Genomic DNA, 72,089 nt, shown 5'->3' with positions numbered 1-72,089 from the left:
AAGAAGGTAGAAAAAAACATTTCTATTTGAATTTTAACAAGAGTGATCAAAATAATCAAACTATGCAACGTAAGTGCTTAAATTAAATTTTTTTTATTTTAATATCTAAATAGTAATTTTTTATATAATTGGGTGACTATCTGTATAGTTTACCATGAATATTTCATTAAAAAATCTGTTTAAATTTACAAAATTTTAGAAGTCTTGGCTTAGTCAAATATTAGAAATTTTGATATTTACATATGCTTAAAATATTACTTTTAAAATACCAAGTTAAAACCCGTGGCGAAAGTCAAGGATAAAACATTAGTGAATAATAACCGTTTTATAACGGATTAATGCTTCTAATTTCTATTTGCCCAGTCTCAAAACTTAACCTAACTTTTAATTATTTTTTAAAATGAGTCTAGTAGTTGTAATTAAATTAATTCTTTGTTTTGGAAAATTATGCCATTCTAAGTGTGGCAACTAGCACAACCATTACGACACATCAAATCTTGTTTTTTCCCCATGCAAACATTATCAATTAGGGAAGGTGTCGAATATTGAATCCTAAAACTGAGTAAAATTAACGTCGTAAATTTAAGATTACAGATTCGTATTATCTATAAACTCAGTCAAATTAATATCCTTTTTATAGGCAGTCAAATTGGTGTTCAGTTTGTGATAATGGAATCGGTTCAGGCTTTGTAAGTTTGGGTGAAAATATGGTATTATATTTAATGACTTGAGAGTAGATCTTGGGATACATCATATTAAGAATTACGTGCAATATATTGTGCTAAATTTATGGTTGGTAACTTGATACTTTATTTGTTGAGATTATATATAAAGGATTGGAAGGAAGAAGATGTGCAGCAACTGCTTGATCTTGATATGTTATTATTTATTTATGACCTTGGTGTGAAGCAAGTGCATTTAATGCATATGATGTTGATATGTAACTATTTATTTATGACCTTGGTGCATGCTTAGTTAATTACATGATGAACAAGTATATTGATAGGGAAGTGTATGATTGAGCATGGTTTTACCTCTTAGGAGAAGACATATTTTTATTCCCTTGATATTTAACTTGTTTGATTTGCTTGCTAATCATCTTTTATAGGGCTCTTTTAAAAATGCCGAGGGGGAGATTGTTGGGTTTTTTTTACTTGCTCGTTGTACAAGCCCAATTTTTGACCCAGGGACCAATAACAAATTTTAACCTAAAAACTACCCAGGCCCAACTAGCCTAACCCAATCAGCCCAAAACATAAACACCTAGCAGAAACCCTAGCCCCCTGTTGTGCCGCACCTGCTCCTGGCCTCCTCACCTGCCCTCTGTTCACAGCCGTCACCACCCACTCCACTGCGCCACCTGCTCCAAGTCAATCACCATGCAACAAGGAAGCAAACACGCAACAGCCAAAGAAAAGAAAGGAAAAAGAAAACAAAAAATAGGAATTAATATCGGCTATAAAAGCCAAGCATATAACTCTCTTTTGGGCTCTTCCCTGGCAACTTTTGTAACAAAACAAAAATAGATTCAACCGAAAGAAAATAAAAAAGGCAGATTCAAGGTCTCTTTCTCTTCAGTTTTGAAGTTTTTTATTTATTTATTTTGCTCTCTTTTCTCTTCATATATATAAATAAAGATAGTAAAAAAGGAGTTAAAACAAAACCTTACCTGCGCTGCGCCGGAAGGGGGAGGAAGGCGAAGGATTTCACCCCATTTTTCGAGTCTTCGGCTTCCGATTCAGGAGATTCAGCCCCGGTTCTATGGCCTGGAGGCCATGGACTTCAAAAAAGGACCAAAAAGGTCCGATTTTGAACCTCCGGCCACCACACATGGTGGCTCTGCTGCGGAGACTCATCGGAAATCCTAAGCAGGACCATGGCCGGACCTGAGAGAAAAAGAGAGAGTTTTCTCTCTGTTTTATTTAAAAAAAGAAGATGAAACTGTTTTTTTTAGCTTTTTTAGTATTTATATTAAACGTGAAACGACGCCGTTTTAGCAAAGGGGATCCGCGCGTCGACCCGACCCGACCCAAAGGATCCGCGTGTTTTTAATTTTTGGGCTATTTACGCTCGCAGTCCCTCTGACTTGTGGCGTGTTTCAATTTGGTCCTATTTCGCTATTTCTTTGTTTTTAATTTGACCACAAATTTTTATTTCTGTTTCATTTTAGTCCCCTGAAGCGCCGCGTTTTGAGATTTTGGTCTATTTTCCATTTTGGTCCCTCTTCTTTCCGTGCGTGTTACAATTTAGTCTTTTTAGTCCTTTTTTATTTCGAATCTACCCAGTATTTTTTATTTTACTTCGATTTAGTCCTCTTTTTAGTACTTTTGCTATTATTATTATTATTATTATTATTATTATTATTATTATTATTATTATTATTATTATTATTATTATTAGTATTGGTATTATTGTTGTTACTTTTATATCTCTATTCATATTTACTTATGTATTTTTAAATATATATATGTCTTATTATTATCATATAAGTGCTTGTATATATACATGTACATATTTTACATATAATTTGTTTAATATATATATACGTATACTCATATTTCTTTTTTATATATATCTATATACATATACATATTTTTATTTTTATAAGTATATATATTTATATGTATGTATTTATATATTTTTGTATATCTTAATTTGCATAGACATATACATACATATTTTCAATATATTTTAAACATATATATATAAATTAACGTATTTATTTGTATACGTATGTATATTTTCATTATTTTTAAACTTTAATTTGTACATACATATTTTTATGCGCCTACTTTATATATGCATTTCATTATTTTCATATTCCATAATTTTATACACCTATATATATATACATATTTTATATATATGCATATTTTTCTTCTTTATATTTTAAAATATACTTTATATATATATTGTAATTTATGAATACACACATATTTTATTTTTTTGTCTATACATATATATATATATCCCTTTACATTTTAATTGTATTCACTATTTATTTATTTCATTTTCATTATTATTTTGAACGAATGTTTAATTTATTTGTTTATATACATTGTTATTTTATATAATTGTAGGTTTGACTTTTATTTATTTTATATTGTTGCTATTGCTCGTATCATTTTTACACTTTTGTATTCATTATGATTTTGTCATGTATAACAATGTAATTTGCTTTCACATTTTTTACTACGACTTCATGTTTTTATTTCACTCGATAATAAAATTTGTTTAAAAAAATGATATTTTGTGTTTAGATTCGAGAGGATCGTACCCTAACTTACTGGGTTTCGATTTCCATAATAAATCTAAATACACTAATCTTTTCAAACTCAAGTTTTTAAACAATCTCGGGAATTTAAAAAAAAAAGATCGTGTCCTAACTTACTGGGCATGGTCCCTTTTCTAAACCCGAGATAATTAAACATCTTTTAAATAAGTAAATTATTCCATTCATCCGCGTATCAGGAATTCAAGACATTGTGTCCTAACTTACTGGATGTGATGCTTTCTTTCTCGATTAACGTGGAACGTGTCCCTTTTTCCTAAAATTTTTAACATTTCAATACAAGGATCGTATTTTTAGATTCTTCAAAGTTCTCGATTTTCGACATTAAGACATTAAGTAGTCAACTAGGTACCAATTTTGGGCGTTACGAGGGTGCTAATCCTTCCTCGTACGCAACCGACTCCCGAACCCGTTTCTTAAATTTCGTGGACCAAAACAGTTGTTTTAATAAAATCAAATCATTTATTAAAAACAACAATTTTCAAGGTGACCCAATCACACCTCAAAAAGGATTGGTGGCGACTCCCGTTTTTATTTTCAAAATCCAAGTCGACCCCGTTTTCATCAAAAAAATGGCGCCAACAGCTTGGCGACTCCGCTGGGGAAAATAAGTGAGTCGAGCCACGAGTTGATTATTTTTTGTCTTTTTGTCGAAAATCAAAAACTTGGTTTAAATATACGATCATTTCATCGCATTTCATTGCTTTTATTACAATTTTCATCGTTGTGGTTTATAATTGCTGTGTTAGTTTAAGTTTTTGTATCTTTCTGCACATTGCATTGCATGACCGTTGGTCACACCCTTTTAAGTGGGAGTGAGAAACTACGCCTTCGTGAGGTTTTCACCTCCGCATGGGATAGTGAATCGCTCTCGGGATACATCCGTACCTATGTCTTCGTGAGATTTTCATCTCCGCATGGCCATAGGGAAATGTATCCCCCTGAATCGAACTTGGTCCGTATGAGCCTATAATGGGTGAGGATCGAGGAATTGGCTGGTTCAGGTACCCTACTTTAGAACCAAACCACATGTAATGAGCCATAGGAACCGACCTAGGTAGAGCTACTCCAAATTTTTAGTGCTTACCTAAATGAATGTTGTATTTATTTGTCGCTTATTTTAAATCTTATTCTGTGTTTAATGCTAATTTACTTTGTTTGTGATTGCATGGCATCTTCATTCTAAAAGAGGTGTCGATTTACATTCAGTTTCTCAGTAGAAAGCTTATCATGGAAAAGGGGTTTGTTGATAAAGTAGAGGATAATGCGGCTGTGCGAATATGGGCTGAAACGACACAACGGGAGAAAGGCGATAGTCTTACCAAAGGGTACGTGTCAGAATTGTGGGATTTTACCCGTATCAGTGTAATCCAGAATGACCTTCGAGAAATGAAAGAAGTCTGGGATCAATGGGATGTCGAGGCCAAGCAGCTGTTCTATTGTAACTACGGTGACCTACCTTATCTGCTTAGTGTCAAAGTGGACAAGTATTTATTCCGAGCCCTTGCTCAGTTTTGGAATCCTGCCTACAGTTGTTTCACTTTTGGGAAGGTAGATTTGACGCCTACTGTGGAGGAGTATACGACCTTGCTTCGGTGCCCAAAGATTCAAGTCGACAAGGCTTATTCCAGAGCTGCTTGTGTCCCTCCGTTGTTAAAGAAATTAATGAACATCACTGGGATGAGCGAGCAGTGGGTCGCTGCCCGGATCCAACAGAAAGGCGACAGTAAATGTGTTCCTTGGAAAAGTTTGCGAGATTTGGTGCTTGTACATCCTGACTTAAAGAAAAGGGTCGATGTCTTCGCTTTAGGTATCTATGGACTAGTGGTTTTCCCCAAAGCTTTAGGACACATAGACGAGGCTGTATCTGATTTGTTTGATCGGCTTAGTAAAGGGGTGACACCGGTTCCGGCAATACTCGCTGAAACTTTTAGATCTCTGAATACGTGTCGAAAAGCAGGGGAGGGAAGGTTTATTGGATGCGCGCAGCTCTTATTGGCATGGTTCCATAGCCACTTCTGGAAGGTCGAAAAGGTCTCTTATCGGGTATTCTCTGATAGCTACTCCCCTCTAGGAGAATCGGTGGCCACGCCAAGACGGGATGATATTTCAGAAGAAAAATGGATAGAGATACTCCAGAATCTCCAGGATGAAGATATTGAATGGAGGGCTCCTTGGTTAATTCCTGATGAGATATTGTACCGATGTGGAGATTTTGACTGGGTTCCGCTGCTCGGGATATGGGGAGCTATCGGATATGCTCCTCTACTCGTATCAAGACAGTATAGATCACGACAATTCATACCAGCAACGCAGGGGTTGGCTTATAGTGATTTTTCCTATAGGGAGGACAATTACAAGAAGAAGGTTCGAGAAATATCTAGTGCTTGGAACCAGACTCGTCGAATGAAGATCTTAGCCGTGGGTCCGACAATTACCCCCGAGTATGGTCAGTGGCGTGATCAAAGGATCAACGACAACATCCCGGCGTCAAATTCAGAAACTGCTCGATCTTTAGAGGAACACTTACAAGTTTTGCCTTCTGAGATAGAAATCATCAAACAAGAATTTGAAAAAAGGAGTTTAGAATTGGGGAAGAAGATAGAACAACTAGAGGAAGAAAAAATGCAGTTAGGACTGGATGTGGACATTCAAAGATTAGAGGCTGATAAATTGAGAAAAGGAAAGAACAAAGCAGAAGAAGATTTGGACAGCCTGAAGACAGATTACAAGAAGTTGCGTAGGTCGGTAAGAGCTGCTGGCTTGGGTAAAACGCCAGAACAATGGCGACAAGAAATTCAGGAGGAAAAGACGAAAGCTAATCAATGGGAAAAGAAATTTCAGGATACTCGGGCTCGAGAAGTCGCATTGGGAAAGAGTCTACTAGTTTGCCAAGACGAGAAGACGGAGTTGAAGGTCCGGATAACTGAACTAGAAAGAACGCTTCACCAGTACTGTAATCGTAATGCTACGGTTGAATTAAGGGCGAGCTTAGACAAAATTGAAGAATTAAAAAGACAAATAGAAGGGCTAGAGAATGCATTGCAAAATAGTGAAATCCGGATAGAGCTTCTGGAAGAAAATAATGAGCAGTGGCAAAGACAATTCCGTCGGTCTCAAGAGCAGATTAGAAAAAGAGATTATATTATGGGAGAGGCAGTGACTCAAGTGCGCGAAGTAGCTGATCATCTGCAAACTCTAGCGGTTCAGCCTGATCTATTAAGTTTGAAGTATGAGTTAGAGTCGGACAGGGGCCGAGAGTTAGCTTGGCTTCTTGGAAAGGTTAAGGCTTTGAGTGTAAGGGCAAAGCCATATATGTAGTCTATTTTATGTAAAGAAACTCTTTATCTAGTAAAGTTTTCTAATGAAGTTGAATGAGAATCAGTGCCTCTTTTTCTTTGCATTCTTTTCATGCATTGCATCACATCATATGCATTAATGACCATTAAAAAAACCTAATCGAATAAAATCATTTCAGTTAACCTGGAAAACCAACAAAGTTACGGCACCCGAGCTAAGACAAAAATTATGGACCAAAGGTTGGAGAAGCTAGAGCGACTTCAAAGAGAAATGCAAGACCAGTTGCAGGCGCAAATGAAAGAGCAAATAGAAAAGATTCAGCGTGACATGGTACAAAAGATGGAGGAGTCCCAAAATGATCTGGTGGCTAAGATGACGCAATTATTGAAGGGAGTAGATAAGGGTAAAGGTCCTGTGATTGTTAGTGAAGAAGAAAACAATGGTGAACCACTTTATCCTCCAGGTTTCACGCCTCCGCATGCGCAAGTACAGACCGAGCTGCATCCGCGGAGACCCTCTGTGTCGGTTAGGCCCCAGCAGTTCCAAGGCGATGCTTCAATCCCAATGAATTTTCAACCCGGAGCGGGCTTTAATCCCGGTGATAGCCCGAATAATATTGCTGTCCCAGATCTTGACGAGATGGTTGAAAAGGACAAGGCGAAGGAGGAATTTCCAAAACAATTTGAGGAGAAATGGAAATGGATAGAAGAGAAGTTTAGGGCAATAGAAAGCATCGAAAGCTATGGAATAGATGCAAAGGATCTGAGCTTGGTTCCGGACTTGGTGCTCCCTTACAAATTTAAGATGCCGGAATTTGAGAAATACAACGGGACTAGTTGCCCAGGATCCCATATTACTATGTTTTGTAGAAGAATGACGGGGCATATTAATAATGATCAATTATTAATACATTGCTTTCAGGAAAGTCTTACGGGAGCGGCGTCAAAGTGGTACAATCAGCTGAGCCGAGCTAAAATTGCTACTTGGAGGGATTTAGCACAGGCTTTCCTGAGACAATACAATCATGTCTCAGAAATGATGCCTGACAGGATAACTCTGCAAAATTTAGAGAAGAAATCGAACGAAAGCTTCAGACAATATGCGTAGAGGTGGCGAGAGGTGGCGGTTCAGGTGCAACCACCGCTTTTGGAAAAAGAGATGACGACGCTTTTTATTAATACTTTGAAAGCCCCGTTCATCATTCACATGTTGGGAAGCGCTTCAAAAAATTTCTCGGATATAATCATGAATGGTGAAATGATTGAGCATGCCATTAAAAGTGGAAAAATAGATGGAGGAGAAAATAATAGGAGGGCACCCCCGAGGAAAAGAGAAAATGAAGTGAATAATGTGAATGCTTATGGTAGGTCAATTACCGTGAATCAACCAAAGAAAGTGGCTGCTAATCAACAGGGATCATCAAGACAAGAGTCAGGAGCTAGGCAAACTACTGAAAAGCCCCAATTCACGCCAATCCCGATGTCATACAAGGAGTTGTATCAGACTTTATTCGATGCACATGTTGTTGCTCCTCGTTACTTGAGTCCTCTACAACCCCCGTATCCAAAATGGTATGATGTGAATGCGCAATGTGATTATCATGCGGGAATTTCTGGGCACTCGATAGAAAATTGTACTGCCTTCAAGAAGGTAGTAGAAGGACTTATCAATTTGGGTGTCGTCAAACTTGACGACTCACCTAACGCAAAGAATCCGTTACCTAATCACGCAGATAAAGGGGTGAATATGGTTAGCGAAGGTACGGGAGAAGAAGTCAAGACTGACATTGCTGAAGTAAAAACTCCATTGAAACGGGTCTGGAAAGAAATGGCGAAAAGAGGTTTGGTTATTTCAGATTCTGAGGAAGGGCATGATATGGGAAATTATTGTGAATTTCACCATAAAACAGGACACGAAATCCAAGAATGTGAAGGATTTAAGGCTTTGGTTCAAAGCATGATGGATAACAAGGAGATGAGGTTTTACGAAGATGCGAAAGAAATGAGGAGCATATGGGCGACAGAGTTGGGAACAAAGGCTCCAAATCATCCTGTGGTCATTATCTCACGCCCTAAGGGTAATGAGGTTAGGGCTCAGGTAACACCGAAAATTGTAATCCAGAGACCATCAAATTTCTCTTATAGGGATAACAAAATGGTGCCGTGGAATTACGGGTGTAATGTGACCATTTTGGGAAAAGAAGCAGAAAGAAATCAGGAAATAGGTTCTTACACGCGCAATGGAAAAAGATATGACGCTCAAGCAGAGTCGTCCAGGGAAGAGAATTGGAAGAAAGAACAGAGGAAAGGGAAAGCAGTAGAAGTTGAACCATTGGTAAATGAACCAATAAAAGAGGAGGAGGCAAAGGAGTTTTTGAAGTTTTTGAAACACAGTGAATACAGTGTTGTGGAGCAACTGCACAAACAGCCAGCCCGCATTTCTGTATTAGCTTTACTCTTAAACTCAGAAGTACATCGGAATGCACTATTAAAGGTGCTAAACGAAACATATGTGGCTGACGATATTTCGGTAAACAAGCTGGATCGGCTGATCAACAATATTGGTGCTGACAATTTTATCTTCTTCAGTGATGATGAAATACCATCCGGAGGAAGAGGTTCTACTAAAGCCCTGCATGTTACTGTCCGATGCAAAGGGTATACACTCCCGGGGGCCTTGGTTGATAATGGATCTGCACTAAATGTATTGCCTTTGTCCACTCTTAGTCGATTACCAATAGACAGTTCCCACATGAAAGCATGCCAGAACATAGTAAGGGCATTTGATGGAACAAAAAAGGAGGTTATGGGGAGAATTGAGGTACCATTAAGGATTGGCCCAGTCACTTATGAGGTGGATTTCTTGGTAATGGATATTAAACCCTCCTACAACTGTCTATTGGGGAGACCGTAGATACACTCAGCAGGGGCAGTACCTTCATCATTACATCAGAAGGTGAAGTTGGTATCGGAGGATCGGTTGGTAACAATAGATGCAGAGGAAGATATAATCGCAATGATGACTAGCGATGCACCTTATGTGGACATCAACGATAAGGCACTAGAATGTTCTTTTCGGTCGTTAGAATTTGTGAACGCGATGTTTATTGCGGAGGGAAATAGAATTCCAGTATCGAAAATATTCAGGACCACTGAGATAGGATTGCGATTGATGGTAGGAAGAGGAGCCTTACCCGGGAAAGGATTGGGAAAATATCTTCAGGGAAGGATTGAGGCACCAATGCCGAAGGAAAAGTTTGATAGATTTGGTTTAGGGTACAAGCCAGGCATGAAACAGAAGAAGAAAGAAGTAGAGAAGAGACAAGAGAGAAGAAGGGCGCGTTTGAATGGACATGAAGCTAAGTGTGAGCCTTTAACCCTTCCCCACATATCTACATCTTTTGTGTCGGGAGGATTTATTCATTCTGAATGTGGAGTGTCCGGTAGCGGCATGGGAGGAATGTTGGAAAATGTTTATACCAACGCCATAGAAGCAACGGAAAGGAGGGCTTTGTTGGAGATCTGCCCTTATGAGCCTGGAAGCGAGCTAAACAATTGGACTGCTGAAGAAATCCCTGTAGTCTTTAGGGCTTATTCAGAGTAATGCTCAAAACATTCCTGTTGTTTGTTGGCCTAGAAACAATATGAAATTTTTTGTGAAATAGGCATTGGGCCTAAATATCATTATTTTAATGAAATACGTGTCAACGTTCATCTTGATCAGTCATTTTTTTCTTTTTATATTTTTCATTTGGTTGATTGTCTTACAAATAATTCTTTCATTTGTAATTCTTTTGCACAAACATATTCATAAATTTATATTCTTGGTATATGCTTTGATATGCCCTCATAGGTCTTCAGATATCAATGACATGAGTGACGCTGCCTCAAACACGGAGCCTATTTTTGAGCAAGAAGTGTGTTCAGAGGGATCCCACGACTTTGAAAATGACGAAGATTATGATGCACCTCCGGACTTGTTAAGAATGATGGAACAAGAGGATAAGCATATCCTACCTCATAGGGAGTCGTTAGAAATAGTGAGCCTAGAGGATGGAAAGGAGGTGAAAATTGGAACTGAAATCACCGCAAAGACAAGGCAAGACCTTATTAATTTGCTCCGAGAGTTCAAGGATGTTTTCGCGTGGTCGTACCAAGATATGCCTGGGCTAAGTACTAACATTGTGGTGCATCGTCTGCCCATAAAGGAGGATTGTAAACCCGTTCAACAGAAGCTTAGGAGAATGAGACCTGACATTGTGTTGAAAATAAGAGAAGAAGTCAAAAGACAATTCGACGCTGGTTTCTTACAAGAGGTCAAGTATTCGGATTGGGTAGCCAACATCGTCCCTGTTCCCAAAAAAGATGGAAAGGTACGAATGTGTGTGGATTATAGGGATTTGAACAAGGGTAGTCCAAAGGACAACTTTCCACTGCCTCACATTGATACTTTGGTAGATAACACGGCGGGCTATTCATTGTTTTCTTTCATGGACGGTTTCTCTGGATACAATCAAATAAAGATGCATCCTGGAGACATGAGAAAAACCACATTCATTACCTTATGGGGAACATTCTGTTACAAGGTAATGCCCTTCGGATTGAAGAATGCGGGAGCAACATATCAAAGAGCTATGGTGACTTTGTTTCACGACATGATGCACAAGGAGATCGAAGTCTATGTTGACGATATGATCGCGAAGTCTAGAACGGAAGAAGAACATGTTCAGGTCTTGAAAAGGTTATTTTTGAGATTAAAGAAATTTCAGCTCAAGCTTAACCCGGCCAAATGCACGTTTGGAGCCAGATCAGGGAAGTTATTAGGCTTCATAGTTAGTAAAAAGGGGATCGAGGTTGACCCAGACAAAGTAAAGGCAATACGAGATTTACCTCCCCCGCACACTCAGAAGGAGGTCCGAGGTTTCCTAGGGAGGCTGAATTACATTGCTCGGTTCATCTCACAACTGACAGAGAAATGTGATCCAGTATTCCGGCTCTTAAAGAAACATAACCCGGGCGAATGGAATGAAGAGTGTCAGAGGGCTTTCGATAAGATAAAGCAGTACTTGGCTAATACTCCAGTCTTATCACCTCCAAGTCCAGATAGGCCATTGATATTGTATCTAACAGTGTTGGAGAATTCCATGGGATGCGTATTGGGCCAACATGACGAGACGGGAAAGAAAGAAAAGGCAATATACTATCTCAGTAAAAAATTTACCGATTGCGAAATGAGGTACTCATCAATTGAGAAGTTGTGTTGTGCTCTAATCTGGGCAACCCGAAGACTGAGGCAGTATATGTTGTATCACACGACTTGGTTGATTTCAAAGTTAGACCCTTTAAAATATATGATGGAATCGACTGCTTTGAACGGGAGAATGGCTAGATGGCAGATCTTGCTCTCAGAATTTGATATAGTATATGTCAGTCAGAAGGCCATAAAGGGAAGTGCAATAGCCAATTTCCTAGCTAGTAGAGCCTTGGAGGACTATGAATCTTTGAATTTCGATTTTCCAAACGAGGACTTGATGTATGTGGCGAATACTGAAGAAAATCCTCAAATGGATCACGTATGGAAGTTAAATTTTGATGGAGCTTCAAATGCTACGGGTAATGGAGTTGGGGCAGTCTTGGTATCCCCAAGTGGAGATCATTATCCTGTTGCTAGTAAGTTGGACTTCGATTGTACAAATAACATGGCAGAATATGAAGCATGTATTATGGGCATTCGTGCAGCCATTGAATGGAACATCAAAGTACTGAGAGTATACGGGGATTCAGCGTTGGTGATATACCAACTCAAAGGGGAGTGGGAGACTAGAGATCCTAAGCTAATCGGTTATAGAAAACTAGTTCTTGAATTGGCTGAGAAGTTTGACGATATCACCTTCTATTACCTCCCACGGGAGGAAAACCAAATGGCTGATGCATTAGCTACTCTAGCTTCGATGATTCAGGTGAATAGACTTGAGGCAATGAGGCCTGTTCAGATGAGTATCTCTGAGACCCCGGCTAATTGTTGCAATATTGAGGAGGAGGGAAAAGATGATTGTCCTTGGTATCGGAGTATCTTACAATATGTGAAGAATCGGGAATACCCTGATCAAGCGACAGAGAATGACAAAAGAACTCTGAGAAAGATAGCCATTGAATATGTCTTAGATGGAGAAGTGTTATATAAAAGAAGGAAGGATCAAGTACTGTTAAGATGTGTAGATGCTGTAGAAGCCAAGAAAATTTTGGAAGAAGTCCATGAGGGTATTTGTGGGACGCACGCCAGTGGTTTCACGATGGCCAGACAGATCATGAGATTTGGGTACTATTGGCCCACCATGGAAGGAGATTATATTGATCATGCCAGGAAGTGCCACAAATGCCAAATTTACGGAGACAAAATACACGCGCCTCCTTCACCTCTTCACGTCATGACCTCTCCTTGGCCGTTTTCCATGTGGGGTATGGATGTTATTGGGCCAATATCACCAAAGGCTTCTAATGGGCATCGCTTCATCTTCGTAGTAATTGATTACTTTACCAAGTGGGTGGAGGCTGTTTCATATGCAAATGTCACAAAAGCAGTAGTCAGCAAATTCTTGAAGAAGGAGATCATTTGTCGATATGGGATGCCTGAGAGGATCATATCCGACAATGCGATGAACTTGAATAATAGCACAATAGCTGAAGTTTGTAGCAAATTTAAAATTAAGCATCATAACTCATCGCCGTATCGTCCCAAAATGAATGGTGCAGTGGAGGCGGCCAATAAAAACATTAAAAGGATTGTGGGGAAAATGACTGAAACTTACAAGGATTGGCATGAGAAGTTATCATTTGCTCTCCTTGCCTATCGAACATCTGTTAGAACTTCTACTGGGGCAACGCCTTTTTCTCTGGTTTATGGAATGGAGGCAGTATTACCCATTGAAGTTGAAATCCCTTCTCTACGGGTGTTATCTGAGCTACAGTTGGATGAAGCCGATTGGATCCAATCTCGGTACGATCAGTTGAACCTAATAGAAGAAAGGAGGCTAAGAGCTATTCACCATGGGCAAATGTACCAGAAACGAATGATGCGAGCCTATAATAAAAAGGTTCGCCCCCGAGAATTTCGTGAAGGGGACTTGGTACTAAAAAAGATTCTTCCTATGCAAAAAGATTTTAGAGGAAAATGGATGCCAAATTGGGAAGGCCCTTATGTTGTAAAGAAGGCCTTTTCCGGTGGAGCTTTGATCCTATGCGAGATGGATGGCAAAAGTTTACCAAATCCTGTAAACGCAGACTCCGTCAAGAAATACTTCACATGAAAGAAAGGGGAACCAAAGTGAAAACCCGTAAAGGGCGCTTTTCTTCCTAAAAAAAAAAAAAAAACTTTGGAGAGGCTAAGGTGAAAACCCGTAAAGGGCACTTTGAGACCAAAGAGGGCTTGAGTCGAAAACCCGAAAAGGGCGACTCAAGTATTGGGCAGGATTGGAACATCAGGACTTGAGCGGATCAAATTTTGATCGGGGGGATATGATGATCTTCCTTTACTTGAACCAATATGAAAGGATATGCAACGTCTTGGAACATTGACAGAGTATTGCAGATCTCCTGAACACATGTCAAACTTAGAAGGGTCTTCGGAAAGTTTGTACAGAGAAACTCAAGCGGCGATAACTGGGGCACCTAGTTCTTATGTGTATTCTTGAAAATACATTTCTTTTATTTTCTTTCTTTCTTCCTTTCCTTTTGTGAAAACGCACATTCTCAATCCACTTCTTTGTTACCTTTCTTTCGCTATCTTCGATGTTTTATTTGAGTTATGATCAGAAACGAGCCTTATTCTTATCCATTGTTATGGTCTTTTTGCAAACATGTTGCATAGGAATAATGATTAACGAACTAATAAAACTTTCAGGAAAGAAGTTTTGCATATTACTCTGAAAATTTCTAAATAATATAGGGACCTGAAACATGACTATTGTTTAGAAAATACCAAGTTTTAAAGGTTGGAAATCTAAGAAGGAAGAGTCTAAGTTAAAGACTATCCTTTCAGATTTTGTTGTCTAAACATTGATTGAACAAAATGACAAGCTGTCGTGTTAATTACAAAGCTTAAATGAACAAGCAAGCAATGATCATCAGGCAATAGGAAGAGGTTACCTCGGAGAAGAGAGCCTTCACTTGCGCATAAGACTTTGGTACGACACCTTGAGAATGGTGTAGGAAACCAGAACGGTTCAGATCCTATATCCCCGAATTGTGATAAAAGAGGACAGAGGAAAAGCCACACATTTCTACCCTTAGATTACTGTGAGAGAATGATGGTACAAATTTTGGCGTCCCAGTGGATATAACTTTGAGGTTTTCAATGGGGACAGTCTGGCTAAATGTTTCTTCAGAAAAATCAGTCAAGCGAGAAGGCGTTGTAGCACATCAGTCACAAAACCTTGATAAACTTCGAGTAGTGATAACCTAAGCGAGATCATTCTCAGAAAAATAAAATTCTGCATTCATGCAAACACCATTCACATATGTCTAGTTAGGAGCATTTGTTTCATTTTGATCATGTCATCCTAATCATTAGGCATAATTAGGTTTATTATACAGGTCTTATCTCCCTGAGGTTACAGTGGAGTAGACCGGAGAATTTCAGATCTTATCTCCCTGAGGTTACAGTGGAGCAGATTGAAGCCAGAGATCTTATCTCCCTGAGATTACAGCGGAGCAGATCGAAGACACTATCCTATCTCCCTGAAGTTACAGTGGAGCGGATTAAAATAAAGGATCTTATCTCTCTGAGGTTACAGCAGAGTAGATCGCATCAAGTCTTATTTCCCTGAAGATGCAGTGGAATAGACTAAAAACAACAAGTCATGTCCCCCTAAAGTTGTAGCGGAGCGAACAGTAGATAGCAATTCTTATCATGTCTAATCTTATTCCTCTAAAGTTGTAGTGGAATAGATGGAAGCGAAGTCACAAACCTTGTCTCTCTGAAGTTGCAGTAAAGCAGGTTGAAGTCACGAATCTTATCCCTTGAAGTGAAGTGGGGCAAGTTGAGGATATGAGTCCGATCTCCCCGAAGTTGCAGTGGAGCGGGTCAAAATGATGGACCTTACCCCCTGAAGCTACAATAGAGTGGATTGAAACTACAAGTTTTGTCTTTTGGAAGTTACAGTGGAGTGGGTCGACGCAACAAGACACAGTGGACTAGAATAAAGTTACTTGAAAAGAAGCGTCAAGAGAAGTCAATACTCGGCAAAGACTGGACAAAAATTGGTCTTTCTTAGTCTTTGCTCTGTTATCGTTACACGACAACGAGCAAAGAGGGGCAGCTGTACAAGCCCAATTTTTGACCCAGGGCCCAATAACAAATTTTAACCTAAAAACTACCCAGGCCCAACTAGCCTAACCCAATCAGCCCAAAACATAAACACCTAGCAGAAACCCTAGCCCCCTGTTGTGCCGCACCTGCTCCTGGCCTCCTCACCTGCCCTCTGTTCACAGCCGTCACCACCCACTCCACTGCGCGACCTGCTCCAAGTCAATCACCATGCAACAAGGAAGCAAACACGCAACAGCCAAAGAAAAGAAAGGAAAAAGAAAACAAAAAATAGGAATTAATATCGGCTATAAGCCAAGCATATAACTCTCTTTTGGGCTCTTCCCTGGCAACTTTTGTAACAAAACAAAAATAGATTCAACCGAAAGAAATAAAAAGGCAGATTCAAGGTCTCTTTCTCTTCAGTTTTGAAGTTTTTTATTTATTTATTTTGCTCTCTTTTCTCTTCATATATATAAATAAAGATAGTAAAAAGGAGTTACAACAAAACCTTACCTGCGCTGCGCCGGAAGGGGGAGGAAGGCGAAGGATTTCACCCCATTTTTCGAGTCTTCGGCTTCCGATTCAGGAGATTCAGCCCCGGATCTATGGCCTGGAGGCCATGGACTTCAAAAAAGGACCAAAAAGGTCCGATTTTGAACCTCCGGCCACCACACATGGTGGCTCTGCTGCGGAGACTCATCGGAAATCCTAAGCCGGACCATGGCCGGACCTGAGAGAAAAAGAGAGAGTTTTCTCTCTGTTTTATTTAAAAAAAAGAAGATGAAACTGTTTTTTTTAGCTTTTTTAGTATTTATATTAAACGTGAAACGACGCCGTTTTAGCAAAGGGGATCCGCGCGTCGACCCGACCCGACCCGAAGGATCCGCGTGTTTTTAATTTTTGGGCTATTTACGCTCGCAGTCCCTCTGACTTGTGGCGTGTTTCAATTTGGTCCTATTTCGCTATTTCTTTGTTTTTAATTTGACCACAAATTTTTATTTCTGTTTCATTTTAGTCCCCTGAAGCGCCGCGTTTTGAGATTTTGGTCTATTTTCCATTTTGGTCCCTCTTCTTTCCGTGCGTGTTACAATTTAGTCTTTTTAGTCCTTTTTATTTCGAATCTACCCAGTATTTTTATTTTACTTCGATTTAGTCCTCTTTTTAGTACTTTTGCTATTATTATTATTATTATTATTATTATTATTATTATTATTATTATTATCATCTTTACTATTATTAGTATTGGTATTATTGTTGTTACTTTTATATCTCTATTCATATTTACTTATGTATTTTTAAATATATATATGTCTTATTATTATCATATAAGTGCTTGTATATATACATGTACATATTTTACATATAATTTGTTTAATATATATATACGTATACTCATATTTCTTTTTTATATATATCTATATACATATACATATTTTTATTTTTATAAGTATATATATTTATATGTATGTATTTATATATTTTTGTATATCTTAATTTGCATAGACATATACATACATATTTTCAATATATTTTAAACATATATATATATAAATTAACGTATTTATTTGTATACGTATGTATATTTTCATTATTTTTAAACTTTAATTTGTACATACATATTTTTATGCGCCTACTTTATATATGCATTTCATTATTTTCATATTCCATAATTTTATACACCTATATATATACATATTTTATATATATGCATATTTTTCTTCTTTATATTTTAAAATATACTTTATATATATATTGTAATTTATGAATACACACATATTTTATTTTTTTGTCTATACATATATATATATATATCCCTTTACATTTTAATTGTATTCACTATTTATTTATTTCATTTTCATTATTATTTTGAACGAATGTTTAATTTATTTGTTTATATACATTGTTATTTTATATGATTGTAGGTTTGACTTTTATTTATTTTATATTGTTGCTATTGCTCGTATCATTTTTACACTTTTGTATTCATTATGATTTTGTCATGTATAACAATGTAATTTGCTTTCACATTTTTTACTACGACTTCATGTTTTTATTTCACTCGATAATAAAATTTGTTTAAAAAAAATGATATTTTGTGTTTAGATTCGAGAGGATCGTACCCTAACTTACTGGGTTTCGATTTCCATAATAAATCTAAATACACTAATCTTTTCAAACTCAAGTTTTTAAACAATCTCGGGAATTTTAAAAAAAAAAGATCGTGTCCTAACTTACTGGGCATGGTCCCTTTTCTAAACCCGAGATAATTAAACATCTTTTAAATAAGTAAATTATTCCATTCATCCGCGTATCAGGAATTCAAGACATTGTGTCCTAACTTACTGGATGTGATGCTTTCTTTCTCGATTAACGTGGAACGTGTCCCTTTTTCCTAAAATTTTTAACATTTCAATACAAGGATCGTATTTTTAGATTCTTCAAAGTTCTCGATTTTCGACATTAAGACATTAAGTAGTCAACTAGGTACCAATTTTGGGCGTTACGAGGGTGCTAATCCTTCCTCGTACGCAACCGACTCCCGAACCCGTTTCTTAAATTTCGTGGACCAAAACAGTTGTTTTAATAAAATCAAATCATTTATTAAAAACAACAATTTTCAAGGTGACCCAATCACACCTCAAAAAGGATTGGTGGCGACTCCCGTTTTTATTTTCAAAATCCAAGTCGACCCCGTTTTCATCAAAAAAATGGCGCCAACACTCGTCAAATAACAGTTGGTGTTTGGCTAGGAATTTTCACTTCTTTAACTAATTATATTGAAAAGTTTAGAGTGTGAAAAGTGATTATTCTTATCTTTATCTTTTAAGAGAGTTTTAAAGCCGTTGGAAGAATAATTTATGAAGGCCTTTATGTGATAAATATTTAAAATCATTAATGTGATAATCTCAATCTTTAAAGGAGTATTTTAAGCTTATTAAAACACTGGTTGTTAATCATGTTGGAGAGCCTATTAATAGGTTGTTGATTGACATTCTTGGAGAGCAGTTTTGGATGTTTAAAGCACTCCATGTTTAGAGATTTAGGTTGCAATTACTTCTTTGAGTAATGTTAGATTGGGCTTGAGCTAATGGGTAATCCAAACAATTGGTGAATAAAATTATTTTTTGAGTGGAGCTCTGCAGATGTAAGATTTGGAATTCCAAACTATATTTACAAATATCGTATGTTGATTCTCTCGTTACTTATCTTTTTGACTCACTTGCACTTTGGATTTATTTTTATAAACTCTCTTAATTCTATCTAGATTTTGTTCCAATTGAAGATAAGACGAGACTATTTTTAAATGGCTTAAACTCCAAGTTTTGTTGTTCCATCCATAATGCATACATCAATAGTGAAATGAAGTGCAAATCGAAGATTTTTCAGCCCATACAACAATATTGATATAAATTTTAATTATCATGACAAAATTAAAGCAATGACATAAATAATTATCTATAAATCTTAAAATATAATAAAAGTTAAATAGATTTTATTTGTATTTCATTCGAGTAGGCTTCATCTCTCTCATCTCGCTTAGTCGTAACTTCGTCAAATGACGACTTTGTCTGTGTGCAACACTTCGTTAGTTATGGACTCCATAAATCTCACACACACACACATATATATATATATGAGTTTAGAAACTTTTTTGAAGCAATGATAATACCATTTATTTTTATCATATTATTAAATTCACATTTTAAAATAATTATAATTAATTTAAAATTATTAGTTTAAAATTTTTAAATAAAATAGAGGTTGTGATAATTGTACATTTAAAAATAATTAGAATTTATATTACAATTATTAGTTAAAAAATTGTGCTAGTTTAAGATAGAATTATTACTTGAATAGAATTCTAAGCATCTTAATTATTATTAAAGTTAATTATTTTAATTAGTTATTATTTTGAATAATATTACTTTGCATTAATTACATAAGTAAAACTATGTTGTATTTTAAATATGCTAAAAATATTTTAGTTATTATTTGAAAATTTTCTCTTATAATATTTGAATTAAAAAGTTAATACATTTTTATTATTTTCAATAATTCAAATAAGAAATATTATTTTATGCTAATTACTATAAATTAAAATTTAATAATTAATTAATTATTAAATGCATAAAATCGCATGCAATAAATATGTGACATTAGAAGCTAGTGTCTGTATATATGTGTGTATATATATATATGGCACGTGGAATGCCTCTAATCTATCTCGCGATGGACAAAAGTTAGATTTTTTTATAAATCGGTCACATGTGGAGTCTTACATGATCCATGCCAATCTCACTATCGCCAATCTAGAAAGCTACCATGCCTTGTAAGTGGCCAACCACGATAAGACCAGCATTGGACACTCATCAAAGCCTAATGGCAAAGATAATCAGACTCGCCTATAAATACCCATCACTGATTTTAGGAGGATATCTTCTTCAATGTTGGATTCTTATGCTTCATACTTATTTCTTCTTTTGTTCAACTATCTGATTTTAGGCGGATACCCATGGGACAGGTCACTCGACTCGATCCGGAGGTCTAGCCCGAAGGCTCGCCCGAAAAGTGGGAGAGTTTAAATAAAAATATAGACCCAAAAAATGGGTTTGGGTAAAAAAATAAGACCCGTTTAGAAAACAGACCGGACCTCAGGTAAGGCTTTTTTGGCCAGAGCCCGGCCCGAATATAAAAAATTGCTGCTTTTTTTTTCTGTTTTTTTACTTTTTTTTGTTGTTTTCTTTTTTTTTCACTATTTTACTACAATTTCACTATTATGTTGCTACTATTTTTTTATTATTGTTTGGATATTATATAACTTTTGTTTTATTGTTAATTTTGTTACTATTTTAGAGGTATTTGTTTGTTAAGTTGCATCTGCCTTGGTATTATTTAAGTGTACATATTGTTTTTAATTTATTTTCAATTTGTTGGGAAACATTTATGTTAATATTTTTAGTATTTTTGATGTATTAAATATTTTTTTAAAAATCTATATGAAAAATAATATAAAAAATAATAATATGGGCGGGCTGTGCTAGATCTGAATTTTAACATTTTTATTCGAGTCAAGTTTGAGCAAAATTTTAAACTTATTTCTCGGGCTAGGTTGAGCCTCTAAAATTTTAATTGGACCTAACCCGACCTATGAACACTTCTACTCGTCACCATCTGAACTGCAATCTACCATCTTGATGTAAGATAATTTTTAAAGTTTATTTCCAATTTTGAAAAAAAAATTACCGAAGTATCAAACGTGAACCCCTCCAAATATCACTAGGCGTTGGGATATAAATAAAAATGATTTCATATTTTATGAAATTATAAATTAATATAATGATAATTTTTCATTTTAATTCTCTAAAAATTTATAATCTATCAAATTTCTGCCCTAATTAATAGGATTGCTCTATATTAATGTTTTAATAATCTTTTGATCGGTTGTGAAACCAATTAAAAGGCTCACCCGAGCCTAAAGTAAACCCCCAACATTTGCATTACAAATAGAACTCGAACTAATATCCCAACTCAAGATTGGAGCAACACCGCCTAGAGGAGAGCTGAAGTAAACTAACCCATTGTAATCAGCGTAGGTGTTTTTCACAACTATAATCGAGAGAGCATTATCACTTTCGACTTCAACTTTGCAGCCAACCTTGTCCCAAGCCAATCCAAGCCCTTCATACATTGCTCCCGCCTCTGCCTGGAAAACCGACATTGACCCCAAATTCCTTGCAAATCCAAAGATCCAACCAGCATCAAAATCCTGCAAACCTCCTACAGATAAACCAGATACAGGATCCGTAGCCCCATCGGTGTTGATTTTAAGCCGTCCCATTCTCGGAGAAATCCATCGTGGAGAAAAAGCAAACCCAATAGACAACCTTTGTTGCAAACTCTATTGTCCATTCCCTTAGCCCAAGATAAACACGATAGAAGAGCTTCCCTAGCGCTGCTATCCTCATCATTAAAAACAAAACTATTCTGACATTTCCACAACCTCCAGCAAATAATTGTAAAAAGCGCGAATACAAGTTAGTATTTTCAAAAAGATATCCCCCATCGTTGCGCACATTCCATAACACTCACTCATCAATGTGCATATACAAGAAAACCCGACTAAAAGTGACCGGCGTAACAACCCTCCACACATGCTTTGCAAAACTGCAATCTCGCAATGCATGCAAAGAAGTTTCTGCCTCAGCCTCCGCACCTGGGATAACTCTTGTCAATTGCCATATGACGACGTACACGTTCCTCATCTTTCAAGATTCGGCTTTTAACTAAGAGCCAGAGGAAAAACTCTTTGAGGGACTGGACATTTCCAAATCATCTCCCAAGAAGAGTCAATGGGATCCCCAGTAGCACTAATGATAGCTTCATACGTAATAGCAGTTGCAAAAACACCATTCTTGCTCCACTTCCATGCCAGGATACCTCAGCAATGTTTTGCTCCTTGATGGAACTATTGTCTAACATAGGGCTTGACAAAACTAACACAGCCCGTTGGACCTTTGTTTTCCAGGAGGGTGTCAGTTCCATACTCAGAAAAACTAGCTTCGTCAAAGTTTTTCTCCTTGATGAAAGTATTTTTTAACAAGGCAAGATACCTCTTGGAGTAGGCAGCAGTGAGGACTGAGGAATGTTTGGTATTACTTTTGCTGTTGGACTGTTTCTTTTGTTCTTGCCTTGCTTGCAAACTATTTTATATGGGTGATCAAGCACTTAAAATATTGGATAACTAACTAAATATTTTTTATTTTTTATTTTATAATTGAGGATGGGAAATGGGATCGCTTGGGTTGTAACCAAGCTCTTATGCTCTTTCCATCGTAAAATATGGGATTCCCTAGCGCTGCTATACTCTTGCACTTGATTACCTATTATTCTGCATATAAATGTATACAATAAATAAATGTATAACATCTAATTAAGTAAAATTTTCGTATATAAACTTTAAAACATATTTTTGTATATAATATTATTTTTACGGTGGCTGAGCAACTAAGCGATCTGCTTTCTGAAAATTCCAATTTTCAATTGCAATGTTGTTTTTGATTTTCATCTTGATAGGTGACAATACCAAATGGCCCATGTTGGGGGTGTTACTTGCTCGGTCCATGTTTTGTTAGAACAAGAACGAATTTTCTGCTTGGACCGTGTGGGATGTTTAAGTGTAATGATTTAGTTTTCAGTGGTATTGGAAAATATGGTTTCGAGATCTCATTTTCGTAAATTGAGGTCGTAAATAATTTAATTGGGATATTTACAAAGATTATGTAAAGATGAATTAAAATTTGGTTAAATAATTTAGCCATAATTGTGGTTAATTAAGGTCTATGGACTAAATTGTAAAGTCTAATCGCTATAAAATTTTAATTAGTAAATAGCTTGAAGACTTAAATAGCAATTAAAAAAAGGTCCAAAATGATAAATAAATCATTTTCCAATAAAAGATAGAACATTATGATGACACCATCCTCTAAATAGTGATTAATAGTTAATTATACTAACTAATTAATGGTTAATATTAGTATAAAAGGTAAACTTAATGGAAAATTCATCATCTTTCTCACTTCTTCTACCATCCACCATTAATAGAAAACTTAAGAAAAGCTCCAAGTCCCTCATGCAACAGCCTGTTTTTAGTCAAATCGGAACAGTGGTTTTGGAACCACAAATCTGAAGTTAAAATAATTATTTTATTATTATTTAAATATTTACAGCATGATATTGTATTTGTGTGAAAGTTTCATTGAGAAATTTTATCGTTTGAATGCTCAATTCGGTAAAAAGGACTAAATCGCGTAAAGTGTAAAACTTGAGTTCTACTAGCTAAAGGTGTCTAATAGCTATAAAACTTTAAATTGGAGGTCCTTATGTGGTAATCATCCCATTTATGAGATAGTGTATGATAGTGTCTTGGTATTTTGTGTAATTTTTAAAGTTTATAAAGGTTATAATAGTAATTTAGTAATTAAATGATAATTAAAATTAGTAAAAACCATTCATCTTCTTCATTTCATCAAACCACCACTGAAAATACATGGTTCTTCTAAGCTAGGGTTCAGCCATCTTCAATCCTTACAATTTGGTATGTATTTTGTCTCGTTTTTAATGATTTCTATGTTTTTGAGATCGTTGCAGCTAGGTCTAGCTAGCCCAGGGACTATTTTGCAAAACTGTTAAAGACTTAGGAAGTTTTCATTGATGAATAAGCATGTGTTTTCATTATTGATGATAGATTATGAATGTTTGATTATACAAGTTTTGTTAAGTGATTTTTAGTGAAAATACAAATTAGGGCTTAAATTGTAAAATGTAGAAACTTTGTGGTTAAAATGTGAAATAAATAAAAAATATGGGCTGATATGTGTACTAGGAAAATTCGGCTAGCATGGGTTGGTATCAAATTGCCTTAATTGGTGATTTTGTGAAATAAGAACTAAATTGTAAAACTGTGAAACATTGGGGGAAAATGTGTAAAAGTGTCTTAATGTGAATTTTGGATTAAATTGAACAGAGATATAATTAAATAAGTTAATTTTGATTATATTTAGATCAAGAAAGACGAAATATGGGCTTAGATCGAGGAAAGAACAAGGTTCCGAATTAGTTAACTTATGTCTTCGTTTTTACAATTGAGGTAAGTTCGTATGTAATAAGTTTTGTTATAATTGTATTTTAAATGTTTTGATATTGCATAAACTATGAATACGACATTGCGGATATATTCGACGACGACTCGGTATTGGAAACCCGATTGAACCTTAGGAATAGATTAGGATACAAATGACATGTCATTAGGGATAGTTATCGAGATAGCTTCGACTATGCATCGAGATGGCTTCGACTATGTATATTGGCACTTCGGGTATAAGATTATTGAGATAGCTTTGGCTATATTATTATTGGCACTTATTGTGTGAGATTCCCGGGTATCCGATTTTATTCCAAATGGTTCAATGGGTTTATCGATGATATAAATTGGTGAGAATAAATACGTATCGGTACAGGTATGTACGAAAACTAAATATGTATTGAGCATATGAAATAATTGAGTTCATGGCTAAATAGATAACTGAATATATGTTAACATTATTGTTATACATATTTTGTAGTATGTTATATGCATATTTTGAATGTTAACTTAATGGTGAGTTTTGCTTATTATTTTCATAAGAGCTTACTAAGCTTTATAGGCTACTTTGTTTATTTTTTTATATTTTATAGTGATTTCAAATCTAGCTTGGATTCGGGGATATTCGGAGACTTCATCACACTATCAAGCTATCATTTTGGTACTTTTGAATCTATGTTTTGAATATATGGCATGTATAGGAACTTTAGTCATTCTGGTATATAAGCTGATGATGAATGTAACCATTTGAATTGGCTTGTAAATTTCCTAAGTTTGGTTTTGTATATTGCTATAGGAGTTGGCTTATTTTGGTATGTTTGAAACATGTATATATATGTGTATATGGCTTGTGTGATGTTTGAAATGTTGGATATATAATGCTTGTGAATAATTAGCCTTATAGATATCTAATAGTTAATATTTGAATGATTGATATGCTAGAGAACATAAATCAAATAATACATAGTTGATAATAGACATATTGATGATTTGAGAAAGTGAAGTTTGGTATGAATTTGGATGTTGTATTGTGGTATTTGTGTTTTGTATTGGTTGGAAATGAAATGGTATGGGTTATGCTTGATTGGAGTTGATTTAAATGCTTATATATGCTATGTTTTGGTGCTATTGAGTTTGGTGTAGGTGTGCACAAGTTTGGGTGGCAAATTGGCTTGGTAAATAGCCTATTTTTGTCCACACGGGCAAAGACACGGGCGTGTGTCTCAGCCATGTGTGATACACGATCATGCACACAAGTGTTGAATTTAAAATCAAGTCAGTATGCTCCACACAGCCTCATACACGAGCGTGTGACTTGGCCGTGTGGCATAAGTCAGTATACCCTATAGGTTTAGCACGACCTAGCACACGGCCTGGCATACAAGCGTGTGTGGCCATTTTTAGAGCACAAGGGCTTGTATGTTGGCCGTGTGACCCAAGTCAGAGAGTTACACGGGGTCAGACACGGGCTGGGACACAGCCATATGATTCCATTTTGAATATCCACACGGCCTGTGACATGGGTGTGTGTCTCCTGTTTTTAGAAAAAATTTCTAACTGTTCGAAAAGTTTCTAAAGTTATCGATTTAGTCCTGAACCACCTCGAATGCATGTTTTGGGCCTCGTAGGCTCATATTAGGGACAATATGAATGTTGTTGATTGATGATTACATGAAATTGATAACGTATAAGAAAATGTATGTGTAATTGTATAATATGTTCGGTAATACTCCATAACCCTATTCCGGCGTTGAATATGGGTGAAGGGTGTTACACCTCAAACATTCAGTCATTGATATAGGAATGAATTTTAAGTCCTTCTTTTGTAACTTTTATAGATTTAAAGTCATGAGAGCTTGATTTAGCTAACCCATATACCAATTTGTAAAACTGTTAAAGTTTTAAAAAGTTGTCATTATTGATTTAATCTCCTAATCTAGTTTTGATCATAGGTGGTTTCCATCTAATAAGTGTGGAGTGCTAAGCCTTCTCATTAGTAAACTTGATGTAGGCTTTCATCATTGCCTTCTAATAGGCATAGTTTCCACATAAGGGTGAGTAGTTGAAGATCCTTCCATATCTAGAATTTTGCAACACTAAGAAACACTAATAGTTATGTTAAGCAGATAATTCTGATACTAATTGTTGAATTAAACAGTTACTAATTGTTTAGAAACTAAGTGTTTGAATGGAAATGCTTAGTTGTAGTGGGCAATTTATTTGCTACTACAATGAACAAATTGAAAAATAGAGTAATCAAATGACACAAATTATTGTTTAGATAGTTCGATTTTCCTATATCCGCAGAGTCTAGCTAAGTAAGTAAATTCACTATCTTTAATCCCCTACACAACAAGTTCAATTTCTATCACACCCTTGGTATAGAAATCTCACTTTTGTATCTAAAAACCTAGATCATTCACCTTTAAGTTTTCCCCTGAAGAACTTAGGTAATAAACACAATTTTTTTACTCTCTCAAATGCACTCTCAATATACGTTCATAGATGAACAATTAGGTTCTCTCATTACTCAGTACATAAGTCTATACAAGCCTCTTGAATATATAGAATTTTGAGACTTGCTAACATACTAGAGATCAATTACAATCCAATAGATATAAAATAGCAAGATACAATATACTAATAAAAACCAATGTAAAGTTAATTGTTGGAGATATGTTCTTTAATGTTGTCTTCAATAGTATCCCGATCTAATCTCTACAATCCAAGGAACTTGGTTACTTAATCCGATCCAATCTAATCTTCAAGGTAAGTTGCTTCAAATGGATTGTTCTTCAAATTCAGGCTTGCATACTTCCACAATATTAACATTGTTCAAAGCCAAAAAAAAATTATTTCAAAACTTGCTAACTTCAAATATGACAAATTACAAATGATCACAATGATGATGGAAGTCGCCACTTTCACTTAACACTTAGTCAACCACTTCAAAAACTTGGCAATCTACATCCACCACAAACTCCTCCTTCAAATCTAAAATCAATTCAAACTTTTCTTTATCCTGGAAATTCATGGAAAACTTGACTAACAAGAGAATAACATGCCTAAAGACATGACTAACTTGCATTCTAGAAGGAAAAGAGAGAAAGTAGAGGCAAGACATTAAATTTAGTCAAATTGGTGTTTCTTATAGATAGAAAAATTAATACTTGTTTACAAATTCTATATATAAAATTATTCAACAAAATAAAAGCATTACATTCAATTAATTAAAACTAGCACTCTAGAAAAAAAAAAGATGAGGTAGAGGCAAGACTTTAACTTCAGTCAAATTAATATTTTTCTTATAGATAGAAAAATCAATACTGGATTTACAAATTCTACGTATAAATTTACTCAACAAAATAAAGTATGACATTTAATTAACTACAACTTTCGTGCATATTATTATTTTATTGTTGCTGAGCAACTAAGCCGCCTGCTTTCTATAAATTGTAATTTTAAAATTCAATGTTTTATTTGATTTTGATCCAGACTGGGGCGACTATACTAAATGGCACATACAGCAGTCTTCATACGATTTGTAAAGTTTATAATAAAATTGATATAATTAATTAATATTTAATTATGATCATAAGTTTCCCAAATTTCCTATTTATTTTGGGCGCCAAAGCGTAAAACCAATTATCCTTGGCTCAATCTTATTTCCTCTTAACAGTGACAGAGGACAAATTATTTCATATCTATTTTCCTCAGCGGAGTTTTTGTTGAAAATTTCATCGACAATAAGCCATACAGTTATCAGAGCATAGAGAATGAAAAGATTGACTTGGATTCTAATCCTCCATCTCTTCAGCGTATCAGTGCAGAGCCAATACTACACAGAAAGCTTGCCATATGATCCCGAGGAGGAGAAAGTCACCAATCTCCACTTTTTTTTGCATGAGTTTCTCAGCGGCAGCAACGCTACGGTTGCCATGATAGCTCAGGCTAATATCACAAGCAGCGATAACAATTCATCAGTGCCATTTAGCACCATATTTGCCCTTGATGATATCTTAAAGATTGGTCCTGAGGATAACTCAGAGGTGATCGGAAATGCTCAGGGGCTTGGGATCCTCATAGCCGATACAAATACAACAAACCTGCTCTGGTACTGGGACTTTGGATTTATCACGGGTAAGTTCAACGGCAGCTCTATAAGCATGCTTGCAAGGAATCCGACAACGATAACGGTACGTGAGCTTTCGGTGGTCGGAGGGAGAGGAAAATTTAGGATGGCCAAAGGGTTTGCACAACTTAAGGATTACTCAAGTAATGACACCACTATAATTGCGGAGCTTAATGTAACTGTTATTCATTACTAGAGGTTGTAAATGGGAGGTGGGTGCTCATGAGGTGGAGTAGGGTTGTTTTTGAATTCACATTATTTCTGATTATGTTTGGGTTTAGATTCTTGAAGTGTTTTTTCTACTTGACTTTTCATTAACGTTACTGTTAATATGATAGTCAAGATGTTATCGTTTCAGGTGTGACCTAAGTTTAAGTCACACTAGTCGTGATATTGTTAGGGCTTTACTCCTCCTTATAATTCATCAAAAAAATTAATTTTTATTTCAAATTTAAATATATTATAATCAAACAAATTTAAATGGATCCAAATAAATGTGATGTTTTATATGTAATATTTACAATTATGTAATATATAAATATAGTCTTGAATTAGGCAACAATTCGACAAATTATTTTTACAAGTGTTGACATATCTAAGTTTTTGAAAAAGTTATTTATAGTTAATTTTCATAAAAAAATTAATCAAAACTTTACATTAATTATGTCTATAAAAATCATAACAATATTAATATATCTTTAGTCAAAATTTTCTTAATTAATAAGATCTGAAAATTTTTCTTCACTAAATTTTTATTTAGAATTTTCATTTATTGGGTCTATAATATCAGAAAATTTCTTTGGTTACCATTAATAAAATATTACTAATACATCAAAATTTTCATATAAATATACATTATTTTAAAACTTTTTACTTAAGTTTTCATGTTTCAATTAATTCAACATAATCAAAAAATTAATCTTTTATTTTAAGTAAAAATCATTTTTTAAGTAATATTTGAAAAGTTACCTAATCATCAAGTAAATATTTGAGTGACTATTTTTATAATTTACTCAAAATTATATAGTATAAACAATTAATCAATAATTCTGTCACGCATATTTAATTAAAAGTTGGTAAGTCTTGCACTCAAACTCTATTTTGGCCATCACACTCAAACTCTTTAAATATTTATCACGAGGTCATTATTGAAATCAATTAGACGTTGAAAATTTTGGCTTAGCTATTTTAGAACTTTTCGTATTTTATATATTAATTAAATAATTTTATAAACTTCAAATATTACTTTTAAATATTAAATTAAAATTGCTTTGTTAAAATAAAATATAACGTTTAACTAAATGATATAATTTTTTAACCGATGTTTTGGCGGAGAATTAGAACTAAAAAATTATATTTGATGCAATGTTAGTACATAAATCTCATGCATCATTAATAAATTACAATTTATCATATCAATAATTTGCAAAATAAAAAATGGTGGGAAGACTTTTTCATATATACTAAATAAATTATTTAAACATGATTATAATTAATTATAACTTTCCCTATATAATTTTCTCACCTCCCTTCTTGTGTATCAACATGGAATTGATAAAGTGTCGGGGTTTACTAAAATCTTGAAATTTTTATTGGAATGAATTTAGAGAAATTATTTTACTCACTATCTCCTATTTCAATTTATATGAATGTGTATGACTGAGGTTTAAGATTAAAGTTGAATTGAAGCAAAAGGATGAAATTGGATAATTATACAAATGAGAGGGGTTTTTTCTTCTTCTTTTTTTTTGAAAATTAATACTCCCATCAAATTTAACACTCTCAAACAACAACAATTATCATCGATTGTCTTAATGCTATTATTCATATCGTTTTGCACATTTTTAACAATTGGAGTAACATGAAACCAAAATAAAAGATATTGGAATTGTCTCCTTCCATGGTGAATTAATTACCCCAAGTACTTTAACAAATATTAAAAGGAGTTTAGAACAATTTATAAATTTTCCAAAATCGAAATTATATAAATTGAGTTTAAAATAATGACAAACCTTTAAAATGATTATTTTTACAAAATTCTACTGCACAGAGAATAAGAAAAAGAACTACATTTGTTACATGTAGTTTTCTTTTTAAAGGATTTTCGATAACATCAAAATCACAATTTTCTACGACAATAAGATTGAAAATGAGGTGATGAATTATGATTTATTGATGACTGACAATACATTAAATATAATCTTTAAGAATACATCATTTTATTGATCTTATTCGTTGGATTTCAATATTTTGTAATTGGGTTTAATAATGGTACAAAGTAACATTGAATTCGACATGAGCATCCCCGACCGTGTCGTTTGAAGAAGTGGGTCGCAGGAGGGCAAAGCCTGTGGCCATCCTAAATTTACCTGTCCCTCCCACTATTGCCATTTCACGAATTGTGCCAGGGGCAGGAACAACATCTGTGGGGGGAAATCGTGAGAATAAACTGAAGGAGCTGCCGTTGTACCTGCCAGTGGTAAACGTAAAGTCAGCGTAAAAGACTGCAGAAAACTTGGTAAGGTCTCGACTCAATGCTAAGTAGAGCCCTTGGGCATTTCCGACGAGCGTGGATGTTAGTTCAAACTCTGTAGTTAGAGGATCATCCATTGCAAACAAGGTGCCATATGAGGGCGGGTCCTGGGTGATGTTGAGACTGGCTATCAGGAATGCAGTAGGGTTATTGCCACTGCGAATGTCGTGGTAGTAGAAGTGGAGGTGGGTAATCTTTTCCACCCGAGGACCTGCCTTAACAGTTCTGGAATAGTATTGGCCATACACTGGTGCAATGGCAAGGCAAAATATCATTGCCCATGCAAATATCATCTGTTTTTCCATTTTTCTTCACGATGTTTACCTCAACAATTGTGGGGTTTGACACTTCAAAATAAAGAAAAAGGAAAAACAGATGGTTTTGTGCTTCTTGTTGCACAACTTCGGGCTTTAAATAGAATTTGTGGTGGATTAAAAAAAACAGCTTTTTTTTTTTTAGTAGAACTAGGTGTGAATGCCGGCAATTCTAAATCATAGAATTTTGGAGAAGAGTCTAACTGTAATTTGGAGGACGGAAGGTTTTTTCTTTCTTTTATGAGACTTAGTAGGCGGCACTCAAAGTCTTTAAATATTGCCATTGAGATTATTATTCAAATACATATGGGTGAGTGACTTGTGGAGGGATTTTATTTGTATTAAACTTTTTAAAATTTTAAAAATAAATTTATTTGTTTCAATAAATATATTGAGAATTTAAAATTTTGTTGCTAATTTCGAACATTTTAGTGGCTTCATTTCCTTTTTCGAGTTTCATTTAAAGAGGTGTTTTTTTAAAATTCCTCATAATTTTATTCAATTTATAATTTTATTTCATTAAAATTATGTATAAATTTATCCTCATAATTTTATTTAATTTATAATTTTATTTCATTAAAATTATGTATAAATTTATACAAATATAATGAAATCTTTATTAAATATTTTTATATTATTTATTTTAATATAATTATTATTCATCTATATTTTTTTAATTCATAAAATTTCAATAACATAATTTAGCGGAAGGATTCACTTACAAAGTAGTTTTACACCCTTCTCTAGCCTTTTATACAATTAATATTTTAACAATCTAACCGTCATATTACATACTCTATTCATGTAGATCATACATGTCAAGTTTGACATAAATTAAAAATTTATAACTATTCATTTTATATATATATAAAAACTTTCAATAGTTAAATTTAGAGAGAGAGACGATATTTTAAATCAATATAATAGAGATATCAGATTGATTCAAAAATTTACATATATGACAAATACAAATATTTTAGTAAATCTAATAGTTGGATGGTTAAAATATTAATCGTATCTGACGACACTATGAAGTTAGAGTCTGGGTTGACGATTGCTGGAGGGATATTAAGAGATCGACACAGGGGTTGGATACTTGGTACAACAGGAATTTGAGTCGATGTTCTATATTAAATGAAGAATTATGGAGTATTCTTGTGCTTCGCAATCTGCTATAGTATAAATAGAAAAAAATTATTATTCTATTATTTAATTATTTATTATTATAAATTGACTATTATAAAAATAACAAATTTTTATAACACACATAACAAATACAAATGGGGATGGGAAAAATAAGAACCCCATGGAAATGAAAAAAAAGATATTCAAAAATTCAAAAAAGTAAATATCTTATTTGAATTAAACCAATTCAGATTACTCCAAGTTCATTTGGCGTACAAGAAAAAAATTTAGCTAATGAAAAAGCTTTCAAGGCCACTCAATATACTTTCTTTTTCCAAACATTTTTTCGAATACGCTTTTTTGATGTGGAAGTACGTTTTTTTTTAACTGCCATTCAAAAAAGTTATTCAGTGTTATAGTTGGATATCACAACTCATAAATGGAGGATAATGCGCTTCAATACTCGAACCCACATCCTCCTACATTAACAACAATATCTATACCAATAGAGTTAAAAACTTGACCAAAATTAATTCTATATTTTATGAAACAGTGTCATTCTATATAGGGTAAGTGTATAACCATTCGAACGGATGAAATATTATTATATTCTTTGAACAATACAAGCACAGTTATTATAAATTAGGAAAGGCATTGTCACTAAAATGTCAACACAAAACTTCAATAAAAAGTTATTGACTAAATATTATTATATTATATTAAAATAACAAAAATTCAAACTATGCAATCATATTTATTTACTTCAATTTGGTAAAATTAATGTCGTACACATGGTATAAATTATTTTGATTTTGTTGAAGAGATCTGCATCAACCATCTACTAAGTCAAATTAATCATTTTTTATAGAAAGTCAGATTAAAACTTGATTACCTATTCTACACATTATTTTTAGTGGAGCTGAGCTACTAATTCATCTCCTTTCTGGAAATTCTAATTTTCAATCACGATGTTGTATTGATCGGCGACAATGCCAAATGGCCCATACAGCAGCGTGGATACAATTTCTAAATATTGTGATAAAATTAAAACCATGATATACATCTTAATATATAATAAAGTTGTTAGATGTTATGTGTATTTCATTGGATTGGAGTAGGCTTCATTATTCTCATCTTGCTCACTCATATTTTATTAAACTAAAACCTTGTTTGTGTGCAACACTTTCCTAGGTATAAAACCGCACGTTATCTAGAAACATATCTTGTTCCATAAGTAATTAATCACGATTAGATCAGTATAAGACAAGTGTCAAGGCCTGATGCTAGAGATAAAAAAAGGTTATCGGTTTTCGAATTGATTAAATCATTGGCTTTTGGTTTAACAAGTTCGAATGTTAGTTTAAGAATAATTAAAAATTAATAAAATATTTTAGTTATGCTCCCGTTAGATGAGTGACGGAAAGTTGACGTGATCTTTTCTTATTGACCTTATAACAAATTTAACTCATCAATATTTACACATTTCATCAATTTGGTCTTAAATCTGAAAAATTCAACAAATCTAGCTCTTTATGTTCACAAAATTTGTCATTTTATTTTTAATTTTAAAAATTCAATTAATTAGCCTTCAACATTTACAAAATTTGTCAATTCAGTTTTAATTCTAAATGTTTAAAAAATTTAAAATTCATGTTTGGATAAAAAAGATATAAAAATCTAAAAACTATTAAAAAAACATATGTATTAAAAATACAAAATACAAAAAAAAAGCGAAATATATCAAATAATTTAAAAATAGATTGATGAGTATTAGAGAGATGGCGTTGGACATTCCCATGGGACATGAAATTGACAAAATTATCTCCCTTGATTTAATTTAAATAGCATTTTCTATTTCAAATTTTTTTTTTGGGACTTTATTCGTTCGCCCAACATTCTTGAATCACCCAAATTTAAAAGTTATTAATAGTATGCCTAATTCCACAAAAAATAAGATAAAAAAACAGAACTTGTAATTTTCAAATATTAAAAAGGCGTGGAAATTGGATAAGCCATGTTTGAATTACCTTAAAAAAAACATCGAAGCATTTATCACCTAAAATGCTTTCACTTCTTCAATAATGTATACTCTCTAAACCACATTCATCATTCAGTGGTGAGAAAAGTGCGGGGTTTCGGTTCACTATATTTTTGTAACATATAAATTTTAGAAATTTTGACTTAGCTTGGATGTTAGAAAGGGGTAAACTATTTTTATAATTTTTTTTTTTAAAATCCTAAATTAAAACCCTTTGATGAAGATACCATTTTTTTAAAGGAATGCTTCTCATGCGTTTAGCACTTCCAATCTCATTCCTATTTTCCCAATCTCGTTGACGATTTTAATTATTTTTGAAAATATTATTTTGATTTATTTATATTAGAAAATGGTGCATGGCAAGTGGCACAACCGTTAGGATACACGAAATGTTGTTATATTATTTAACCTATAGATGCATTATAAAATTATGGAACTAAGATTTGAATACTGAATCTTAAAATGTCAAGATACAAAAGAATTTATAAAAGAAAACTTCTATCATTTAATCTTTTAAATTGTTGACCAAATATTATTAAAATACAAAAAGTCGAACTACCCAATCTTTTTTCTATTTTTATTTATATAATTAAATTCGGTAAATTCATTGTCGTAAATCAAGGATAAGAGATTCGCATTTTCCATTCAACTTAATATTTTTCATATACACAGCCTATTTAATTTTTCGGTTTCAAGTCGTTTATTCAAAAATTAGTTCAATCTTTATATCCTAATCAATACATCAAATGGTTTTTAATTTAATTAGTTTAAAGAGTTAGTCTAAATCAGTTAATTTTCAATTGTTGAACGTAAATAAAGTTTTTGTCCAACCATAATAATAATACTAATAACAATAATAAGGGATAAATTCCAAAATTATACATAAATTATGGTTTAATGTGTAATTGTATACATGAACTTTGGTTTTGTGCTATTTTATACATGAAATTTTGATTTTATCCAATTCTTATAAATTATTAACACAATTATTAATATAACATCATTTTATGTTTATATATTGCATACTTAAATAATTATATTTATCCAATATAAAAATAAATTGATGTATTTGTTTCTTTAAATGTGTATGATTAAATCAATATTAAAGTTTCAAGTACACATTTGAACTACAATTAGAGTTTCATGTGTATAAGTGCAACAAGTTAAAGTTTATGTATAGAGTTGCACATTAAATCAAAGTTCATGTATAATTTTGAGATTTATCCCTAATAATAATAGGGTAAACTACATTTGTAGTTACCCAATTATTAGTAATTTCTTTTTTAGTCATCAAACTATGAAAAGTTACAAAATAGTCACTCAAATGTTTATTTTTTTCTTTTTCAATCACCTACCATTGTTTAACAAAAAAAATGATGTCACAACTTTTAAAATTAACATAGTAATAAATTTAGCACTCAATGTTTACATATTATATCGATTGAGTCTTAATTTTTAAAATTATAGCTCTCAACATTATACACATTATGTTAATTTATCCTATTTTTACACGAATATATAAATCAATTCACCCTATTTACATTAGATATAAAAAATGAAAATATTTGTTTATTACTAAACTTGTTGGAGTATTTTAATAAAAAGAACAAAGTTATCCTTTAAACAACATTAAAGAGAGTTTTAGTACATTTATTATTAAAATTATTTTTTTAATATTAATCTAATTATAGGTTCTTATAATATCTGGTCATTTTGCTACAATGTATAATTACTCATAGTCCTTCTCAACTCTTAAATAGGAGGATAATGAGCTTCAACACACTCAAACTCACGTCCTCCTACACTAGTAACAACGTCAATGTCAATCGAACTAAAACTCAATCGAATTATTAAAATTATTTTTAACTTACATTTATTGTGATTATGTGAGTTTAATATTTTAAGTGTATTTATTATTCTAAGTTTAATCACTTACAATCAATTCAACAAAAGTTTATGTAATTGGTTTCTACATGTAAGATCTGATTTCCTTCATATTTTCATGATAAATAGTGATTTCATCCTCACTTCCAAAACAAGTTATCTTTTAAGGTATTCTTAAAAGTTTCTTTTTACCTTTAAAAAGATCTTTTTAGTTTTTCAATGGGTGCTAATTAATTGGGTGAAGAAAGTATTAATTTGGGTGGAGCTTTTACTTTTTAACTCGTGTAGGTTAGTAAGGTGTACAGTGGGTAATTTTGCTGCTTGTATTTTGGAGGACAACGTGCAATAAAATCTTTTTGCACTGATTATTATCATTGAGAAGGCATGGATCGTCTCAGGAGAGTGACATGGCCTACTCCTCAATCTCCGTCACCTTATTTTAATTATCAAAGTTGTGATAGTTTGACTGCAGTAAATTAATCCTACACTCTTGTTTAGAAGAAATATTATGTCACGTTCTTCAACAATTTGAGACGAATTTCTTATAGAGAATGTTGTTGAAAGCTTACTAAAAACTACGCAAACTGGTGAACTGAATCACCTTTTCTGTTGTCATGGTGCAAATTATAAAATATGGAAGCAAAAAACATATTTTTACTTTAATACTTTTGAATGTCTATTACATTCTAGTGGAAAAGAATCCCCAAAAAAAAATTGAATCTTTGATTGAAGAAGAAAAATTTGAGCTTAAAAAGAATGTGAAGAAATGGAAGAAGAATCACGACCACCACAAAAATTATTTACTCAATTTTCTTTCTGACAATTTCTATGATTATTATGATTAAAAGTATGTTTCAGCAAAGAAAATTTAGAAAACATTGCAACAAAAATATGATACTGAAGAAGTTGGATCCAGAAAGAATGTTTGTAGTCGTTATTTCATATTTCCAATGGTGAAAAATAAATATGTGATTGAACAAGCCCACGATCTCAGATACGTGCACATAATGTTCGACGTAAAGTTTAATTGTTAATGAACTATAATGTTCGACGTAAAGGTTAATTGTTAATGAACTAATGGAAGTCTTAGCTATTATTGACAATTGTCTGACTCTTAGAAAAAATTTGGAAATGTCTTATGCCATAACAAAAAAAAAAAAATTCCAATTGAACCTTTGATCATCCATCAGAGAGAAGAAGAAGATCAAGACAATCTATGTGACTTCCATGATAAAGGTAATTCAAAGATAAATCTTGTCTCTTCAAATGGGAACATGCCTAAGATTTTACAATAATACAAAACTAAAATAAATAATAATAAGTCATATAGGAAACAACTCAACGGCTAGCTTCATAAGAGAGAAAAAAATCAATGACTCCCTTCGAGAGAAGCCCCAAATAATAATAAGAGTAAACGATAAAAATAGTCACCCAATTATAACTTTAGTTTTATTTTGGGCATCCAACAATTAAGTTTATCGATTTAATCACTCAACTTTTAAAATCAAATATTTTAGTCACTCTCTCATTCATTGTCATTGATGAGTAATAGAAATATGATGTGGCCTTTTTTTTATTAGCTCAATAACAAATTTAGCCCTCCAATATTTACACATTCTATCAATTTGATCTTAAATCTAAAAAATTTAACAAATTTAGCCCTCAAAATTTATAAAATTTGTCATTTTAGTTCTAATTCTAAAATTAAAAAAAAAAGAAAAATTTTAAAATATTTATTTTTGAATAAAAATTATAATAATAATTTAAAAATCTAAAAAGTATAAATTAATTATAAGTAAAAACCAAAATATATGTATTAAAGAATTAAAAAACAGTAAAAAAATATTAAATAATTCAAAAGAAATGAACCGGAAATAGATTAATGAGTATTAGAGAGAGATGAACAACTCCAAAAGACATGGAATGGACAATGTAATTTCTCTTAGTTTAGTTCTACTCGTATTTTCAGTTTTTAAATTAAATATTTTATGACTTTGATTATTTAATCAACGTGCTTGGACTACTATTCAAATTTAAATTTGTAAGCCTGAGGCAAAGAAAAACCTTCTAATTTTCAAACACTAAAAAGATGTGGAAATTGGATAATCCATGTTTGAATACCTTAAGAAACATTGAGTTATTTGTCAACCAAAATCCCTTCTCACTCCTTCAACAGTCTATACTCTCTTAACCAAATTCATCATTCAATTGGTGAATGGTTCCACTAAATACTAATTCCCTTTCATTTAATCCATCGGTTCAATAATTTATAATAAAGTTACAAATTTTATTATTTTCGGTATTAACAAGAGGTGGTAATTGAGGGGATTTAGATAAAATTATTTAATATGTAAATATTAAATTTTGTTTTTAGTATTTTTAGATTTAATATTTTGATCTTTTGGGATTTAGATGATGTTTTATTTATAATTTTTAGTATTTTGGGATTTTAAAATCATTTTTATAATTTTATCTAAAAATATTTTTTAATATTTTATAATTTAGTCATTAAACTTTTAAAATCAATTTTTTTTATCATCAATTATTAACAGTCGTTTGAAATTTAACAGAGGTACTAAAATGGTTTTTTTATTGGTTTAATAACAAGTTTAGCTCTCTAATATTTACAAATTATATTAATTTGATCCTAAATATAAAATATTTAATAAATTTAACTCTCAATTAACAAAATTGGATCATTTCATTTCCTTTTCCACCACCTTTTTTATATATCACGAGTTTTCCACTCATTTTATGTCTCATAATCCTTAACATTTGTTTCTCTTGGAAAGTTTAATGCTTCAATGAGATGTTGGATAAAATGACTAAAGCAGGAAGTATGACTACATTGATTCAACCGTCAATGATATGTCGCATGTAAATTCTACTGCGACACCAAATAATGGCTATCCATAACCTAGATGTCCGCCAACAAAAGTGTAAAGATAACTTTAAAATACTAAAATCATTCATTAATTAGACGGAAAATAAAATATTAAAAGCATTAACAATAAGCTAATTGGCTGCGTATGCTTCACACTCTCACCTTTGCATTTCATTATAAAGGTTAACGCAAGTATTAAATACAAACGAGATGATTGTTAAAATGAATGAACTATGAGAGCAAACCAGCAAGAGTTAAATAAAAAAAAAAGTATAGAAAGCATTCAATCTAATGAAGGCACATCAGACCCCGCTATTTTAAGATGATGGGAGATTGGAAAAAGTTTATCTCAATTTTTAAACATTTCAAACTAAAACTAAAATAAGGAGAGCAAGATATAGGTAGATTTGGATGAGGAAGGATCGAGCACATTTGAGTTATAAATATCAATGTTTGATTGATGCTTGTGTAAAGCATGAAGTTGCAACTGATGGAGATAATATTGAAGATTTATTAAGTATTGGACAAACTTCTAAATTTCGTGAAAAAATTACTTGTTGTTCTATGAGTTATGAGCCTTATTGTTGATATTACATTTAATCTCATCCCTCTAAACAACATGATGGAAATTGATTGGGATGAATAAAGGGGCTAATACTGTTGATTTTACTTATGATTGATTTCAATATTTCTATACTTTGAACTGATATTGTTGGTTGTTGTTATATTCTTGTTGGTTTTAGGAGGTTAATGTGCTGAACATATGATTTGGTTTGGTCATGATATTGAAGAGACACCCAAAACACTTAAGTGTTTGGAGTTCTTGAAAGCTTAAATGAATTCAATTAATATTGAAAATCAAATACAATGTAGAGACTTTGGATGAAAGATTTGTTTCAAAAAATGAAAATCTCTTGGTAAGAGTATTTTCTAATTTGATCATCCTAATTTATGTTGGTTATGATATTTGTTTTGTTTAGCTTATATGTCATGCTCTACATCTTGAATTTATCTTTGATGACTTTGGCACTTTCTTGGTTGATTACCTGATGAACAAATAAACTTGGTTGTTGATATGAGGAGTGTATGTTCGATCATGGTTCTACCTCTTAGGTAAAAACATATTCTTGTTCCTTTCATAGTTCATACTTGACTTGTCTGGATTAAAAGCTAATTATTTGTTGTTAGTTTTGTCAAAATATCAAAGGGGAGATTGTTGGAACTTTGACTACTTCTCTTGTTCCACTTCATGTTTAAACATCATACATGTAAGGACCCAAATTTGCCCGGGCCCGAAGAAAAACAAAAATTAAAATAAATAATAAAGCTAAAAAAAATCCAAATAATAAAACAGTCCAAGTCCATTTACACATCAAAAAAAGGGCCCAAATTAACCTAATTATAACCTAAGTATTAGCCTAGAAATACAAGGCCCAAAATCAAAACACCAACAGGAAACCCTAGGGTTTCCACCTTTGCGCTGCAGCCTTCAGCCGCCGTACAGCCCCAAGGCCTCTCCGTACCTCCGTACGCAGCACCGCACGCCGCACCGCACGCCAGCTGGCCTTCTCCGTACCTGCAAAAATGGACAGCAACAACAACAGAAAAGAACAAAAACAATTGTATTTTTCTTTTTCTTTTTTATTATTATTATTTTGGCTATATAGAAGCCCTAGGGGATCATTGTAAAGGGGGGACTGGCACAATACACGCATATTATACAAAAAAAAAGGAAGAGCAATCGAATACAAAAAAGAATCAAAGTGTTTCTTTCTGTTCTGTTTTCTCATTTCCTTTGCAAGTCCAGTTTCGAATATAACACACATATATATAGATATTCAAAAAGAAAGCGAAAAAAGGTTACCTTTTGAGATCAGGGAAGGAACCTACCTTCGGTTTCGGCCATCGGAGACCCTTTCTCCTGCGTGGATTCGGACCGAGGGGCGCATCTTGCTTCCTTTATTCTCGAGCCTTGAACCGTGACGGGGAGGAGGTGCGTTTGGCACTGATGAATCCTTGGAGTCGGCTAGGCAGAGAAGAGTGGGAGAGCTCTCATTTTTTTTAGATCTAGGGTTCAAATGAGGGTAAAAAAATTTTAGGCATTTATGGTAACGAGGAAACGACGTCGTTTCGTTCAATTCCATAATGCCTCAAAATGACACCGTTTGGTGTGTGACCCGATGACCCGACCCGGATTCTCCTAGGATCCGCGCGTTTCTGCAAAAATGGGGATTTTTTCGCGTTGGTCCTTCCCCTTTCGCGTTAGTGTTCAATTAGGCCCCGTTCACATTTTCTTTATTTTTAAATTTTTCCTAGAATTCGCGTAGCATTTCAATGTAACCCACGCCTAAACGCAGTGTTTTGGGATCTGGTATATTGCCAGTATTGGTCCCCGTGCGTCTGCGCGCATTGCGCTTTAGTCCTCCCTTTAATTTCAGCAGTGCATTTTATTTATTAAATATCCTTGTAATTTAATTTTATTTTAATTGAGCCCATTTGATTTGTATAGTTTATTATTTTTTAAATCGACTTAATATTTTTTTTATATATATGTATATACATACCTTTTTTGAATTATCATGATAATATTACCCCCTTTTTTATATAAAGTCTTTATTTTAAAGTTTTTTATCATATTGTTTTAAAAATTTTGTGTATTACTTCATTTAAATATTCATATATAATATTATGCATACATAGTCCATGGCCAAATTAGTTTTTATTCAATATATTATTAATTCCATGGTTACTTTTACACACATAGTTCCTTTTAAACCTATTTATATATATATATATAATTCACATCTCAAGAATATATCCTGTTATATATATATATTTTTAGGACCTTTCATATTTTACATATTATTTAAATTATCTTTCACTACATGTACATATTTACGTTCTAGCCATTTTTCCATATTAATTTAAAATTTGTTGTGCCCTTTACTTTTAAATTGTTTCATTATTGACCTAAGGCTTCCCTACATTATTTTAAATATGTTATTTATTTTATACGGTTACACATATGTATATATGTTTTTTTGTTAAATCTATTCATGTATATAATGTACTCCTTTTGAGGTCCTATTTCAATGCATGTTTTTTATCCTTTAAACATTCATCTAGTATTATTTATATATAAATTTGTTTATTTCAAACACTACCAAATATTTTTCTTATAGAGTAAATTATTTGTATTTTATGTGTACTATCTATCTAGATTAACATATTGATATATATATTATTTTGTATATTACTTATTTCTTTGTTTGCGTAATGTTCATTTTAAAAAAAAATTAATCTATATATTACTATGCTATATACGATTTTATGTGGTTCTTATTTTGTGATTTATTTTAAGATCAAATTATTTTACAGATTTTGTTTTAAATTCTACTTATTCATTCATAAGTGTTTTAACGTTATTTTCACACTTATATATATATACATCCAAATATCTTACATATCATTCGTTTTAAATTGTTGTATATCAATTGATTCTTAGAACTACTCTCTCACATCGATTGTTTTAAATTTATGCATAATTATTCAGATTCTATTTACTTTTTTTTATATATTTTGCCTTACGTTTATTTTCTATTATAGATTATAAATATGTTGTTGATATCCCTTAAAATTTGTATAAATGTTAGAATAGTGTACGATTATTTGTTTTGTTGGTCGTATTGTAAATTCATTACTTTTATATTGCTCATATCCGACTGTTTGTGCCTTGCAACCTCACAATCCGTGAATGCTTTGGCAAATTGTTTTGATAGGATAATATGTCATTATTTTCATGCATATTTCTACTATGAGTGGCTATTTAAATGTTTTAGCTCAATCAATTAACTTTTAATCATCAATTTTAAAACTACAATGAAAGCGACTCCCCCAAAACAAGGCAATACTTGATGTTTGGCAATTCGGGAATCGTGCCCTATCATGCTGGGTTGCAATTTCTCGTTTGTTCAAAACAATTGAATATTCCTTTGAAATCTCACTCATGTCTTTAAAAACTCTTTAAAACCAAGGTAATACTCGATGTTTGGCAATTCGAGAATCGTGCCCTATCGTGCTGGGTTGCGATTTCTCATTTGTTCAAAATAATCGAATATTCCTTTAGAATTTCACTCATGTTCTTTAAATTCTAAAATAAGAAAGGTCTGATGTCTAGAAATTCGAAGAATCGTGCCCTACTGTGCTGGGTTTTGATTTTTTTGTTGGACTAAATAATTGGGCATCCTTTTATGGTTTTTCAACACAAACTTTTGGAAGTCAAAATTTATCATGTTTTAGAGGGCAGAAAGGGTCATGTCCTATCGCGCTGGATGTGATGCTATATTCCTCTTAAGCAAGAGAATTTTGATGACCAACTCGGGTTATTCAAATGTTATTAAAAGGAACCACATTTCAAAAACGTTTTTAAATCTCAGACATAAGGATAGTATCTAATCGATTTGGTACCAATTTTTAGGCGTAATGAGGGTGCTAACCCTTCCTCATACGTAACCAACTCCCGAACCCGTTTTCTTATATTTATGTAGGCCAAAATCGTTGTTTTAGTAAAAAGAAATATTTTATTAAAATAACCAAATTCTTAGGTGATCCGATCACACCTAAACAAAAAGGATTGATGGCTACTGCATTTCCGTTTTTCAAAAAGTCGATCCTCCATTTTTTAAAAAAAAAAATTGAAAGATGGTTTCGACAATATAGAACAACAACTTTGGTGCAATCAAAGTTTTTGTGTGGACATGTTTGATTTTATAATGACATAACCTATAATTTTTATCTTGTGGAGTAACAAATAAGGAGTAATTTTGAGTTACAATATACGGTGATCATTATCTTTCAATGAGTTTGAATTTTTGTGGATACTCATCCTTATCCTTATCTTTCAGAGTATTTGAAATTGTTAAAAGAAGTTTTTTTTATGAAGGTTGTTATGGATAATTACTCAAGATATTTGAAGTGATAAATTCAATTTTTAAATGAAAGAATAAAGTTTATCAAGACACTATTGAAGAGGTTGTTTGTATAGGTTCTTTGTGTCGCACTTGGTGGACTGTATTTTTAGTGTCTTTAGCATTTGAATTTTGCTATTTTATTAGGTAAATTAATGACAGTCTTTTAGGTATTTTCCTCAAGAGATTAATTTGGTTGTATTGTGAGGTATTTGGCAGAATGATTTATAACAAATTTGGTTCAATTTTTGGGTTGTGAATATCCATTGGTGTAAGGGTAGTTTGAGCTTTAGCCAATAGTTGATCTGGACGAATTGTAAAATAAAATCATTCTCTAAACAGAACTCCTGTAATATCTTAATTTTGGGCCTAGTCGGAATAGCGGTTTCGTGACCATAAAATCCGAGATAGAAATAATTATTTTATGATTATTTTAAGGTCATGATATGATTGCATGATTGTGTGAAAATTTAGTGAAGAAATTTTATGCATAAAGTGCTTAAATTGAAATTAGGGACTAAATCGAATAATTTGTAAAACTTGCATTCTAGAAGTTTCTAGTATGAAATTGTTTTGAAATATTAATTAGGAGGTCTTAAATAGCAATTTTACCAATTTCTAAGTCTATGGACAAAAATTGGACATGGATGGAATTTTTGGAAAGTTTAGTAGTAAGGGCATTTTGGTCATTTAGGGGTAAAATGAATTAAAATACAAAATTAAAAGCCAATTTTTCTCATCTTCAACCCCATGGCCGAATGTAGCAAGGAGAAACCATGGCTAGGGTTTTTCAAGCTTCCAAGCTCGATTGTAAGTCCGTTCTAGCCTCGTTTTTAATGATTTTTACGTTTTTAGAGTCCGAGTAGCTCGATTTAGCTTATGCTAGCAATAATTCAACCTAGAGTTCATATTTGGAGAAATACCCATAGGTGAAATTTGTGTATTTTGGTGTTTTATGATAGAATATGAGGTTTTAAATTATGTTAGACAACTTGTGCTACTCGGTTTTAAGTGAAAACGAGCAAAATGGCTTAATCGATAAAAATACCTAATAGTCATAAGTACATGTTAGAGTGAGAATTTGATGTTGCCATAGAACGGAAAAATGATCAGCATGTCATAAAACATAAGAAAATAGGCTGAAGTTTAATTCCCGAGCCTAGGGGCAAAAGTGTAAATATGCAAAAGTTTAGGGGCAAAATTGTAATTTTTCCAAAATATGATTTTGGGTCAATTTGAATAATGTGAGTCCTAATTAGACTATATTTTAAATGATAGAGCAAGGAAAACTGAAATTCGAGCTAAAATGGGGAAAATACCAAGTTGTGGACGAAATGGTAAAAGTAGCCATTTTCGCATACGAGGTAAGTTCATATGTAAATGTTGGTGACATGGTTATTATTTTAAATGTTTTAATGTTATTTAAATGATATGATAATTATTATGAAATATTATACTGTGATAATTGTTTGTTAATATGTCAAATTATGTGATATACTTGGAAAATGTGAAATACTACCGAGTATCGGTAACGGCATTCCGTAGAAGATGGTTGAGACACATGATTCGGAAAAAGGTCCCGTTGAACCTTAGGAATGGATTAGGATACAAGTGACATATCACTAGGATGTTTGGGCATCCGAACTCGTTGAGTTGAGTCCGAGTTCACTTATGGATGCAAATGTCCGAACTCGTTGAGTTGAGTCCGAGTTCGAGAGATGTAACTAGGCATCTGAGCTCGTTGAGTTGAATCCGAGTTCACTTATGGATGCGAACGCCCGAGCTCGTTGAGTTGAGTCCGAGTTCGCTTATGGGAAGGTTACATGGTAGCTTGGCTGCATATGTGGCACTTATGTGCAAACTTTCCATGTATCCGAATTATATTCCGATGTGTTCAATGGGTAAAGTTCTACTGAAATGGAGGAATACTCAAGATGAAAGGGACGTATTGGTAAGTGTTGTGAAATGGATACTTTGAACAGGTATGTATTTAACTCTCGGGTTGAAAAATTGATATAACAACAATATGGTAAGATGATAAATGAAAATGTGATATGAATGTCTTGGTGATGATTATGCAAATGATGTTTTATGTTTGCTTATATGGTTATGTTACTTGCTATTTGCATGTGAACTTATTAAGCATTTATGCTTACTCCCTCCTTTTCATTCCTTGTAGTTTTGAAAAGCCAGCTCGGAAATCGGGAACGGTCGGAGGCTCGCTCACACTATCCGTATACCATCTTGGCATAATGACTTGTATATTTTGAGTATGGCATGTATAGCATTATAATCATTTTGTATATATGGTCTTATGATATGGTTATTGAGTGGTATGGAAATGCTTGGTAATGATTAGCCATTGGAATGGCTAATCATGATCATATTTGGTGTTATGTATGTCAAATTGCTAGCTAATCCATGGAAACCATGAAATAGGTAAAATTTACCATAAAATAGATTCAGACAGCAGCAGTGACGTGAGTTTGAAAAATCACTAAAAATAGTAGAGATACAATTAAATAATGAATAAGTTATGGAATCGAAGCTTGATGAGTCTATTTTCATATGGAAGAAGCGAAACAGGTATATGAGCTATATTTTATGAGATGTTTAAATTTTTGTGAGACAGGGCCAGAGCGATTTCTGGATCCCCTATTCTGAATTTGGAAATTCACCATAAATTTTACAAAGATAATTAGAATTCATGATTTATATGTACAGATTCCTTATTGAGTCTAATTTTATTAGAGACAAACGGCATAGTTATTGAAGCTCTGTACATGGAGATATCTGATTCGTAATACACAGAGGCCAGAGTAGTCGAACCCTGAAACAGGGGAGACTTTAACTAATAAACTGTACTAATTGGCCTGACCAAAAATTCTAGAAAAAAATTAGTAGATATATATATGAGTCTAGTTTCAGGAAAAATTTTCAGAATTGGATTTCGAGTTTCAGAACTCGAGATATGATTTTTAAAGCGACTGTGATGCAGTTAGCCAGCTTGTTTGGAAATTTTAAAATGAATTGTATGAGCTGTTTAAGTAATGAATTAAGTCCGTTAACACCTCGTGTTCGACTCCGGAAACGGTCTCGGGTACGGGGCGTTACAACTCCACAGAGTAAGATTGATGAATCCATACTGCATTAACAAATATTACGTATTAATTCTCTCCTTACTTTGCTTCTTGTTTCAGTTTGTCTTAAAAATGTTCTATCATAATTTGTTCTGTCCCATTCTCTATTCTAACAAAATTTAGAACGAAAATGTTTTCCAATTGCAAACTAAATTATTTTTTCCAATAGTAGTTTGAACATTAAAGTTGGAATAAAGTGCAAACCGAAGCTTTTTCAAAATTCAAAACAGGGTAGCTAATTAATGTGTTAGACAAAGTAAAGATTGGTTCTTTCTAATTGTTAGATATTAATTAATATATTTAATGGAAGTAATTGTGATAATACTCTAAAATGACGTGTTTTTATATATTAATCATGTGTTTATTTTGAGCTTGAGCCTACTAATTTGAACTATTTATGTCTTTTTATCTTTTAGGGACTAAATTGGAGGCGAAAAGTAAATTCAAGGGAAAAAGCATCAATTTGGAGATTAAATGGGCCAATATGCAACGTGGGACAAATATGGTGCCAAAAGTGCGAACATGGAAGGCACAAGGACTTAAAAGCAAATAGAAGAGATTTTATTTTGGAAGACTCTATTTTATTTTATTTTATTAGGATAATTAATATTAAGATAATTATTAGGATTATTCAAATTTAGGATTTTATTTTAATTATCTTTGTTTATCTTTAATTAAATGTATTTATCTTTTTAGAATTTAAATTCAATTAGACTATCTCCCTAGCACTATAAATAGGGGGTGAAGTGACTCTATTTGAGGGCATCTTTTTCTATAAACACTCTCCCCCTGAAAGTCTAGCTTTTTGTTTCTTCATATTTTCTTTCAATAAAATTCCCTTTTCCATTTTTATATTTATTTTCTTTTCCACCATTATCATGAGCCACTAAAATCCTTCTAGCCAAAAGTTGTCAATATTTCCCCAAAAAGGGTTCTTGAGGCCTAGAATCCGTACTTAGCCTTTTCACCAAGTATTCATCGTTTCTCCGCACTCCGGGCTGACGCTTCTGTCCATGGCCTTTAAGAAGTAAGTTTTTCAGCATATGCAAAGGCGGCCGCTTTGTATGTTCTGGAAGGATTGCATAGTCGGTTCGTTAACTTACTACGTCAGAGGTTGGCGAGCCAAAGAGACAAAATGGCGTGGGATTCGCCATTGAGAAGCGTTGATCTAGCATAGATTACTGCCTAGAATCAGGTTCCCTAAAAATCGTAAGTCTAATCTTTGGAGCTGGTGGTCGTAGGCGTCCTCTTCCATTATAACTGGCTTACTTGAGTCGAGAAGGATTATCCAAAAGCCAAGGATTGAGCCCAAGGCGGAATGAGACAACCGGAGGCTGGAACTTTCCCATAAGAATTTCTTTTCTCTTAAAACTCTCTTTATTTTTTTATTATTTTCGTAATCATAATTTCAGTAAATTTTAAATTCTGTTTTTATTTTATTTTTCGCTTCCTAAATCAATTCTTAAATTCTTTTTTTTTCCAGGAACGCAGGTTTTCTTGGGCACGATTCTGCCTAGGATTTCAAGAAATAAGCATTCGTATAATCCGGTCCCTGAGGATTCGACCCTACTTCCCCTTTACTATTTCTTTTTCGTTATTTTACAGAGAATAGGATATTTTTGGTGCTCTCAACGACCGCATCAAATTGTGCGTTGAATGCAGTCACTAAAAGGAGGTATAAGCTATTTGCAAAAGTTCTTTTTGATGCATGTGGTTGGAAGTTTGCCTTTGCATCTTCAAAAAGATTTCTGTGGCATTGCACTTCTTGGGTATGCTCCCACTTATTAGCACCATTTTTTTAGCTAGTGTTGCAAACTAGCTGAATAAATTAAGAGACATGTGAATACGTCGAAGCTGCCATCTAATTCTTCATACAAGTGGATTGGAGGTGGGAATGATGAAAGTACTCAAAATAGACCTCAAATTAGAGCCGGGGGGCGGGGGACAAAGTGACAGAGCTGGTAATGTGGGCATTTAGAAAATTATAAGGGAAATGAAGGTTCCTGCTAAGACTAGGAACTTCATTTAGATGGCTTGTAATAATACAAACAATTGGTACAAGAGAGAATTGATGGAGAAGGGAACTTGTTGATTCTACGATTTGTATAGTGTGCAGAGAGAAAGCTGAAACAATTGGGCAGTTACGGTTTCAGTGACGGGGGTGTTCATGTTTGGTTTAGGTGTTCCCTGAGCATACGTGCAAATTGGAAGGGATATATAATAGCTTAGTTGGGTGGTTACTGCAATGAAGGAAAAGGAGGAGAAAGTTAAAAGTTTTTGCTAAGGTAGGCTTTATTGGATGAAAATATACTTCCCAAATAAGCCTCTTTGTGGAAGCTTCGTGCTCATTAGCAGGTTTCTGAGGTCTAAGGTATGCATTCCCTGCTTGCATTCAAGAAAAAAACATAGCAGTAATACCAAACTTTGACATATAATGAGTTGACATAGAAAGCAAGCCTCGAATCAGCAACTGCAGAAAAGAAAAAATAAATAGAGAAGAGCATACATGTAGGCCACTGATCTCCATATACTGTGGGTAAACGTGAACTTGGGTATACCACGCATCACCCTTTACATGCAGTCACTCTTCCGGGCGATAAATTTAAATTATAAATTTTATTAAAGTTACAAAATGTAATTTTATCACTGTATTAACTTATAATTTTATTATTTTAATAAGAATTAAATAAAAGTATATTTTTCTTGAGAGGTAAATATGCAATTTTATCATATTTTAATTTAAAATTTACAAAGTCAAACTAGATTAAATTAGCCCCTATTATTAAATGGATTTGATCAACCTCTATATTATTAATAAGAATCGAATAAGGTTAAATTAAAATAGAGTTAACATTTACACGACATGGAAATTACTTTTTTTTTTACTTATAGTTCAACTTTAAACAAAATATTTCATTTAAAGAATCATAAAAAGTTTTTACACTATGACTAATCCGCTCAAGTGAGCCTAATGACTCTGTTGAGATTTGGTATTATTTGATTCTTTTTATAAGTACAATGATTAAATTGATCCATTTAACAGTAAAGAAATTAATTTGTTCTAATTACTATAAAAGAGGGACTTACCAAGTATATTATCCCTTTTTTCTGTTTAAAATATAAATTTTCCTTTAATCTTTTTCCAGCTCGATGGAATAGGGGCAATGAGATTGACCATTTTTTGTTCAATGGTATAATTCTAACTTTAGTCCTTTATAAATATTAATAAAGTCAATTTAATCTCTTTTACCTTCTTTGTCAAATAAAAAAGTTTTAAAAAATCAATTTAAACCATTTTGATACAAAATATTTAACTTGAATTTTTATTTTTATTTTAAAATTTTATCTCTAATCCCTATAACACATGAATTCATTTCGACCAAATAGTGGATGTAGCCTAAATATAATATTAACATGCTTTATATTTATCTAAGTCTAGTCCAGCCCGAAATATAGGCCTAAAAATTTTCCCAAACTAACTCATATTTGTAAAGATAAACTTAAGTTCATTTTAGACCCGCTCATATTATCTTTTAAATTTCTTTAAAAATGTATTTATATTTTTTATTTTAATATTTAATAATTTTATATATTTTTTATTTATTAAAATTTTTATATAGTTATTTTAATATTTACATTAGAGTAGCATTATATATTTAGTATAGGTTTATTTTTTTAATGTGTTCTCAATTACACAATACATAAAATAATATAATATAAAATATTATAAATTTAAAAACAAGTCATATTGATTCGAGATCGAACATTGAATATTTAAGTCTAAGCACATCTCATATTTTTAAATAAACTTATTTTTATCTATATCCATTTTATAAATCTAATTTTTTTTTCAAAATCATCTCAAATTCCGAACCGAACTTCACACGTTTTTAGTTTAAATTCATATCTCAAAATTCGTTTAACAAAAAAAATCCCAATTTGGGATCATATTTAGAGGTGATCATGGGCCGGGCCGGGCCGGGCCAAGATAAAATTTTAGGCTCGGGTCCGGCCCGGCCCGAAATATGGGCCTAAAATTTTGTCCAAGCCCGGCCCGAAATAAAATTACTAAGTCTGAGCCCGGCCCGGTCCGGCCCATATTAATTTTTTTCTTATTTTATTAAATTAAAAAATTTAAAAATATAATAAATCAAATATATTTAAAAACATAAAAACAAATATTAAAACAAATAAAAATAATGCTAAAACAATTCTTAAAACAATACACAAATTAACAATATAATAAAAAATAGTTATATTAAAAATTTAAAATAATTTTAAAAAATAAAAAATATATATATTAATATATAATTCGGGCCGGACCCGGGCCAAAAAACTCTTACCCGAGGCCCGACCCGTTTTCTAAACGGGTCTCTTTTTTTGCCCTAGCCCATTTTTTTGCCCGGCCAGCTCTAATCATATTATCCAGAAATGGATGGTCGTGCCAAGTAGTACCCCCGTTGACAGATATGACAACAATCCCCGGTCAAACTTGCCGTCTCCTTATCCACGTCACTCTCACAACCCACGTGTCTTGTCCTCATTTGCCCGACGTCGTGTCTCTATTTAAGATTTGAAAAACGGAGAAGTTTATCTACCAGAGCAGAAAAAACGGAGCAGTTTACGGAAGGGACTCTTAAAACCCAGCCAAACCACATACAGTTCCTCCTCAGAATTCACCTACTCTATACGGTACGGTTCCGGCTTTCCAGTGCGTACGGTTCATCTCCTTTCCATTTTTAGATCGTTGATGATGATGATGATGATTATGATTTCCAATTCGTAATTATTGTCTTATTTTGTTTTTTTTTTTTAGCTTTCTTTAATGATATTTGAATCGTGCTTTGTGTCTGTTTTAAAGATTTGATTTGCTGATGGATATTGATTAGGGTTTTGTGAATCTTGACGAAATTTATTTTTAATGTAATGTTCACTGAAAATTGGATTATTTTTTGCTAATTTAAGGATGAATTGTTTTAAGGAAGTGGTGATTTGACTCAGTTTTCTGAGTTTAGATCCCCTTTAGTGTTTTTCAAACCTATATTTTCTTCCCCGTGCATCCATTAGGATTTTTTATTTTGAATAAATATCCTTTAGGAATTTAGGTTAATCTACTTGGGGAACCTTTAGATCGGTTGTTACCTCTCGTTTAGGTAAAGATGTTGATGAGCTCATTGAAGTTTATTGGAAATAATTGGAGAGGCTGGGTCCTTCAATTTAGTTGCGGATTTTTTCTGTTTTGAGGTTCGTTTCAACTCTGAAAACTTGTTTCTTTCAAATAAAATTGAGAGGAGAAATTTGTTTTTATGGATTTAAGAAATGAGTAATCAAAGATGAGGTTTTGTCAGCAGTATTTGAATCTTTCTCTTTTCTGTTTCCAACTAGAGTAAACTTTGCTAGAGTGCTTTAACTTCTCCGTTGTTGTCTTGTTAGAAACTCTTCTACTTTGAGATTTTTGACAATGTTGTTCAGTTTTAACAGGCACTTGCCCTTAATGATGATTTTATAGGGTTAGAAATCATCCATATCATTTCTGTTTTTTCTTTTTTTGTGATTCATTGCTTGAAGAGTTAGAACTATAAACTCCATCAGTCCATCTGTGACAGTTCTTTTGGTGCAAGTGTTGTATTTTGCTACGACTACTAGAGCCGTATTCTATCATTTTTATCAACTTATTTATATCTCTAAATTGTTGGTCCAAATTATTACTTTTTTTTTTTACAGTTGAATAAAACAAGATGGGGGGTGGGTTTAGAGTGCTTCATCTTGTAAGACCGTTTCTTTCATTTCTGCCTGAAGTTCAGAGTGCTGACAAGAAAGTTCCCTTCAGAGAGAAGGTCATATACACTGTGATCTCTCTTTTCATCTTCTTGGTTTGTAGCCAGCTCCCTCTGTATGGCATACATTCTACTACTGGTGCAGATCCATTCTATTGGATGCGTGTTATTCTTGCCTCAAATCGTGGGACTGTCATGGAACTTGGAATCACTCCCATTGTGACGTCTGGACTGGTGATACAACTTCTTGCTGGTTCTAAAATCATTGAAGTGGACAACAATGTCCGCGAAGATCGTGCCCTTCTGTAAGTATCTTTCAAGGGTGTAAACTATGATTCTGTCTTTTACATTATTCAAGTAACTATAGTCACTGAATGAAGATCGGCTATTTTTTTGTTGCTGGCTTTCTGTTGCTCAATATTGGATGGCTTCATGTGTTCCATTAGACTTTTAATGTTATTGGTTGTCAGACTGTGGAATCAGTAATTTTGCTAGGGTAGCAGCTTGAATTTTTTTTTCCCTTCATGGTTGTGCTGTAAAATGCTATTGTGATAGTTTCTTGGAACATGTAATATTGTTTCCATGCAGGGGAGCTTCTTTTGGTTTGCATTGCTCATGCATGCTTACACCTGTGTTCATGCTTTACCTCTTTGAGTTTTTGCTAAGCAATCATCAGGTGGCTTTATATTTTCTTTAAGCTGCAAATTGCTTCTTTAGTTTCCAAGATGTATAATTTTGTATGATGAGTACTCTTTCTTTCCAGAAATGGTGCCCAAAAATTGTTGGGTATCTTGATAGCTATTGGTGAGGCAGTTGCCTATGTTCTCTCTGGGATGTATGGTAGCGTCGGCCAGCTTGGAGTAGGAAATGCCATTCTCATCATCCTTCAGCTTTGCTTTGCTGGTATCATCGTCATATGTCTGGATGAACTTCTTCAGAAAGGATATGGTCTCGGTTCTGGAATTTCCCTCTTCATAGCAACAAATATCTGGTGAGCATTTGTAGCTTTTTATTTTTATCTGTGCTTTCTTAATCTACTAAAGAAGTTGCTAAGGATTCTTATTGTCTTACCACTAATATTATATAGCAGAGTTTGTGGTTCCATGACGTAACCATTGGTAGAATTACAATTGCTAGCACTAAAAAGAGGTTTGATTGACTTGCAGTGAAAACATAATCTGGAAGGCATTTAGCCCCACAACAATTAACAGTGGCAGAGGTGCTGAGTTTGAAGGAGCTGTTATTGCATTTGTCCATAATCTTTTAACTCGAGAAAACAAGATTCGTGCTCTCCGAGAAGCCTTTTATCGACAGAATCTACCAAACGTGACAAATTTGCTTGCTACAGTCTTGATTTTTCTAATTGTTATCTACTTCCAAGGGTTCCGTGTGGTTTTGCCCGTGAGGTCAAAGAGTGCCCGTGGACAGCAGGGTTCATATCCTATCAAGCTGTTCTACACCTCTAACATGCCCATCATTCTACATTCTGCTCTTGTTTCAAACCTTTACTTCATCTCTCAGGTAGTGGAGTTTACTTGTTTACATGAGTATCCATATCTGTTGCCTTCTAATATAATGCATCTAATCATGTGTCCCTCTGCAGTTACTGTACAGAAGGTACAGTGGAAATTTTTTTGTGAATCTCTTGGGCAAGTGGAAGGAGTCTGAATATTCAAATGGTCAATCCATTCCTGTTGGTGGCCTTGCATATTATATCACTGCACCATCAAGGTGATTTGAACCTTTCCTATTTTCGAGCAATTATTTTCTCCAGCTTGGTCTCTACTGCTAACACTTTAGTTGGTTAAGTCAATAACTATGTAATTTGGGAATCTTCCTTATCAACTTATGCTGACATTCCTAGCTATAATGTCTTGCAGCTTAGCTGAGATGGCTGCCAATCCTTTCCATGCGTTGTTCTATCTTGTGTTTATGTTATCAGCATGTGCATTGTTCTCAAAAACTTGGATTGAAGTCTCAGGGTCATCTGCTAGAGATGTTGCCAAGCAGCTCAGGGTATGTGATCTTCTCTAAAAATCTGTCTTTAGATTTACTTTGTTTCTGTAGACTGACTTGTGTTTTCACTGTGCAATTTCATGTTTTGGTTTTACTTATGGGCTAAAAACTCGAAGTAACCCTTTTTGCAGAAAGCATATTTATCCTACCTTGTTTTATTTGATCAAAACACTACAATTATAGTTATACCTAATATGAAATCTGCACTTTGTTGTATTTCTCTTTTCATGAGATAATGTATTTTTATGGTAAATCATAACTGATATAGCTAGTAACTTAGTAGATGGATATAACATAAGATATTTTTTATGTAAACCAAAAGATACTAGAATGCATAAGTTGAACCCACCTCAACTCTTCCATCAATTAGCAACCCATGTCCCGCCTAGAGCCAACCCCCTATTACCTATATCCAGCTTGCCAACTAAGGAATCCAAAAATTGGGAAGGACTGAAATGTCCACATCATACCTGAAAAATTTTATACATCACCCGTATCCTTGGTCACTATCAACACCATCTATGCTTCTGAGCAACTTTTATTTTATGTTAGATTATTTAAAAAGTATCATATCATTCCTGAATATTCTTTAAATTACATAGTCAAGTATTTGTTTGGAGGTATTTTACACCTCAGTGGTGTTGTAATTGTCAATTTTATATGATTGATATCTATATACTACGTGGACTCTAGTTCAATATTTGGATGTGCATGCTTCCCCCCATGGTTCTTTTAGTTTTTCCTTAAACATCGAAGGTTTAAGCTGTGATACCAAAGTTATGAGTAAAGCTGTGCATGTAGATCATCAGCTGAGGTAGCATTAGGCATCATTGGAAATTTTATGAATCATTTTCTTCTGCTATTTTGCAGGAACAACAAATGGTTATGCCTGGCCATCGTGAGGGAAGCTTACAGAAAGAGCTAAACCGTTACATTCCCACAGCTGCTGCATTCGGAGGCATGTGCATTGGTGCACTCACAGTATTGGCTGATCTTATGGGAGCAATTGGGTCAGGGACGGGTATTCTTCTCGCAGTCACAATCATCTATCAGTATTTTGAGACTTTTGAGAAGGAGAAGGCGAGTGAGCTTGGCTTCTTTGGACTGTGAGCTTAGGCTTTGACTGGAGGGATGCTTGTGCTTCTTAGCTTTCGCAATTTTGGGTAAGCTGAGGGATTCATTTCAGGCCTACTTTTGACAAAAGAGTTTACAATTTAGTTAGTTCAATATGTTTTGTTTACACATTTTGTTTTGAGAAATTACAGAAAAAGGGTATTGCCTGAAATCAGTGCTGCTTTTGTCTAGTATACCTCGCAATATATAAGTTTGTTCTATGGTTGGACGCACACGCAATGACAACGCCTCTTATATCTTGTGTATCTTTAGTTGCTTGAGGAGAGCCTTTAGAACTTTGCCTTGGAGTGTGATAGGTTCAAATGTTAAAACTCTATCAACCATCAGTTTAAACAGCCTGGTATTAGTTCTGTGTTTTGTCTCATGGCTCGAAGCAATAGCATGGTGAACTTATCTTATATATCTTGCTACAGACATTGATTTATTTAGGAATTCCAAGACTAATCTGCTTTAGTTCTTATATGGTAAACTTGAGATGTGGAAAGTGATCTTTATCCTTCGTTTTGGTTATAATTTGCAGTAAAGCAATATGTTTGATGAAAAATGGAAAGGAAGTAGGCCAAAATTTGCATTCTTTCTTTCATTTCCCATTTTGCATCATCCTAGTTTAGACTGGACTAACAGGTTAGATAGAAAGATTTACAATGAAATATTGAGTTTAATTTCCATCATATGAACCAACAAAATGGGTAATGAAACCGACTGGATTTCCAGGATCTACTACACTCCAATTCCATGGGTGCAACCTATTTTATAGGTCATCGGTTGAATTATTTCATTTTTATCTTTAATGTATTAAGTAATTTTCTATTATTTATATCTTGCTACAGACGTTGATTTATTTAGGAATTCCAAAACTAATCTGCTTTAGTTATTATTTTGGGAATTAATTCGAAGATATGGTAAACTTGAGATGTGGAAAGTGATATTTATCCTTTGTTTTGGTTATAATTTGCAGTAATGCAAATATGTATGATGAAAAATGGAAAGGAAGTAGGCTCTCTTTCATTTCCCATTTTGCATCATCCTAGTTTAGACTCGACTAACAGGTTAGATAGCAAGATTTACAATGAAATATTGAGTTTAATTTCCATCAAATGAGCAAACAAAGTGGGTAATGAAACCTATTTTATAGGTTATTGGTTAAATTATTTCATTTTTATCTTTACTGTATTAAGTAATTTTCTATTATTTATAATTTAATATTTCTAAAAAGTCTTTTAATGTTTTAAGCAATCTCGAGTAATTTTTTCATGATTTAACAAGTACTTAATTTTTTAATAATCTTTAATTTCCACTATTTATGAGTCACTTATTTTCTAAAAAATCTTCTAATTTTCACTATTACTTAATTACTTGGAAATTATTTTTCTTTATTTATGAGTTATTACATTAAAGGTTACTTGAAACATTAGACTCGTAAATAATAATAAAAATTACTTAAAATATGAAAGGTGTCATAAACCATGAAAAGGTTTTTAAAAAATTAAATAATTCCTATATCTTAAAAATTTATTTTAATACATTAAAAGGTTTCTAAAAAGTTAAGTAACTCATAAATAATGAAAAAATTATTAAAGGTTAATTGAAACATTAAAAGATTTGTAGGAAATTAAATAATTCTTAACGTGTAAATAATAATTTGATAATTCAATTACTTCAATGTTTAAGGTTTTTTCCCTTATCAATGACTTAGATCGTTTTCTTTTTTATCTACCAGTTAAGTTTCTTTTGCCTTATAATAAGTTCATTTTAAATTTTTTTATTTTTTAAATTTTCAATATACATATAAAAAAAATTCTCAAAAATTCTTTATGTATATATATATACACATAAAGAATTATTGTAAGTACACAAATTATGTAGGGCTATGAAAAAGCAAGGTAGGTAGAGGTGAGCTGAGTTGACAGATCCAAATCGAGGACAATAAATACTGGCGCTATGCTATACACCACCTTCCTACTTCCTATCTCATCTCTCACTCATTATCAGCTTTGAATCAAATTACTGGCTTCAGCTTTAATGCTTTACGCACTTGAATTTATTTCTCACTTTTTCAACACTTGTTTATTCACTTTCTCTTGCAAATATCTCTACTCAAAAATTACTAAAATCTATTTTTTAATTAAAAAATTAGTTTTTAATTATATATTTATTTGAATAATTACTCAAGTCTTTTTTCGTTTGTATGAGATAAAAAATATATATATATCATGGAAATTGTTGGGGCTTTCGGCTCTTCCAGCTGCCAGCTTTATAAGTACGTATTTTTCTCAATTTTTGCTTTGCAACGATCAATTTTCAAGCTTCACGGGTCTTTTTTTTGTCTTTCTTTCATTTTTCAGTTGTTTAGGGTTGCAGTAATTTCAATATTCTGTTTGGCTTCACGGGTAGATTCAATTGTCAGGGTTTTACGTCAACAAAGTTGAGCTAAAATTAGCCATTGAAAAAAAATTTTAATTGGTACGGTTTTTTAAAAATTTAGAAAAATAAATTATTTTTAAAGAAAATATATGAAAGCATATTCATCTCGATGTACTTTCTACATAGTTGAGAGGAAAATTCGATCAGCTAGATAGAATTTCTACCAACATATTAAGAAAAGCGTGATTAATTAGACACATTTTCTTTGAAATTTTAAGAAAACGCTTCTAGTTGGGTTTGCTTTCTCAATATGTCAACAAAAAACTCACCTAACTAGATGAGCTTTTACGCACTTTCTCGAAAAACGACTTATTTCTCTAAACTTTTAAAAAACTGACCTATTTAAACAATTAATATTTTTTTTTAACTTACATGATCTATTTAACCACAAAGTTGAGCAGGTAATGCAAATGAAAAAATATATGTATAATATATAATGGTGAAGTTGGTTCCTTCAAATGTGGACTTTACATGTATTTTGCTAAATAATTTATACATTATTTATTTCATAATATCTTTATTTTATGTTTCATATCTTTTTTAAATAAAAAAGAGATATTAGTTACTCCACTATTTCTTTAATATAAATTCATATCGAATGAAAAAAGAAAACAATAATAAAGGGTCAACAATTATTTCTTTTGCATGAAGTATTCCATTTTAAGACCATAAAATCCCAAAATTGCATTTCAAAGAGAGAAATAAAAAGTTGAGACTGTAAAAAACCCTAAAAAAAATATTTCACAAATTGTTTGCTATTTATCTTTTGTTTTGTCTAACCACAATAGCAATCTCTAGATTAGTTCTCCCATCAACATTTTTTTTTCTTTCTTCTTTTCATTTATCACGCATGTCTCCTCTCTTTTCAGTTTATAATTTTATTTTATGAGTATTTTATTATTTTCACAAGTTGTGATGAACAGATGACAGTGTCTGTTATCACTAAAACTCCACCGGTCACTGGTAATTTTTCTTAGAAAGTGTGTAGCTTTTCATTAACTCCTTAATTTATTTGAGAGTATTTCATAATAATAAATAATTTTACGAGTCGATTTGGACCCGTGTTGTCTTAAGTTTTATATGTTTTTTGTTTGTGTTTTCATTATTTAATAAGTCTTCCGTTTTAGAAGTTTTTTTCTACTCTTGTAGCACATTTTTTAGTCTTGCTTATGCATGTAATTTTAGTTTTACAAGTGATTTTCGGAATGATTTTGTTATCATCTTCTCTAGTTTGGTGAATGCTCGATTCTTTTGTCGATTTTTACTCGCCATTTCAAACCATCCGAAACTGATTTCCTTATCGTATTAAGTGTTTGCAATCACTCTAGATGTGTCGTGCTTGAGTTGTGACAAAACCAATTGTCAACATGTAATAATACTCTATTGATACTGAGGCTAAAGCCTTTATTGTGTTAATAGAGTTTGTCAATCATCATCTACGGCGAGTGTTTACTATTTTTTCCCTTAGATTATATGGTTCTATTCATTAAATGAATTAATAAATTTATCTTTTCTAAAAAAAATCAAAAAATTCAATTATTTTGGCAAAGAACCGTCCATATTTCTAATAATCCAAAAGGAAAAGAATATATAATTCTCCATCATTATAACTCTCTTTTCGTAATTTTAAATTTTTATTTCTTTCCCTTTGTTTTGTTTTTGCATAATGTTACCATCCAACTTACCTCAAATTTTCTTGCATTCTGCAAATTTCTATGTTTGTGACATGAATTCCAATTTTTGACAAAATTGTGAAGGACTTGTGAAGCTCAAAGATGGTAATTTCAAATTATACTTTTACAGAACAGTCCATGCCTCTAAGCTTGGATCCTATCGTGACATATATGTATAACTATATAAGTTCTTATACCATCTATAATATATTATAAGTGACTATGTAAACAAATCAAATATGCTAAAATTTTCAGGTCTGATTTTGAAATATTTTTAATATTATTTATTATTGTGAAGTTAAAGTCGAATGGTTAGTTTATCGTTACTTTTGAGAAATGTTTTTAAAAATTGTCGTGGAGAACTGATTTTGAGAAATGTTTTTGAAAAGTTTAGTTTAAAATTTAAGTATTTAGTATTGCTGTTAAAAAAATATTTTTAAAAAATAAAATGTTCATTTTAGATATGGTGTTAAAAATAACAAATAAACATTTAAATAATGTTCAAATTGATTAATAATATGATATTTTAATAAGAATATAGAAAATAATTTCTTATAATTTTTTGTTAATATTTTAAAATACGAAAATAAATTTTAATTTTTTTTAAATAACTAATATTAATTATTTATAAAATTTAATTCGAATATATAAACAATGTTTTAAATATAAAAATATAATCAATAAAATTTTAAACATATAATATTATTTATTTAAAATAAATTTTAATAGAAAAATAATTACATATTTAATATAAATATTATATAAAATATATTATAATAGTTAAAATTGTTATTTGATTTTAAATTACTTTTGCTTTTGGGTTAAAAAGTGCTTTTAAAAAGTACTTCTAATTCAAAAATTGTCGAGGTTGAATTTAAATTTAAATAATTTGATGATTCTAATTGGTTCGCACATCAATTTATTATTATGTCGTAAATGATCACAATTTAATAAATATAATAATTTTTAAAATAAACTAACCCAATCTTATTCACCTCCTCACTCCCCCAAAATGCCATTTCGTGTCTCAACAAAAATCTCCCTCTTTTGTCCTTTTTAGCAATATTAATTAATATTACTTCTTCTGCGAAATTATACTATAAACGAATCTTCTTTTTAAGGTAAGTCGGAAATCTTAGTAATGCTTTCCTTTTTATTGTGTTTCCATTTATTGTTTGATATATACGTTTTTTTTTTGTTTTTTTTATCACAGAAAAAGAAGTTTAAAGTTGTTCAATGTAATGCTACTATAAATAAAGGTTTGTGTATTTGTATTGATTTTAAACTCTTTTTTGGGGTTATATAATGTTAACTTTCGATGGCGTTCTTTGGTTTGTTCATCTTTGTTTCATTGGAGAGCTGATAGGTTAGTAAGTGAGTGTATTTTTTTTTATGTTCATTTTATATATAAATTTATATTTGAATTTCACGATTTAGCTTCTCGGTTTTCTTCCTTTCCAAATATCCTTTCCTTTTTCAAAATTTTCTCTTCTTCTTCCTCACACTTTCTGGGATTTTTATTCCGTTGTTATCAGTTTTCTTTATCAACTTTTTTTAATGATTTTATAATATTACAGGAATTGTTGTGTAAATTAGAAAGAGTGGGAGCTTTCAATTGTCATATCGATTCACGCAAACGAAACAATAAGAAGTGAGGAAGAAGTTAACAGAGGTGAAATTTTGTGTTTGTTTTGTAAGAGGTACGTACATTGGTCGACCATTTTTTTTTTCTTTTAGCTGCAGAATTTGTTTGCCATTTAATTAGGCTAATTTGTTGATAGATGCCGAAAATTTTGAAATTTATCGATTTATGTGATAGTGAAAACGTGCTCTATAGGACGCGTTTTCAAGTCAATGGTAATAAATCCTCGAATGGTCACAATTCCAACAGTTGTAGGATTCCAATAACCATATTTTTTTTCTTATATAAACTCATTCTTTTCAACTCAATTTTCAATTCTTACTTTTTGATTCTCAATTGTTAATTCTCAATTTTTTATTCTAAATTCTCAATTCTAATTTTTTTTAGTTCTTTTCAAAATTCACCGATTTTATTTTATTTCTTATAATTTGTAAGATGGCAAATCAGCTTATTCATTTGGATGATAAGCACATCTCCGCCGTTCAATTACAAATGGTAACAAAATATTATTAAATTATTTAATTTTAATTAGTTAATTATTATGTTGTTAAAAATATTATTAAATTATTTAATTTTAATTAGTTAATTATTATGCTGTTAACATTATTAATTTTTTTATGATTATATACTTAGGCTAAAGATCGGATATTGGAGACGTACATAAACAATTTAAGCGAAGGCGCATCAGATGTCATTTATGGACACTTACGAGATGCAGGATTTTTATACGTGGCTCGCATGCTCGGGGGGACTAAATTGGATCCCACACTTATCAGTGCTTTGGTCGAAAGATGGAGACCGGAGACACACACATTCCATCTTCCCTGTGGTGAGTGTACAATTACACTCGAGGACGTTAGTTTACAACTCGGTCTACCGGTTGATGGGGAAGTTGTTACGGGGCCAGTGCTTAGTACCGATTGGAGTGAAACATGCGAGCAATTATTAGGGAAGGTGCCGAACAAGTTTAAGGGAAGTCGGATCGAGATGAAATGGTTGGAGGACAACTTCAAAACTATCGAGGCTTCAGCGAGTGATGTTGAAAAAGAACAATTCGCTCGCGCGTTCATCTTAAAATTGATCGGGGGTTTGCTCATGCCAGATAAATCTCGAAATCTGGTACATTTAAGGTGGCTGCTACTACTAGCTGACTTAAAAGAAGCGGGACGACTTAGTTGGGGATCAGCAGTGTTGGCGACATTGTACCGAGAAATGTGTAGAGCAACACAACCAGAAAAAGCTAAAATAAGCGGTTGCATGCTTCTTCTTCAATCGTGGGCATGGTATCGATTACCATTTTTACGCCCCCGAGTGGACCTCCCTTATGAATTCCCACTCGTAATATGGTAAAATTCATTTGATAATATTTTTATTGTTTTAATTTTTCATTGTTTTAATTTTGAAATAACATGTTACTTGAATAGGTGGAACAATCCCGCTAGACATAGCGGTATACCGATCGAGCTCGAGGATATTCGACTAGCTTTAGATCAACAAACCGAAGAGGAGGTTAGTTTATGAATTTCAAAGTTATCGGTTTTTAATTCTAAAATTTAAAATTAAACGTTAGGCACGTGCTAAAATTTGGAAATTCGTAATGCAGTTTGTATGGATGCCATATGCGGATCCGAGAATTCAAGAATGCGTCCCGACTGAATTTTTGGCCAATCGCAACATCTGGCACGTTAAAGTGCCATTAATCGTTTTTGCAACAGTTGAGATACATGAATCCAACCGAGTGATGCGACAGTTCGGGTGTATGCAACGTATTCCGTCATCACCCCAAAAGCTCGATGACCTGCACAATATCGACTTGCGGGGGAGACTCGAGGAAGATTGGTCAACATTCCACCAAAAGTATATCGAGATTTGGCAGCGTAGGTATGATTACTTGCCATCACGTGAACCATTTCTCACACCAGAGTTGGCAACATCTCCAGATTACATGGATTGGTTCAGGCATAACGGCAAGCCGTATCTACTGTCGGCTTTAGAAAGGAGTAGGCAACGTCGCCGTAGGAGGCAAAGACGAGGGCCCATCAATCCTAGGTCAGGAGAACATGTCGCGGGGAGAACAACATCTGCTCCAGCTCCACACGAGAACTCGATTGTCGTGCAAGCACCCGGTCAGTATGGTTCATATATTTTTTGTGCTAACTCAATTTATTTTACACAAGCACCATAGCACACACCATCATTCATTGCATTAACACCTTCCCTAGGTGAATATTTCGTACAACCGCCACCCACCATACCGTATTATGTGCCGATACCGCCAACAACACCGATGTATCCGGTATTGTCTACAATTCTCACCTTTTATCCGCAGTCGGCCTATGCGACACCATACAATTATCCTCTGATAGTGTCGCAAATACCCTCAACAACGTTTTTTTACCAAGGTGGGTCATCCTCGCAACCGCCGACCCATATAAGAGGGGATGTACGATGGGCAACTAGGACCCAGACGCAATCAAGCACGAAGGAAGGAGATGAAGTTGGCGATCAACATAGATGTGCACGGGAAGATGAAGACGAGGACGATGAGGAGCCACCAACCTAAACAATGCAAAGAAACCCTAGGCATGCCCGACACCTACCTAATTGTGGCACACATTCAGGACATCGATAATTATGTTATTTGTAATTTTTTCCAAATTAATTTCAATTCCAATTTTAAATCTAGAAAAATGCTTTTAATTTATATTATGATCACGCAAAATTTACGAATAAATAATTTTAAAATTATAATAAAAACGAATTCCACGTGAAGTGCCTATAATATATATAATAATCACTAATTTACTACTAGTTTTTGATATATTGACGTATAATTACTGGTATTTGATTCGTGTTTGTCTTTTCTATCCAAAAAGCATGATTAGTTTAAAAAAAATTAGAAATGACAAACAGGGAGAAATCGTGAAACATGGATCATCCAATGCATTCAAAGATTAGGTAACTTTCATAACTGTCTAATATTCTTTTGTTTAATTCTCTTATTACCATGCCTTTTAAGTATTTTTGTTTAATTCTTTTAGTTTAAGGATAAATATTAAAATTATACATAAATTATGGTTTAATGTGTAATTTTGTACATAAATTTTGATTTTGTGTAATTTTATAAACGAAATTTTGATTTGATTCAATTCGTATAAATTATTATCACAATTATCTATATAACATCATTTTATGTTTATATATTATATACATAAATAATTATATTTATCCAGTATAAAAAATAATTTGATGTATTTATTTAATTGTGTATGATCAAATCAAAATTGAAGTTTCAAATATACATTTGAACAATAATTACAGGACAAATATATAATTACACATTAAATTAAAATTCATGTCTAATTTTAAAATTTATCCTTTTAATTTTTTATAGTGACATACTTCAAGTTCAAGAGCAAATTTTAAATATTATCATATGTTTATTTTTTAATAATTATTTTTTTACTTTTACAAACAAATTTTATAAATAAAAACTTATATCATTTAATTTAAAAACTCTACTTACAATTTATATATTACAAAAGAAGAAGAAAGAAGAGTCAAATCCCCAAAACTAAAACAATAGATCTTCCACCTCTTTGATTGGCCCTTTAATGTCATTTTCAATAGGAAAAAAGAAGTAAGCTAAGATTGAAAATTGAGAGTGAATACAAAATGTTTTAAAAAATCTAACAAGAAAAGCAAAAGTTAATACTTTTTTTTTTAAATTTTGGCATAAATTTGTTGGGCCCTCTTTAATGATGTGAAAGACCTGCAATTTTCTCATACAAGATTTGTGGTCGGTAATATTAACAAAAAGAAATGATTTTTGGGTGGTCTTAGATTGACCAAAGCTAATCATAATCAACAATGTAAAGCAAAGATATCTAAAGATTTTTATACCATGATTTGAAGTTAATGCATGTTCCAAATGACATGATTAAAAAAATGTAAAGACAGTGAATGATTAAGACACCATAAATGTAAATTATGATCATGATATTAAGTGGTTAATTATCATTAAAACATAACATCATTTTTGCTATTCTTGTGCTTTGACAAGACATTGATGTTAATTCCCTTTTTTACCTTTTATTTTTCTTGGTTGATGATCATAGTTTCTGTTTTTTTTATTAATAATGATCTAAAAATAGATATAAGATGTCAAAATTTGATCCCTTTAGATTTTCAATTAATTTGTTTTGAAAAAAATAAATTTTTTTTAAAAAATAGATCTGGGACGATGTAAGTTAACAGTGAATATAAAACAATTATAATAATTATTTGTCTCACTTCACCTTTCTCATTATAAAAAAATATTAATTTTCTTTATATATATAAAATAATAAAAATAATAAAAATGTAATAATGTATTATAAAAAATTTTATATATTTTTATATTTTTTATAATAATCAAAACTATAATCTAATGCTTCCTTTACCACTAGCATCCGCTTGTGGCAAAGGTCTACGAGTCCAAGGTGGCTCATCCAACCACACCTCCCCAATACCCAAACCTTGCACTAACACCATGTTTGGTTGGGTGTATTGGCTATGCCAATACACCCCTAATCGGTGGGCCCCATTTAATCCCACTTCAATCCTCTGTTTGGTTCAGGGTATTGGCTAATACCCGTCTATTACATTACACCCCTAATCCCCAAAATCCACCGATTTCTATTACGTTCCTCTTTCTCAGATTAGGTGCTGCTTGAGTTTTAGACCCTGTTTTACCCTCCTGCTTCCCCTTTCCGTCTTCTGTTTCTTCCTTCTGTCTTTCTTTTGCTGAAGATTACAATAGAATCGACGCTTGGCCTTCTCAACCTTTTATTTTCGGAGTTTACTGCAACTGGAAAGGTAAATTCATATTTCTAACTCTCTTTTGCTCTCAAATTTATATGGATTCCTGTATTTTAATTAGCTTAAGTTCCGAGTAGATTTCTATTTCTTAAAGGTTTTTGTTGCTGGTGGAAATTGGAACTCGATTGCTCTATTTGTGGACTGATGTAACCTATTCATTATCGTTTTCTTGAAAAACTCTATTATTGATAATCTGCTCTCAACTTTATCAGGAAAAACCAGTCAAGCCGAAGCCTGCACCTGCGGCCATCTCAAGCACAGCTTTGAAGCAAGCTTCAGGTTCTTTATTTTCTTAGTTCTGTATTTGGAAAGATCAACCTGCTTTTATCTTTTATTTGAAAAAAGGAGATTCTATCCAGGAAACATTTTTTATATTTATGCCTTCTCTTTTTCTTTTTCTTTTCTTTTTTGGTAACAATAATATCTTATAGCTTAAAAGATATTCTATCATTGATCCTTTTGTGAGCTATTAAGTATACTAAGAATTAAGTCACTGCAGATGCAGCTGAAAATGCAAGTAAGGAATTAGATCTTAGTGTACCTCCTATTCATGTTGATCCAAGTCAATTCAACAGTGTTCTCCATAAAGGAAAGGATGATGCTGACACAAATTGTTGGACTTCTCCTGATGGTGCGGGATTTATGATAAGAGGACAGACATACTTAAAAAATAGTGCCAAGGTGAGGTTTTCCTACCCTTGTTAATCATTTGACATGCATTTTTCATTGTTTTTATTTGTTCTGAGTGCACTCTTATCATCTTATATCATCAAAGCATGAAATTAAGAGTATCTGGTTTATTATAATGGAAAATTGAGATACAAATTGGAATGACAGTTGTCTGCTTCGTGTGTAGTTCTACTCATTCATTATGCTCTCATCCTGAGTTGATACATATGTTTCTATTGGTCAGTTCATATTGATTCTGTTAGCTATTGGTGTGATGCAGTTTCATTTACCTAATCTTGCCAGGTCTGGTTTCTAAATTGGATTAAGAAACCAAAATCGACTTTACATTTATAGTTTTACTGGTATTTCTGTCTTACCTTGTATTCTTTGTTTGGTTTCAAGGTTGAGACCCTCTCATTCAGTTCAGTAGTTGGAAGTTCTTTGTTTGAATCATTATTATATTTGGCCCATTTATTAATTTTAGATTTCTTAATGTATGAGTTCTTTGATTGCTTTTAACTATATTTATCTTGCTTAATGAATTCTCTGCTGGACAAGTAAAGTTTCAAATACAGAAAATGAGGAAGCATGATTTTTCCTATGATGAAAATTTTCCTTTTACTTTATAGCTGACAGTCCTCTTCCATGGTTTTATTATATCTGTAATTTCTTCCTCGCATTCCTTGTTCTTGCCAATATTCTGTAAAGAATCAATTGAGTAACCTACAAGTCTTTTCGCAGATAATGGGTGGAAATCCCCTTCTCAAGCTCATAGCTGTTGATTGGTTCAAAGTCGATAAAGCAACAGATAAAATTGCATTGCATCCAAAGAGTCTAGCTCAGGTATTAAACCGGCTTCGTACTGTTTCCCTTTCCTTGAAGGTGTCAATGTTATGAAAGTCATGTGAAAGTTGCTTCATTCTTAGCAAATTTTCTGCTAGGATTGGTTTCTTTTTGTTATTTACATTTTTCAAATTCTTTCCAGTAATTTCTTTGCAGATTAGCCATGCTAATATAATTTTATGAAATCTTACTATGTGCATTTTACAGTCTCAATTTTGAGTGCTAAAACCTATAAAATGAACTTATGGCTTTCCTGGTTTCACTGTTTTTCATGCTATGGCTTAGCCATTGTTATGCTAAAAGAATACTCTTATTTTTTTATTTTAAGCAAAACATTATGTATTTTCTTGGTTTTGTTTATAAGATGCATCTTGTTCCTAGAAAGTCCCCTTTAGCCTTGCTTATGTTTGAATGAATAGAGATTCATGTATCAGGAAGTCAATTTGCATGCTTGTTACTCCTTTTTTACGTGAAATAAAAAGATGCCTTCAGTAGTGCTTTTATTAATTTTCCCCGAACTCGATTAGTATTTTAGACTGGATGAAACAACTATCAAACTTTTTGGTTATCTCAACAGTATTTAGTTCCTTCAATTTCCATTTCTCAAACCATTTATATTTCTTTATCTAACAATAAGAAACAAGGCGATTACCAACTTTCAACGCATCTCCCTTACCTTTTCCTTGATTTCGTTAACCCCATATTTCCCAAATCGTCTGTTTCTTGTCCTGTCATTCTGGTATATCCACACAGCCATTGCAGCATCATCATCTGAACTGCAAACATCTTCTATGTATTATGAGACTTAGCTAAATAGCTATTGAAATGCCTGGTGGATCCATAGATTTAAGAATTTTCTTTCAGTTTGCAGATTTTAATTCGAGAATGGACTGTTTCTACATAGGACAATTTAGCAAATGGTTTGCTACTCCTACAAGCTGCTAGGGACTTTATCATTTGTTTTGGGACAGCCACACTATCTATTCTTGCATCTATGTACTCCTAATGTTGCAGACAAATAGCACATCATATTCTCTATCACACTGAACAAAAATGTTCCTTCACTGTTGGAAAAGGCTGATTCGAGAATATTGGAGGCATCGTGAATGATTTTGCTTGATGGAAAAACATTTTTATGAATTATGACCTAACTGCTATTTTCATTTTCAGTCTGATGCCGGAAAAAATCTTCCATTTATCCTTGTGATTAATCTCGAGGTACGCATGTGGATGCATTTCTACCTCCTTTATCTGCATATTTATTTAAACAAAACTGTCAATACATTGGAAATTTTTACAATTGCATAAGATGGTTATGAAAAATGATTTCTATTTTAAAAGCTTAGTCCTGCAGAAAACTAACTATTAAAAGCTCAAAGTTGTTTGCTTAGGACAAATAGGTTTGGGATCGTTATTGGTAATGACACTTAAGCCATATTTCTGAACACAAAATGATGTTTTCATATGAAGAAATTCTAATCCTGAAATAGCCATGTAATTAAGTGGATGATACGAAGATTAAAGTTGAAAATTTTTAACAAATTTTATTGTTCTGGATGGTCAATGCAGATCATGCTCTGACCTTCAGATTCACTTCTAGTTTCCACTTTTCTCCCAAACATAGTTTGGTCCTCTACTATGCTGCTGAAAGGCCAGTGAGGAAATATTCTTTACTGGAAAAGTTTGCAGATGGAACGGATCAATTTCGTGATGCAAGATTTAAACTGATACCAAGCATTGTTGAGGTATGAAATTGTATATTGTAAACATCTCACCTAGTTGTTATCTATTGCTCTAATGCTAGTGAAAAGCTCAGTTGTTTCTAAATGTTCAAAGGGGTATTGGATGGTCAAGCGTGCAGTTGGAACAAAAGCTTGCCTACTTGGGAAAGCTGTTACATGCAAATACTTCAGGCAAGACAATTTTCTGGAGGTAATGCACTTGTGGTTTTGCTATTTTCCTTGCCTCGGTCTTGAGGCCTACATAGTATCAGGATCTATAAAGTCTTTTGATATCTCTATATTGCAGAGTGTGATGATTACATCCATGCTTTCGTTGCATATTTTGATGTTTCGTTTACCAAATGCCACAAATTGATGGGTTTCTCTACAGGTTTGTATCTACATCAAAATTCTCCATCCTTTGTCCTTTCCATTTTATCTACGAATAGAAATCAGCAAGCCAGCCTAGAAGAACTTTGCCTTGGCTAATGGCAAATACAAAATGCAGGACCAAGATCGCGAGCTACCCATTGGAAGCAAACAGTCCTATATCTAGAGGATGTGTTAACCATCTGTGAAGGGGAGACAATAATTGGGAGCATGACTGTTGCACCAAACAAGAAGAATCCCCGAGACGTTGATATAATGGTTAAATATTCATTGAGCGGACGACGTTGTGTGGTTTCGAGAGTTCAATTCTATAAGATGCGCTGATTTTGTTGCAGAGTATTTCATCACCACTACTAGCTGTAGGATACCTTGTTTGCATGTTCCTCAAATGTTTCACCAACATTTTTTTAATTCCTTTTCTACTTTCTTTTTTCTCGAAAGGTTTTCCCTGAGAAAGAAAAACACATAAGATGCATGTACTTCATTAACTCAATCCAACTGTTTTCTTCTCATGTATGCTTCATATTGAGTCTTGTGTTTTGTGCTGATGTGAGGGAGCATATATACAAATGACATTGGATGTATGACATAGGACTAAATAGATTTTGAGCTTTGACAAGCTGCTTATAAGCATTGTTTCTTATAGAAGAAACACATTATTGGAGAAAGCTTTTGAATCTCCCAACTATTGGATTTGGGTTTCTTTTTGACAATTTGTTTATTGTGCTTTTGTTTAGATGATGAGAAAGGAAAGTCAAGAATTATATTTACTCGTTAAGTTAAATGAAGATATTTGTAATTTAAAAAAATAAAAATTCAATATAAATTTAAAATAAGAGTTTAACTAAAAAATAAGAGTTAGTGGCAAAAATTAATAAAATTTAAATTTTAGTGGTAAAATTCAATAACATAAAAATTAAGTTACAAATTTACTCATTTTTTAAAAAAATAACGGCAAATATAAATAAAAATAAAGTACAGTGACAAATTTCAATATTTATCTATAGTATGATGATAAATTATATATTTTTATTAACTTATATTTAATAATAATTATGTTAAATTATATTTTATAGTATTATATATTATGATTTTAAAAAATTCATATAAGAATATTTAATATTAAGAATTTTATTAAATCATATATTTTAATTAAAATATATTTAATATTAATTATTTCAAATTATATTTTATAGTATCATATATTATGATTTGAGTAAATTCATATAAGAATATTGATTATTAAGAATTTTATTATAAATTATATATTTTAATTAAAATATATTTAATAATAATTATGTTAAAATATGATTAAATTATTTATTACTGATAATAATAATCTTATTAAAATTTAAATAACAATAACAATAATCATTTACCAAAA

General features: G+C 32.6%; 6 protein-coding genes across 27 annotated transcripts; 4 read left to right on the top strand and 2 right to left on the bottom strand.

Moving 5' to 3' along the window:
• The first annotated feature begins 28,315 nt into the window (after window positions 1-28,315).
• Window positions 28,316-28,867, top strand: LOC107934657 (dirigent protein 4). Its single transcript, XM_016867138.2, has one exon. It carries the CDS (start codon window positions 28,316-28,318, stop codon window positions 28,865-28,867), a length of 552 nt encoding a protein of 183 aa, XP_016722627.1.
• Window positions 28,868-30,933: 2,066 nt separating this feature from the next.
• On the bottom strand, window positions 30,934-31,509 carry LOC107934659 (dirigent protein 15). Its single transcript, XM_016867139.2, has one exon. The coding sequence runs from the start codon at window positions 31,507-31,509 to the stop codon at window positions 30,934-30,936; it is 576 nt and encodes a 191-aa protein (XP_016722628.1).
• A 9,153-nt stretch (window positions 31,510-40,662) lies between these two features.
• Window positions 40,663-41,608, bottom strand: LOC107934648 (uncharacterized). The gene is made up of 2 exons (XM_016867127.1): window positions 41,340-41,608; window positions 40,663-41,025 (listed from the first exon to the last, which is right to left on the bottom strand). Exons 1-2 carry the CDS (start codon window positions 41,591-41,593, stop codon window positions 40,863-40,865), a joined length of 417 nt encoding a protein of 138 aa, XP_016722616.1. The 5' UTR covers window positions 41,594-41,608; the 3' UTR covers window positions 40,663-40,862.
• Window positions 41,609-51,963: 10,355 nt separating this feature from the next.
• On the top strand, window positions 51,964-56,833 carry LOC107934682 (protein transport protein Sec61 subunit alpha). Of its 5 annotated transcripts, XR_005899741.1 has the most exons (8): window positions 52,097-52,248; window positions 53,281-53,638; window positions 54,097-54,324; window positions 54,500-54,854; window positions 54,937-55,064; window positions 55,214-55,349; window positions 56,220-56,512; window positions 56,615-56,833. XR_005899741.1 is itself a non-coding variant. In XM_016867159.2 (7 exons), the coding sequence occupies exons 2-7, from the start codon at window positions 53,295-53,297 to the stop codon at window positions 56,457-56,459; spliced, it is 1,431 nt and encodes a 476-aa protein (XP_016722648.1). In that variant the 5' UTR covers window positions 51,964-52,248; window positions 53,281-53,294; the 3' UTR covers window positions 56,460-56,833. The 5 variants fall into 5 exon arrangements, 4 of the variants coding, with proteins under 4 accessions (XP_016722648.1, XP_016722647.1, XP_016722649.1 ...); XM_016867159.2 differs by having other exon boundaries at window positions 51,964-52,248; window positions 56,220-56,833; XM_016867158.2 differs by having other exon boundaries at window positions 52,146-52,276; window positions 56,220-56,833.
• A 4,978-nt stretch (window positions 56,834-61,811) lies between these two features.
• LOC107934652 (serine/threonine-protein phosphatase 7 long form homolog) lies at window positions 61,812-64,913 on the top strand. Of its 4 annotated transcripts, none has more exons than XM_016867132.2 (7): window positions 61,812-61,946; window positions 62,158-62,280; window positions 62,658-62,717; window positions 62,856-63,568; window positions 63,647-63,731; window positions 63,826-64,348; window positions 64,445-64,913. In XM_016867132.2, exons 3-7 carry the CDS (start codon window positions 62,658-62,660, stop codon window positions 64,783-64,785), a joined length of 1,722 nt encoding a protein of 573 aa, XP_016722621.1. In that variant the 5' UTR covers window positions 61,812-61,946; window positions 62,158-62,280; the 3' UTR covers window positions 64,786-64,913. The 4 variants fall into 4 exon arrangements, with proteins under 4 accessions (XP_016722621.1, XP_016722622.1, XP_040930670.1 ...); XM_016867133.2 differs by having other exon boundaries at window positions 61,829-61,954; XM_041074736.1 differs by lacking the exon at window positions 62,658-62,717 and having other exon boundaries at window positions 61,829-61,954.
• Window positions 64,914-66,747: 1,834 nt separating this feature from the next.
• Window positions 66,748-71,418, top strand: LOC121203277 (protein ENHANCED DISEASE RESISTANCE 2-like). 15 transcript variants are annotated; one of them, XR_005899724.1, is made up of 9 exons: window positions 66,755-67,079; window positions 67,295-67,361; window positions 67,582-67,763; window positions 68,493-68,594; window positions 69,466-69,812; window positions 70,164-70,339; window positions 70,431-70,526; window positions 70,623-70,706; window positions 70,824-71,418. XR_005899724.1 is itself a non-coding variant. In XM_041074705.1 (5 exons), exons 2-5 carry the CDS (start codon window positions 67,725-67,727, stop codon window positions 70,869-70,871), a joined length of 237 nt encoding a protein of 78 aa, XP_040930639.1. In that variant the 5' UTR covers window positions 66,764-67,361; window positions 67,658-67,724; the 3' UTR covers window positions 70,872-71,418. The 15 variants fall into 15 exon arrangements, 4 of the variants coding, with proteins under 4 accessions (XP_040930639.1, XP_040930635.1, XP_040930633.1 ...); XR_005899723.1 differs by having other exon boundaries at window positions 66,756-67,079; window positions 69,459-69,812; XR_005899731.1 differs by having other exon boundaries at window positions 66,757-67,079; window positions 67,658-67,763; window positions 69,765-69,812.
• Window positions 71,419-72,089: the final 671 nt, after the last annotated feature.

Source organism: Gossypium hirsutum, chromosome A01, assembly GCF_007990345.1.
Source record: "Gossypium hirsutum isolate 1008001.06 chromosome A01, Gossypium_hirsutum_v2.1, whole genome shotgun sequence".
Lineage (NCBI taxonomy): Eukaryota > Viridiplantae > Streptophyta > Magnoliopsida > Malvales > Malvaceae > Gossypium > Gossypium hirsutum.
The sequence above is the reverse complement of the archived record's forward strand: the minus strand, read 5'-3'. Positions and strand labels throughout refer to the sequence as shown.

Bases quoted from the DNA above. Each gene is read 5' to 3' on its own strand.
- LOC107934682 (XM_016867159.2), top strand. From the start codon at position 53,295: ATGGGGGGTGGGTTTAGAGTGCTTCATCTTGTAAGACCGTTTCTTTCA. The intron at 55,065-55,213 runs GTGATTTGAACC...AATGTCTTGCAG, and splicing joins TATATCACTGCACCATCAAG to CTTAGCTGAGATGGCTGCCA. The intron at 55,350-56,219 runs GTATGTGATCTT...GCTATTTTGCAG, and splicing joins ATGTTGCCAAGCAGCTCAGG to GAACAACAAATGGTTATGCC.
- LOC107934657 (XM_016867138.2), top strand. From the start codon at position 28,316: ATGAAAAGATTGACTTGGATTCTAATCCTCCATCTCTTCAGCGTATCA.
- LOC107934652 (XM_016867132.2), top strand. From the start codon at position 62,658: ATGGCAAATCAGCTTATTCATTTGGATGATAAGCACATCTCCGCCGTT. The intron at 63,732-63,825 runs GTTAGTTTATGA...TTCGTAATGCAG, and splicing joins ATCAACAAACCGAAGAGGAG to TTTGTATGGATGCCATATGC. The intron at 64,349-64,444 runs GTCAGTATGGTT...CACCTTCCCTAG, and splicing joins GATTGTCGTGCAAGCACCCG to GTGAATATTTCGTACAACCG.
- LOC121203277 (XM_041074699.1), top strand. From the start codon at position 67,725: ATGATAAGAGGACAGACATACTTAAAAAATAGTGCCAAG. The intron at 68,595-69,764 runs GTATTAAACCGG...TTTCATTTTCAG, and splicing joins ATCCAAAGAGTCTAGCTCAG to TCTGATGCCGGAAAAAATCT. The intron at 69,813-70,706 runs GTACGCATGTGG...GTTTCTCTACAG, and splicing joins TCCTTGTGATTAATCTCGAG to GTTTGTATCTACATCAAAAT.
- LOC107934659 (XM_016867139.2), bottom strand. From the start codon at position 31,509: ATGGAAAAACAGATGATATTTGCATGGGCAATGATATTTTGCCTTGCC.
- LOC107934648 (XM_016867127.1), bottom strand. From the start codon at position 41,593: ATGGAATTGAACGAAACGACGTCGTTTCCTCGTTACCATAAATGCCTA. The intron at 41,026-41,339 runs GTAGGTTCCTTC...CCATTTTTGCAG, and splicing joins TCCGATGGCCGAAACCGAAG to GTACGGAGAAGGCCAGCTGG.